Below are 72,089 nucleotides of genomic sequence, written 5' to 3'. Positions count from 1 at the left end.
GTTATTGGTGTTAGGGCAGGGTGCAATAGGCGCTGGTCACAGTAAATTCCTTTCATATTTTTATGGTTAATCCTTTTCAAAACAATAAAGGTCATTACTTTAGATACTGAGAGGTAAAGCATCACGAAACCTAGCAATTTATGCATTCCAGGGCCGTAAAACTTATTGAAAAAAGGACACTTTGGTGCACTTGTTGAATGTTGCAGGTATTCATTGTCAATTTTTAGATGCATATTTTGAACGCTTTGCAATTGAAGCCTAGGGTCAAGATCACTTGTCAGTTAATAGATCCTATGGCCTCGAAGTATATTACCTAAAAAGTAGGTGAAAGTGATCATTTTGGATTCATAGCTTATTGCTTAAGCCCTAGTCGGCAATCTAATTCAGCCGTATCTCGGCAGGTGATCAGCTTTTGAAATTTTACGCATATATTAAAATGTCTGTTACCAATTGGTCTTAAATCTTCAAACTTTGTCAGTAGATGCATCTTGAGTTCTTGAATATGCCAACCATGAAATAGGTCAATTGAATCTCATGGTTTCATCAAAATACTCCACACTCTAATTTACTTTTACTCACTTAACTTTGTCAGTTGATGCATGTTACGTCCTTGTATTATTTCATCCAAAAGGTACGTTACGTTGACCTTTTTTTTTAAATTTCAGGCTTTAATTTTAATATTTAGCTTTACATGAAGTGTCTAATAAAGTAGGACAACTAATAAGAAGGACACAAGGGTCTACTTTTGAAATTTCGTTGTTGTATCTCAAGTTTTAGGGCACCTGAAGGTTAAGAATCATCAAACTTTATTAGTTGACTCACTTGGGTCCTTGTATTGTGTGATCAAAAAGTAGGTCACTGTGACCTACTTCAAGAATGTCAAGCCTATACCTAAATACAGTGCATGGTATTTTAAGCAAGTTGCAAATAAATCAATATAAAATTTTAGCGAGAAATTTTTTTAGCGAATATATATACTTTCTTGAGGAATAATTCTTTCTTCCTACACATTATGATTTTTAGCGACATTCATATTTTTTAACCTCAACACACTAGCTAATAGTGCCAAAATTGAAGCCTCTCTAAAAATTCATCTTATTCGGTATTTCAGATGATAAGAAACTAATCAGAATCGTCAAACAATGTCAATTATTGCATCTAGGGTTCTCAATGCTCATATTGACCTTTTTTTTTTGATTTTTCAAGATTTTATATAAATATTTTGGATACTTAGAAGTGATAGGTTAGTTCAATTTATCACAACAGGGATTCTAGGTACACGGGCCTCGGTTTTGTTGATCCCTGATCATCCTATTTCTTCTGCTTTTGCAAAATATGGCATCTTTAAGATAATTTTGTTTTAATAAATACTTCTGTGGATCCTTTACAATGTTGTATTATACTCAGGTGACCTTAACGAGGTTTGCTCCTGAGCTTTTGAGCAGATTTATATCTTAACTTATATTTCAAAAATTCTGCATAAAGTTTTAAATCTTACAATAAATTTGGATCCTACAATGCCAATTAAACAATATTCAGTTAAAACTCCATGATTAAATTCCATACCAAAGGCATTAAGCGAGGAACTATATTTTGTGGCGGAAGGTTTTTTCGAAGAAAATGATCATTATTTCTTTTTCAAAGTATTTAAAGTATGTTAAGTTTGGATTCCTATTTTTCCATGCAGCCTGCACACAGAGTTATTTTGTGCAGTGAACAGTTTTATACTGGTCCTAAATTATATATCAAATAAACTGTCATGGATTCTATCATCATATTTGATAAATATAGCAAATATATTGTGAAAAATCAAGAAAAAATAGCCCTAATTTAAGCTTAAAATTGGCACTTTTTTAGTAATATCTAAAAATTAACATCAGACCCCCACTTCTTATTTTCTTTTCTGAATATATAAGATACTTTTAACCATTCTTCTTAAATTCAGTAAAATGTCATTACTTTCAAATTATTTTTTTGCTTGTTAAATTTTTAATGCCAGAAAAATGAAATTTTTTGAGTGCAAAAAGGTCAATTAATTGAACATGCGGAATAATTTGAAATTTTTTTCATTGTCACAAATTTTAATGTGTCTATTCAAGATGAAATAAGGCTGTGTTTGTTCCCATAATTATTTGAATAAAAAATATTGGAGGAAAAACTTTAAAAATTGATTTAAGTGTAAGACGTATTTACAGTGCAAAAAGGTCAAACTAAATGCTCTGTAGCGCCAAAAGAAGCGCATTGACCCCCATTTTTTGTTTTGATTTTTAATTAAGCTATGTGTATAAATTCTAAAAATATACTTGATAAAAAATTCTCATTACTTTTGAAGGCAGGATCCAACCTCCTTAAGGCCGTTGTGCTTCTTGTTTAACTTGAGACTTGTCACATCTCAGCTTTTCAAAACAACATGGACAAAACCCATCAATGCTATAGCAACTAAGGGGGTGGGGGATGGTTAGTGCGACCCTAAAAATATCATTTTGGAAACAAAATGAACTCAGTAATCAGTTAAAGTAATGTTGCTTTTTGATAAAAGAGACATAAAAACACAGGAAAACTATGGAGGAATGGAGAACGATAACTAGAAATATAAGGAGTGTTTTGAATTACATACAATATGAACAATTATTCTACAAAATAAAAACTTCCTATCTTGAAAACTGTAGGAGGAGTTATGCGGACAAAGGGGGTACCTTATATGCAATATTTTGTTAAAATTGACTAAGTTCAACAGCTCGTATTTTTCTCCTATCTCTTTCAAAGATTAAATGCACATCTCTTATATGTGAACAATTGATCTGCAAAATGAAAATAAAATCCTAACGAAATTGTAGGAGGACTAATACGGTACCCTTTTTGAAGCCATCCGCCCACTATTTTCACCATTTCAATAAAAGGATTTTTCCTACGGAAAACCCGCTTAAGGACCCTTTATGCACTGATGAAAAATATTTTCTGGACTTATTGGAAATTATATAGCGTAAAGGAAGATATTTTGAAATTAGATAATTAAATTTTAACACAGGGAGCGTGCCTTTTTTATCCAGGAAAAATCTATAAAGACAATCAGAAAACGATAAGGAAAATTGCTTGCTCAAATGGAGGAAATACGAGGGTGATCAAAATGTTTGCGAACTAATTAAATTACTTCCATAAAAGAAGTAAAATTAGATTTCAATGTTCATTATTTTTTAAAATAGTCCTCTCCAATTTTAATGCACATCTGCCACCGTTCTGCCTATGCGCGAAGCACGTGATCCAGGCGGTCACGAGACATGCTCCGTAGCGTTCTGTTCACAGACGCTAAAAGATTTTTTCGAGTCATATTTCCTACCATGCAATTTATTTTTCATAACAAGAGCAGTCCATTTGTCAGAAATGGCTAAATCTCGGCAATAGGATATGTGGATAAGGATATCATTTCCTAGAATGAGCATGGTGACGTCACAACAAGAGTCCTTTGTCTTGGGAGCGTCGTGTATCCAATGTGAATAATATATGGGCGCCCTCTTTTTATCATATCTGATATGTTTAATGTCTAAAGTAAACTATGATTTAGGGATTTGTTAATTATATTACATGTATTGTTAAAATATTCAGCTATTTTTCTAAATGTAACTTGGCGATCTCTCATAACAAATTGCTCAGTTAAGGATACATCTCTTCCCCAGCTTGCTTTCAATGGGCAACAGAACAAACATCATTTTAACAATCTCCCTTCCTTCACTAAAACAATCAGTCCTATTAATGATTGAACTTCTGGCAAGTCTTTTATCTTCATAAACTTTGTACAAATTATTATGTGATACTGCAAAGGAATTTTCAAGATATGTTAAACTTTACAGCCGTTCGTTGCTCGAGTACGACTGAGTCAACCATTTTTTGTCACAAGGCATCTTCATATTGACGTCATTTCCACATTGTGACATCAAAACATTACATATCGCTATTTATAGAACTTGTGTATGACTATATGTGTGCCAAATTTCATTCCGATCAAAATTGTGGTTTTATAGATATAGAGATAGTTCGCGAACTTTTTGATCACCCCTCGTACATGCAAATAAAGTTTTCAAATACTGTATCTCGGGCTACTTGGATTTATTTCAGATTATGTCATACAGTGCAGATAACAATTTATTCTATTTATGTCAAATGATGGGTCAGTCTAAGTACACAAAAGTATTCCGAAACTAGAGCCGAGCTCGTCGCAGAGCAACGAATAGGTCTTCCGTTGGAGCAGTGACCTTGAGTCAAGGTCGTGCCATATTCTAAGATGATTAATAATATTTTAAGGGACTATCATCTTGCAATGCTTCGCCAGTAGAAAGACAATAAAATAATGTACACTTTCTATTTCGTGACCTTGAACTTGTCCAGATGACCTTGCGTCAAGTCATGACACACACTGGTTATGACGCAAACCTATCTGTGTTACCGACTTGACAAGTTCACACATGTTCTTTCAGACCACACATCCAGTTAAAGCATCTTGTTCTTAGTGACCTTGAATTGAGTCAAGGCCATGACACAGTCTGTATGATACCAACAATACCCATTCTGAGTGTTTCCAACTTGACAAGTTTACACATGTTTTTTTTATCATTTCGTTTCCATATAGTTGTAAGTTATTACTTTTAACTCGCTGGCTTCAAATTTTATTGTAAATATGTTTTACGTCCAATTTCGATATTGAAAAACGTTGGCGTCTTTGAATACGTGTACAAGGTGCATTACGTTACCCTATCACATTTTGTTTTATAACGCTGACCATACATGTATATATAGACAGCGTTATAAAAAGGTTTTTAAAAAAACCTTTTTATTCATCAAAAATCTTTGCTTAATTCTTACAGAACTAGAGTGTTCCCAGGAACGCATGTGTCGCCTGCTTTTAGCTTCATTAAAGATGTATTTAAGTCTAAAAGTGATCAGCTATTTATTTGCTACGGCATTGAATATACTTCATGCCAAAAAAAAACAATCCAGGGATAGTAAGACTGCCATAGATAAAAATGCAAATCCTGAAAGATAAAATGGATATTAATGAAATTTGAATAAATTTATTATAAATAATTATATAAAAATTATTTTATTTAAGTACGTGATTTCAACAATCCTTCGAAAGAGGCTTCAGTCTATCATATCAGTAATTGTCAGTCTACACCATCCATTTTGGAATACCGATCCCATTGTATTTTCACAGTACTTAAATTTCAGTTTTTATGGTTTCTTTATTTCATACAGTGTCAAAATACATTGTCATGAGCTCATAAACATGTATAACTGTTAATTATCAAACCCTGCCTCTGTAATTTCAAAAGACATTTGTTAAATTTAACCCCCCGCAGTATATTTTACAAAATAGGTCAAGGTCAAGTAGACTGTAATGCTGGTATTTTTCAAAATGTTTTATGACAAACAGTGCACATTCTAAATGGCATAGACTTACCTCACAAATATCGAAAAGAAGTTTTGTATCGGCATTATTGGTTATTTTGAAAAGTACGTCAAAGGTCAAGTTCAAGGATATCTAGGTCGGAAGCCATGGAAAAATACAAAAGCCATAGTGTCAAGCTATATGTGCAAATTATCAAATCCATACCTCTTACATTTCTCCAGATATAAGGTGTGACAGACGGACGGACAGCAAGACAGACGCCGGGTAAATTGATCGCTAAGTGCTGCTCTGCTCTGCAGGCGACACAGAAATGTTTGTTTGATTGTCTGTTTGTTGTTTAACGTCCCTTGAGCTGCCAGCATTTGCCAGTGGAGGGCTGCAAATTCAGACCTATACTCGACACTCAAGGCCATTGAGCAGTGGGGGATTTTTTTCATGCCGGCACCTACTGCTACACGGGACCTCGGTTTATACGGCCTCATCCGAAAGACCATACTCCACGTTCTGTAGTGAAATTGTATGTTTGTTTGTGTGCTAACGTCCCCGTCGAGATTTTTCACTCATATGGAGACGCCACCACTTGCTAGTGGAGGGCTGTAAATTCGACACGTAAGGCCATTGAGCAGTGAGGGATCTTTTTCATCCCAGCACTTACTGCTACACGGGACCTCGGTTTATACGGTCTCACCCGAAGGACCAGTCTCCACGTCCCGTAGTATAATAGTTTTTTTTTGTTTGTGTGTTGTTTAAAGTCCCTCTCGAGATTTTTCACTCATATGGAAACGCCACCACTTGCCGGTGGAGGGCTGCAAATTCAGACCTATACTCGACACTCAAGGCCATTGAGCAATGAGGGATCTCTTTCGTGCCAGCATCTACTGCTACACAGGATCTCGGTTTATACGGTCTCATGCAAAGGACCGGTCTCCACGTCCCGCAGAGGGAGTCGAACCCGCGACGTAAAGATTAAATCTTTACTCCGCGACTCTAGAGCAAACCCTCAAACCACTGTGCCACGGGCGACGTGGTGGTATTAGAAACCACGAATACGAATCGTAGGGGTAGAAACATTTTGATAAAGGTACTATCATTATGAAAATCATGTTCTGACTTAAGCCTGTAGAAAGCAATTTCATTTTTTTCTGGGACGGGGCACAAACAATCAGATTTTTTTGATATCTAAGCAAAAAAATTAAATAAAAAATAAAAACATAGTTGCGGGGGGGGGGAGGGGGCACAACCATATAGCTTTAAGCTACATAGTGACCAAGAAGGAATAACTTGTCATTTGTCAAAGTCTTCTACCTAAACTCTTCACTTTTAATTGTCAATAACAGATTCTTGTTACAAAGTGAAAAGTATACATTTATATGTAATCTATTTAATCAATCATTTATCCTAAAGGGAAAATGAAATCTCAATCAAAATTTGTCACAAATACTGGACTCTCCGATTAATTATAATATAGACGTTAGAACGGATCGTCAATTAGGACTGCAGGTTTGACAAATTCACAGCATGCATCTTCAACCTTAATTAAAACGTTGTTTCGAAATATAACACTGTATCTATAAAAGCGAAAATTAGAATTGACCTAAAGAATATTTTACACCACAGGGGAAATGCTTCCGTGGCACCAGAAGTTTACAATTTTGATTGACAGGTGTAGCGCGATTTCATGTAACTATGTACAAATAAGAAATGAAGGGATCTAAAGAAAAGAGTTATTGTGATTGACATTGTAATTAAAACAGAGACAATTAAGAGTAGTTTGGCTGTGCTGGCCTTTCTGACATTTGAAGTAAAGTTTTAGAATAACTCATCATTGAAATGAAGTTGTAAATGTGTATTATCAATTATTTTCATTTTCATCATTAGATGTGTGCTAATAAGTTTGTTATATTCAAGTCCATGTATATGTACTCCTTGTACATTCTTTTTTCTTTTGAACCGCGCGTGCAAGTGGAATTAAATTATAAAAAGTTAACATACTTTCTTAAGTGCATGACATTTACGTTACACAGTTCTGGACATTAGAAATAATTAAGCTTATAGTGTTGGCGATATTTTATTGTATGCTAAAAAATATGTATTACATAAAACATGCATTTAAAAAAAAATCAGCATAATATACCCTTTCAGATACTAATACATACAAATCAAATTACATATAATATGAAATATTTTATTGAATATTATGATCTCTTCTCTATTAACATGCAGGTATGTTTTGAAGAGGACATTGAAGGCGAAAAGGGGCTCGAATAGCCGCCAGTTTTTTTTTCTTCGGAAAGCTGTACAGTTATCTTGGACGACATATCGCGTACAAGTACAGTGTACAAAACAGCAGTGAAAATAAATTAATGAATTCAAAGTTTAATTCTCTTCTCTCAATTATTTTGTGAAATATAATTACCAACAAATATATAAATTTTTACCAGAGTGTATACAAAGCGACTTTTCAAGCGGTACATGAAAGCGTTTGACGCGTGACCAGGTACGCGTAATTGCTTTCAAAGCATGCAAACTCAGACTACAGTATCAGGTAGCACAGGTTGCTGGCCTGTCAATCAAATCAGCAGCTATTTTTTTTTATTTTATTTTTTATTTTTTTTTTTTGTATGATTGTCGGGCGGTATATTATCGATCTTAAGCTAGGTAGATTTTGTGGGCGTTAATGGAAAATTGGGTGTTTAATAAAAGCACATGTACTTGTCATATGCTGGAGTTACAAAACTATAGTCGACAGAGTTTTTCACATAGCATGTTCAGAGTTGGTGTAATCATAAAGATAGCCATTTTAAAAAGAAATAATGTAAAAGTGTTTAGCAATGCGTCTTATTGTTTTCAAAATATATCTCTTTTGAATTCTTTGTCTACAAACCTTGTATGTCAAGTTAGAATTATCTGCAGAATTAACCACACGCAATTAATCTCCGAAATTAAACAACTGAGAAATAAATCGTTTATTAAATACATGTATGCAGTTTAAAGATTAGGATTCATGAAATGGGGACTTTTATACGTCCTTAATAAAATGCTTTGGATTTCAATTAAATAAAATTAAGATAAGAATAAATGATTTAATTGAATGATCCGGTATGATTTAAAAAATAATTTTCCGTAAATCATTGTGTCAGCAAAATGAATATATAACGACAATGTTTTGTGTATGAGCACTAATAGTTACATAATTGTAAACAAACACGAAACCCGGGTATATGTGAAACGCAGTTAAATGCAGTTAAAGACTGATTTATTTTTTGCTTATTTTTTTTAAATTTAATATAGTGTACGTTTCAACATTAAACGACGAAAAGATATTTTGTTTACGAACGCAGGTCGCTGGTTCACACGCAATGGATCTCTTGTAATTTCGGCCACAATAATTTAATAAGTATATCACCAACATGATCAACATAGATAAGATGAAATAATTTGAAAGATCCGATATGATTAAAAAAAACAATTATCCGTACATAGTTTAGATTGCAAAATAGATTTAGAACGGCAATGCCTGTTTAGTGTATGGCCACTGATCACTGGATCCAGGTCACGCGTGATCGGGGAATGGCCGGTTACGCAATTATAAACAAAAGCAACCCCCGAGACGTATTGAAAATGTGACTCAATTATTTGGAATGAAACCACAGAACACGTGTAAAAACTTATTTTAAAGTAATATTAGTGTTTATTTTGGATAGGTTTATCATTTATAGCAAGTTTATTTCAGTTATGCGCATAAAGATTTCACCTTCATTTGTCTAATGAAACTAGTTACCTGTATATGGGTCAAGCTTCTGGCTCATTTATTAAAAGAGACTCGAAAAAATAACAAGTTCATGAGATCAATAATATGTTAAAGAACAACTTTTTAGCGACAGCTTTTTCGAGATATTTACCGTTTTTGAGTTATAAAACGAAAACTTTCAAGGACCCTAGATCCCTAATTTATGGGACCAGCCCCTTTTTGGTGGTGACAAATGAAAGACCTTAAAATTGTGCACATTTATTCAACATGTCTTCACAAAATATTTTTAGTTTAAAAGATACATAGGAAAATATGTGTAAATTTTCGCGCTTTTAGGCGTTCTAATTTTTTACCCCTATCTAGTGCCTTTTTGAACACGGAAATCAAAAAACAAAAATAGATGTGCACAACTTCAATGCTTCTATTATTTAAATTCGGTAGAATTTCTACTCCAGCTTTTGCAGTCTCGAAGCTTTTATCTTGAAATGAAGCCTCCTTCATTTTCATTTAAAGGGAGATAACCCAAAAGCGGAAGTGAATTTTTGACATGTTTGAAGGCATTCTGGTAGAGTTTTGTAACGTCTATAAACCCTGCAAATTTGAGCTAAATCCGTTGAGAAATGAGCGAGATATGAGGCCTCAAAGTTGGCGTCTGGAAAGGAGAAAAAGAAAAAAAAGAATAATAATCTTACCCATCAGAATCAGTAGAAGGTCTTCCGTTGTGACGAAAGACCTTAATTAGGGTGCAATGTAGAGAGGATCCTTAACAAGAGGCCTAAGGGCCTTAACGGTCACCTGAGTATGATACAACAATTTAAAGGATGCATAGAGTATCAAATGAACTGAAAGGTGAAGCTTTGTTGCCCAAAAGCATGAAAAATAGGGTGACCATGATCAACAAAATAATTGGTCTTAATATTCATTAACAGTTCATCAATTAGGTTCTAATCTGTTCCCCATTTATCAATATCACCATACAATATAATTAATAACAAATTATCAATGCTTTTGTACTATTTTAATTCCTTGTTGAAATCTCTTACATTGGCCTCTCTTGGTCTTTGACGAACATTTAATAAAACAAGTTATTTTTGTCTCATTTTTATTTATCTACTACTTACAAGTCCACCTGGTCATTAAAACTATGAAAGTTCTTTTTGCATTATACAATAAAAGTTTTTGCATAATTCTTTTATTCTATTTACCTTTCAAGTACATTATTTACAGTGATAAATTATCAAAAGTAAATGGCAAAGGGGAATAACTCCTCTCAGTAGAATACAAACTTATAGAGCCCAGGCCAGGACCAGAACACTTGACCAAATGGTGCAGATGTTCATAAATCTGGTAAAAATTCCCTTCCTTATAAAAACTTTTACTCTGTTTGCCTCAGATATGCCCAGGTGCGGAGAAGATTTCTAAATAAATAATGCATTTTTACTACAGATTCACTATATTGTCAATAGAGCTTCTGACCCTGGGACCATAAGTTTGCTCATCATATCTAATCAATTTGTTTATCTGCTTAACACTAAGGAGCAAAGAGGATTATTTAATAGATTTAATGCATTTTCACTATATTATCGAGAGCCCCACCCTCACACCAGCGCACCTGACCCAGAGGTCATGAAATTCAATACTCTGCTGGAAGAAGCACTCTTGCTCATCATAACTATACACTTAGCTTCTCTGCTTTTTTAACAAGAAGCAGAAAAGAATATTTTCTTAGAAATTTTGCTTTTTCACTTTATAATCAATAGACCCCCCCCCCCTTCACCATTCACCAGAACCCTTAAACCTGGGGTCATAAATTTCACAATTTTGGAAGAGGCATCCTTGCTTATCATAACAATGGACTTAGTTTGTTTAAATAATACCCAGGTGCAGAGGAAAAGATTTTTAAAGAATTAAAAAATTTTCACTTTATAATCAATAGAGCCCCACCCTAACACCAGAACCCCTGATCAAGAGGCCACAAATTTCACAATTTTGGAAGAGGCATCCTTGCTTATTATAACTATGTATTTAATTTGTTTCAATAATACCCAGGAGTAAAGAAGATTTTCAAAGAATTAATGCATTTTCACTATATAATCCAAAGAGCCCCACCCTAACACCAGAACCCCTGACCCAGTGGCCATGAAATTCACAATTTTGGAAGAGGCATTCTTGCTAATCATAACTATATACTTAGTTAGTTTATTTAATACACAGGAGCAGAGAAGAAAATGTTCAATGAATTAATGCATTTTCACTATATAATAAATAGAGCCCCGCCCTAACACCAGAATCCCTGACCCAGGGGCCAGGAAATTCACAATTTTGTAAGAGGCACTCTTGCTCATCCTAACTATGTACTTAGTTTATTTAATACCCAAGAGCAGAGAAGATGATTTTCAAAGAAATAATGCATTTTCACTATATAATCAATAGAGCCACACCCTAACACCAGAACCCCTGCCCCTGGAGCCATGAATTTCACAATTTTGGAAGAGGCACTCTTGCTCATCATAACTAGTAACTTTATTTAATATCCAGGAGCAGAGATTTTCAAAGAATTAATGCATTTTCACTACATAATTAATAGAGCCCCACCCTAACACCAGAACCCCTGACCCAGGGCCATGAATTTCACAATTTTGGAAGAGGCTCTCTTGCTCATCATAACTCTGTACTTAGTTACTTTATTTAATAACCCAGGAGCAGAGAAGAAGATTTTCAAATAACTAATGCATTTTCACTATATAATCAATAGAGCCACGCCCTAACACCAGAACCCCTGCCTCTGGGGCCATAAAGTTAACAATTTTGGAAAAGGCACTATTACTCATCATACCGATATACTTACTTAGTTTATTTACTACCCAGAAGCAGAGAAGAAGATTTTCAAAGAAATAATGCACTTTCACTATATGATTTATATAGCCCCGCCCTAGCACCAGAACCCCTGACCCTGGGGCCATGAATTTCACAATTTTGGTAGAGGGCTCAATGCTTATTACAACCATGCCAACAGTTTGACTTCTTGATATCCAGGAGTAAAAGAAGAAGATTTTTAAAAATTGCATTAATTTTAGTGGTTTTAGCCCCATCCCTCAGGCCCCAGGGGGGCAGGGACCTTGAAATTCACAATTTTTGTTCCCCTTCAGCCATAGATGCTTTTTAAAAAGTTATCTTTATATTCTGTATCAATAAATCATAGCTTTACATATTTTGTATCAATATCAATAAATCATAGAAAACAGTTACTGTATAAATGCATATTTATTATATATGATCAATTGTGCCCCATCTTAACTTATGACCTAGTGAAGGAAGCACCTTAAATTAGCTCATCATAACAATGCAATTAATTAGTCTAATATCAAGAACAGATACAAAAATCTTGAAGGAATTGAAGAATTCTATTATATGTTCAATGGATCCTCGCCCTCACTTTAGTACCCCCCCCCCCCAACTCAGGAGTCATAATTTCACAATCTAGCAAGGGCATCTTTGCTCGTCTTAAAAATACACTCGGTTTTCTTGCTTGACACGAACATGCTCTTTTTGTCTATTGGGAGACATAAAGAATTGTTTTACTTGTCAAAGAGATTTAAACACACCCTTTGTCACGTGTATTTAAAAAACATTAAAGCGTAAAATTTAAATCTGCCTTACCGTTACATTTTCCACTGAATTTATCACAACCATTGGAGGCACAGTTTACACAGGATTCATTACAATTTTGACCATAAAAACCTTTCACACAGTCGGACTGGCATTTTCCGGTAGATCTATCACAAATGTTGGATAAACATTCGTCAGCACTACAGACAGATTGACAATCTGGTCCATAATATCCAATTTGGCAGCCATCTAAACAGTTTCTTGCTGTATTTTCACAATTATTGTACATGCACTTGTTGTCGCATGCCATTGTGCACTTATTGCCGTAAAACCCTGTGATGCATTTGTTCAAACATACACCGTCGGCCTGTGCACAATTAGACTGACCGTTGTTTGGGGCACACCCTGAACATGCCGAATCACACTTAGCTCCATAGTATCCTGCTTTGCATTTTGCACAGTTGCCCGTGTCCTGCGAGCAAATAAGATGATCACATTTATCTCCACATCTGATTTTGCATGTACCGCCGTACCAACCCGATGTACAGCCAAAGCAAGTCCCATTCGTACGATCACATTTTGATGTATTGCAGTTAGAACTACAAACGAAGGAACATTTCCCACCATAGAAACCAGCAATGCAACTTTCACATTTGCCTGTTTCACGATAGCAAATTCCATGAGCACAATTCGAATGACATGCCTGGTCGCATTTCTCTCCATACCATCCAGGTATACAATTACCAGCGCATTTTCCAGAAGCCTTTACACAACTAGTGCGATTGCAGTTGATGCTACAAGAAAGTTGACAATTTATCCCATAAAATCCAGCTTTACATGAACCGATGCACAATCCTGTTGACTTGTCACATCCAGCACTGTCACAATTGGGACAGGTTATGTTACAATAAGTACCGAAATACCCCGCTAGACAGATCGACTGACAAACACCTGTTTTTCGGTCACAGTTTGAACTCGGACATCCTCTGTAAGTACAGTCCAAGTCACCTGTTAAAACATTAATTATATGAAAGAAAACCCATTTATAGATAGAGAGAGAGACAGATAAATAGATAGCTAAATTCAGTTTATAGGGTATCACTCCCTCCGCCCAACCCGAGGTTGAACCCGAGACCTGCGGAATCTCACATCAGTACAAAAACTGCGGGCAATACCCCTTAGCTATCTCCCTACATATCACGGTCATTGAGGACACGGGCACTGGGAGTTAATGTAAATATTGGATGAGTGCATGTTTCTTAAAGGAAGAGTAAGACACACACTGTTTCAGGCTAGCTCGGTTTTGGGGTATTGTTGATATTTTTGAAACGGCCTAAGGCGATAAATCGTTTCTGCATTAGTATTACTTACTATGTACGTATACCTTGTTTCGTCCCCTTCCATGCATTTTACTTAAAGAAAGGGACGTTTCTTTTTACCTTAAAATCGTCTTAAAATACCCAAGAATTTTGCTAGATTGCTGTACTTAGGATTATAATAACAAACTAGACGAGCTTGTTGCAAAGCAACAAATAAGTCTTCCGTCTAAATTTGAAGGAGATGAGATTGAGATCGAGAGACTTCTACGGTCATATGTGTAAAAATGAGCCATTCACCATTACTCTCGGTGTGACCGGAAGTGACGTCATTTTGACGACTTTTAATGGTCTCCTTAGCTGCTACTTATCATTTTGAACAACTTTGCTTCTATGAAGCTATACAAATTCTCAATACTTTTTGAGATATCAGGAAAACACTTTTGGCCCCTCTAGCTCCCTAATTTTAGGGGCCAGGCCCTTATTGTTGGTATCGTTTGAAGGATCGTAACATTCTTCACAACTTTTGTTCTATATGTTTTAACAAAATATTTACAGGTAAAAAGATATTATAGAAAAAGTGTTAGAAAATTTAAAATTCCCGATAGGATTTTTTTCGGGCCATTGCGAGGACCGACGTGCGGCACTTCCGGTAAAAATGAAATGCGTTATGCATATCTACAGACATAGGTCTACCATACCTGAAAGTTTCATGTTTCTAACTAAAGCCGTATATGAGAAAATCTGGGGACAACCCGACCCTTCGAAAACCATTAAATCGGCAATATCTCCGGACCGGAAGTGACGTCATCAAAACAGAAAAAAGGCATAAGGTTCAACTGATGCTACATAAGTCCTGAAAGTTTCATGGAAATCCATCTAGCCGTTTTCGAGAAATCGCGTGCACAAAATCGGTAAGAAAAAAAAAAAACAATAACTAGAGCAAAGCTCATTGCAAAGCAACGAGTAGGTCTTCCGTTGGAGCTGTGGACAGGAAGTACTGACCTTGGGTCAAGGTCATTACACTTTATTAGGTGAAAAGTCGTCTCGAATGAAGTTTTACATTCCAATGTTTTACCAGCAGAATGGCAGAAGACAATTTTTCAGTTTCTCTCTGTGACCTTGGACTTGTCCAAATGACCTTGCATTAAACCATAACAGTTTCCAGTTATGGCTAATATCCATCTGTTCGTTTCCGACTAGACAAGATCATTTATTTTCTTTAAGACCAGGCCTGGAGGTTATAAAACTTTCTGAGTATGTACTCAGTGCTCAAACTTAAACTCCTTACTCCAAAACCATACTCTTGCTAAAAATTCCTCTCTAATTTGTATACAAATTTTGAGTATGAGTAAGGTTTTAGAGAACGGAGTATGAGTTTGAGCACGTACTCAAAAAGTTTAACCTCCAGGATAAAACATCTTATCTTCAAAACCGTTCACGGTAAGTCAGTCGGTAGAGCGTTCTCTCCGTGATCAGGTGGTCGTGAGTTCGAATCTCGGCCGCGACTGCCCTATCGACCTAAGTCGATAGAAAATGGGTAGTAACTGTTCCTTCGCCATGTGCTCGGCACTTTGAAGTGAAAGTTGCGGGTCTTTCGGATGAGACCTTAAAAACCGAAGCCCCGTGCTACGGCAACCGTTGGCACGATAAAGATCCCTCATGGCTCAATGGCCCTGAGTGCCGAGTAAAGGTCAAAATTTGAAACCCTTAACCGGTATATGGTGACGTCTCTATATGAGTGAAAAATTCTCGAATGGGACGTAAAACAACATACAACTAATCGATCAATCTTATCTACGATGCTTGTAATTAAATAGGTTAACTTTAATTATTTAAAAAAATTCATCGAAAATTTATTATGTCCAGTAAGGATATTTAAAAAATGTTGGATTCCTTAAATTTCTGTGTTGGCCTTTAAACTTTGAGTCCAAAACTCTAAGTCCACTCCGTAAATAAAAGTAAAAAGGGTGCTTTTCGACATGCTATCACAAAATGTTCTATAAAGCAGAACATATTGTCTGCAATACAAAATAAAAAAAAAATTAATTCAGTGAGTTGAAAATTACACATCATCTGGTCATACATAATCTTTCAGTGAAATACGGATACATGCCATGACCTGTTATAAATTTTACTTATTATATATAGATATATCAGTGACCTTAAACTTGAATGACCTTAGTCAAAGTCATGACACACCCTAAGGTAATAAACAACCTCTGTGCTAAGTATGAGCTTCCAGTGATTCTCATTATAAAGTTACGGCTTGTCAAGAATTTTGTACTTCTCTGCCAGTGACCTTGAACTTACCAGAAAGACCTTTGATCAAGGTCATGACACAGCATCCGATCAAAAGCAATCTCTGTATCAAGTAACAGCTTCCAGTGGTTTTTTTCTTACAAAGTCATAGCATGGAAAAGAAGTTATTTTTTCCGTCAGTGACCTTGAACTTGCCGGAAAAACCTTGGGTCGGGGTCAAGACAAATCCACAATCTCAAACACCCTCTGTTTCAAGAAAGATGTTCTTGTGATTCCCTTCGAAATTCATAGTCTAGAACGGAATTTTAAAACTTATTCTGTCAATGACCCTGAATTTGCTGGAATGACCTTTTTTGAAGTAATTTCAAACCGGAGGATCAGAAGCAATCTTTGTACCAAGTATGAGCTTTCAAATTATAGCCCATTTAGTAATCATACACTTTTCTTTAAGTGAACTATCAGGAATGACCTTGTGTCAAGTCGTAGCAAACCCTTTTGTCATAAGCAATCCCTGTATCAAGTATGAACTTCCAGCGATTCTCTCTTACAAATAAATGGCTCGAACAAACTTTTATTCTTCTCCAGTGACCTTGAATTTGTCGGAATGACCTTGGATCAAGACCATGAATGACCCTAGGATCATTGGCAATCTTTGTACCAAGTATGAGCTTCCAGTTTCTCCATAACAAAGTTATAGTCTGGGCAAACTTGGAGGGACAGACGGACAGCGGGAAAAATGAACAGCCAGACGAACAATGTGATTCCTTAACCCCCCCCCCCCCCTTACACATACACACACTTCGTTTGAATATGCATTTTGGTCCCAAGCTTCTCCCTAGAATTATGATTTGAAAAAAAAAAATGAATCTTTACTTTGTCAGGAAGTTTTCCTGTTTTCTCATTCTGGCCTAGTGGTTCTTGAGAATAATATTATCAAATGACCCCTTCCAATTTTTACTACCTGTATTTCTAAATTATCTTCTGTTGGAAGAGGATGTGGCCCTTATTTGAACAAAACTTTACCAAAGAATATTCTTCTGACCTAAGTTTGGTTGATAATGGCCCAGTGATTCTTGAAAAGATAAAAATGAAAAAAAAATTACAATTACGTTTGCAACGACAACAACGATTGGTTGATTGATTGTATATTGTATAGAGACTCATATAGAGACGTCAACATATACCGCTTAAGGGCTTCAAGTTTTGATCTTTACTCGGCACTCAGGGCCAGTGAGCCTTGAGGAATCTTTATCGTGCCAACGCCTGCCGTGACACGGGACCTCGGTTTTTAGTCTCATCCGAAAGACCCGCAACTTTCACTTCAAAGTACCGAGCACATGGCGAAGGAACAACTGCTTCCAATCTTTGATCGAGTAAGGTCAGTCGCGGCCGAGATTCGAACTCACGACCTCCCGATCACTGAGCGAGCGCCTACCAACTGAGCTACCGATAACAGTATGACAATACACCAAGAAAGCAAACAACGATGATAAAGAATGAACAAATTATGAACAGAAAATGAAAATTGAGTCTTTGGCTTGAGAGATGACTCAGAGATACTGATTAAAGATTGAAATTATTTTGAAATAGTCAATACTTTTTTACGATCGACGTTTTGACGGGCCTGCATTTCCAAATAAAAAGAGAGAATTTCTAGCTCTTTGAAAAACTTGCAGAAAATCAGGTCCCTATGTATTTAGGAATGTAAATAAATAAATAGTGCGATTCTCTTGGAATTCAACATCAGTTTCTGTTCAGCTCCGCCCTCACTTATACTTACCTGAGTGAACCAACCGATGGAAAACTTCGCCTCTGAGAGAAATTTTTTATTCATTTCGGGGGGGGGGGGGGGTACGTATAGTGATGAGAGGAAATTTAATCAACTATTTTACAATTGCATGGCTTTCGTGTTAATAAGCGTAAGTTAATGTCAGCTAAAAATTATATTAACATTTGTTATAAAGATAAATTCATTTTTTTTTCAATACAGCCAATGTGCATAATAAGGAAATTGGCAAATGAATATAGTCGTTTGACCAGTTCCGAATAATTAATAATTTAAGAGCTGATAATTAATAAGTTCAAAAGTGTAAAAATAAATTCATTACATATGGTATAAAGGCTTATTTATGAGTGTTAGAATTATGTGAAATTTTGATTTTGTGCTGTCAGTTTGTGTTCGATATCGTACTTGAAACAGGCGTCATACTTTCACAATGCAACTTATCTGCATCACCGCGACGCGTTTGTCTGCAGAAAAACGTCTGCAAAGACGGCAATTTTTCACATAAAACAACGTTTCAACTATCAAAAGTAAATTTTATATGTATTTTAATAAATACCAAAAGCTTGCCGAAAATAAATAATTAGACCACCGAAAGATATCGGAATATTTTCGTGTTGTCATTTTACTAATTCCGAATACCCATTAATAACACTATGTAATACATGTAAGTTACTTTTCTATTTTTTCTTCATTGTAAATGTGACTGTTATTTCTCTTTATCCTCTTGAAATACCACTTACTTACTGGTAAGCATTTATTTTAACGTTTCTAATGCATGTCAATTGATAATGTTTTGGACGGATATTTTTATACCCCCGCTCCGAAGGAGAGGGGGGTATACTGTTTTACCCTTGTGTGTCTGTCTGTCTGTCTGTCCGTCTGTCTGTCCGTAACAAACTTTGGTCGCAGTTTTCTCAGCAACTACTCATCACAGGTGCTTGAAATTTTAAAACACTCTTTGTTTAGGCATGCCATATGGTGGGATTCATTTTTGTACGAATTCGATGTCAACTTCCTGTTTATCCGTGCGTTTGTCCGTACCATACATAAAAAAATTTGGTCGTAGTTTTCTCAGCAACTACTCATCGCAGATGCTTGAAATTTTAGCACAATCTTTGTTTAGGCATGCCATATGGTGGGATTCATTTTTGTACGAATCCGATGTCAACTTCCTGTTTATCCGTGCGTCTGTCCGTATCACACATAACAAACTTTGGTCGCAGTTTTCTCAGCAACTACTCATCACAGGTGCTTGAAATTTTAACACACTCTTTGTTTAGGCATGCCATATGGTGGGATTAATTTTTGTACTAATCCGATGTCAACTTCCTGTTTATCCGTGCATCTGTCCGTACCACACATAACAAACTTTGGTCGCAGTTTTCTCAGCAACTACTCATCATAGGTGCTTGGAATTTTAACACACTCTTTGTTTAGGCATGCCATATGGTGGGATTAATTTTTGTTCGAATCCGATGTCAACTTCCTGTTTATCCGTGCGTCTGTCCGTACCATACATAACAAATTTTGGTCGTAGTTTTCTCAGCAACTACTCATTGCAGATGCTTGAAATTTTAGCACAATCTTTGTTTAGGCATGCCATATAATAGGATTCATTTTTGGAACAAATCCGATGTCAACTTCCTGTTTATCCGTGCATCTGTCCGTACCATACATAATAAATTTTGGTCGTAGTTTTCTCAGCAACTACTCATCGCAGATGCTTGAATTTTTTTCTTTGTTTAGGCATGCCATATGTTGGGATTCAGTTTTTACAAATCCGATGTCAATTTCCTGATTATCACTGTGTTTGTCCATAACTGAACTTGTGTATTCACATCAGAGCGGGGGTATTATTAGTGAGCATTGGCTCACAGACTTCTTGTTAATTTAGGGTCAAATTGCACGGAAACCGCTTAGGTATTCGGAACCTATCGGCTTATTCTTAAAATTAGTAAAATTAGTACCCATGTTAACTTGCTCAAATTAAAAGTTTTCTTTTAAAGGCTGTACCTTTATGAAACAACATTTAATTCTGCAAGTCATTGAATGACTTTGACAAACAAATTAGATTCTGAAATAATGCTGTCATATATTTAATATACCGCCTAATCAGTTTCCTATTTGCAACTGGTCAAACGACTGTATGTTTAAAAATCCTGATTGCGATCGAAAAAACGTTTACAAACCCAAACCACGCGGTTTTATTCAGGACACTTGTGCAGTGAAATTAAAAAAAAATATATGTTCAGTGCAGTTAAGTTGATATAATTTACTGATCCCTTGTCCGTTTAAGAGGAATGCATGGACAAAGGATTTAAAAAATATATATCGAGTGATCTTAATTGACAGGTGTACAAGTAGTACCATGCATGGACTTAATTTTAGCACTACAGATTGTGATTGAAGTTGAAAATAATCAACAAACAGATTTATAGAAAAGAGTTATTGTATTGATATAGTTAATAAAATGAAGGGAATTAAAAGATATTTGATACAGGAACTATGTACGTACACGAGCAAATGAATCTCTCTCTCACCCCCTTTCTTTCTCTCGATATTTGAATTCTACGTAATTTATTTTTAACTTACCCAGAAAAATAATATATGTAAGACACATACAAGTTTGTTTTTTTTTTCAAGAAAATACTCTATTCTATACTGTAAACGATTTATGCTGCCGCTTATGACTTTAACAATTGAAACGAAGTTGTTGTAAATATATAGACTGTTTTAAGTAATGATAATAAATTTGTGATATTCAAGTAAGACTAAAATTTTTTTGGTGCTTAGCTTTTCCGTCCCAATAACTATTTAAAAATATATAAATAAATTCTGAAATTTATTCTGGAATACTACAGGTTTATAGCCCTGCCATCGATGTTTAATATTATTACACTACAAAATTATGATGATAGCATACTACATGTGAATGTTGAAATAAAAAGATTCCACTTATTGTGTGGACATTTACCACGATCAGAATATTATTTACTTTTCTGGCCAACAGTGGTGTCCAAATGTTCGCCATTTCCGAGGGTCCGTGTTTTTATCCCCTGTTTACAGATTTCGATATAAAAGGAATCTTTCGTAATGCATGGCGTTAGATACAATATACTGCAAAATATCTTTTCTTATTTATTCCCTTGCATTTTGTTATAATTTTCAATGGAAGGGGAGGGGGTCGATTGCTTCAGATTATGGCGAATTGAGTTTCCGTGTACCCACGTGCAAGGGCAGGGGCGTTACGCTGTTACGGATATTCTTAAAATTCGGGCACAGGTTGAATAAAGGGTTCAGAAGAATTATCCGTCTGTGCTGATACAGGAACTTCTTCCCTCTCCGGATCCCAGTTATTGAAAGATGAGATGGCTTGAATAGCCGCTAATTTTTCTTCGAAAAGTTCTACAGTTATCTTGTACGTAATATCGCTAACAAGTATAAAACAGCAGTGGAGATTTGAAAAAAAAATCACTAAGTCATTGTTAAATTATCTACTCTCAATTATTTTTTAAAAATAAAATTACCAACCAATATAGCAGCGACATTTTTTTAAACCAGAGTGTATACAAAGTGACCATTCACGCGGTACATGAAAGCATTTGACACGTGTCCAGGTAACTGTTTTCAAAACATGCATACTCGGATTATCAGGTAGCCCACGCAGCTGGCATGTCAATCAAATCAGAAGCTGTAATTGTTTTTTCAATGATTGACAGGCGGTATATTATTGATCTTGAATTAGGTAGATTTTGGGTGCGTTCACTTAAAATTGGGTGTTTAAAAAAGGAAGAAAATCATTTACGGGTTTTGAATTAATTATAAAAATAAATCAAATTTATTGCTTTTAAATCTTAAAATATTTAATTAAAACTTTACAATCTGTACGAAAACTTTTACCACCGTAAATAGGCATAGTGCGACACAGAGGTCCTTAATGAATTTCACACCTTGGCCACGTGCCGGAGTTACCTTTCAATGTTTAATCCATTCCATTGTTTTCTTCTTTAAAAAGAATAACGAATCATTTTGAAATAAGACTGGTCACCCTTTTGATTCTGACGATTCACTTTACATGTTTAAAGTCGGTATAATCATTATAATAACATGTGATGTGTGTATGGAAATAATTCGTAATAATTTTTTGTGTTGAAACGGATTTTCTTTTTCACAACGTAGAAAAAGCGCAAAGCTTGTGCTTTTAATGGTTAAAGTAAAGTAACCTCAGATCCTAGTCCACACGCAATGAATCTCCAAAATTAAACACAAAATTACACACATGATTGGGAAATAAATTTGGCAACGTTAAAACAATGAAATATGGAGATAACAAACAATTTAAATTGTAAATTGTTGGCAACGTTAAAACAATGAAATATGGAGATAGCAAACAATTAAAATTTAAGACTGATTAACTGCCGTAGTGTTTTGTACTAAAATCTTATCAAAGTTATTAAGACAATTTATTTGAAAAATTCGATTAAATCTAAAAAAAAAATATTTTTCTGTAAATCATTATGTTTGTAAATTACATTCAAAAGAGCGTTTGGTCACTGATCGCTGGTTCACATGCACGCGATGGTGCCATGACTAAAGGCGATCGTAGGACTGGTTGGTTGCGTAATTGTAAACAAACACTAAACCCGGCAGCATCTTTGCAATTACAGTGTATATTTGGAAAAAAAAAACACATTAAATGAGTTTAACAAGCAGAATGTCTTTTTTAAATAAATAATTTATAGTTGACAGTTGAAACAAATGAGATTAGAAATGATTTTATGGACTAGTCATTTTGGATTAAGACTACATGTATCATCGATGATCGATGATTTAAAACAAAGATAAGCCGAAATAATCTCAAAGATTCGATATTAACAATTTCCCACTAATTGTCGTGTTTACAAAATAGATTTAATAAGCCGATGTTTGTTTACTACTGTGGGTCAATGGTTACACGCGGTGGATCTCTGATCTTCTCGGCCACGCTTGATCGAGGGATGGGTTACGTAACGGTAAACAGAGCACAGTCTGGGCTCCAGGTGAATGTAAAAAGCGCGCAGTTAATGATTGTGAATTATTTTAATCTTAACAACTTTCTTTTAAATTGATATTGTTTGCTTTCATATTTAAATAAAGACAAGGTTTTTATACTTTTCCTCACTCTCTCTCTCTCTTGGAAGGCTTCTTTATCTTAAAACACCATTAAAAGAGAAAGTTGTCACCGAATAATCTGTACGGGAACCAAAGAGCATGTTTAAAACCTATAATTTAAAAAAAAAGGAAAAAAATATTAGGATTCTATGTTGTAAGATATATTATTTATAGCAAGTTTATTTCAGTTATACGCATGAAAAATTCTCTTCAATTGCCAAATGAAAACGGTTACTTGTTTACAGCTCTAGCTTTTTATTCCTACTGTACCATACACAAGACTCGAACAAAATAATATTTTCATGAGATAAAGAAGATATAAAGGAACAATTTTTTTATCGATAGCCATATCGAAATATTTATCGTTTTTGAGTTATAAAGGAAAAACTTTCAAGGGCCCTAGATCCCTAATGTAAGGGGCCAGCCCCTTTTTAGTGGTGCCAAATGGAAGATTTAAAAATTGTACACATCTTTTATATTCTACATGTCTTAACAAAATATTTTTAGTTTAAAAGATACCAAGGAAAATATGTTCAGTTTTCGGCTCATTTAGGCGTCCTAATTTTTGACCCCTCTCTAGCGCCATTTTGAGCAAAGAAAACAAAATACAAAAGTCAATCTGTATAACTGCAATGCTTCTATTCTTTAAATTTAATGATGTTTCTGCTCAAGCTTATGTAATTTCGGAGCATTGGCATGTAAAGAAAGCCAATTAAATTTCAATCAAAGGAGAATACCTCAGAAGTGAAAGGGAAATTCTGATATGCATTACAATATTTTGAAAAAGTTTTAAAATGTCTATAAACTCTGAAAATTTGATCAAAATCCGTTAAGAATTAAGCAAGATATGAGGCATCAAAGTTAGCATCTTGGAAAAAGAAGATAAAAGTTTTGGTCTTGGCGGACGTTTAAGTTTGGAATTTCTGGGAAAAATGAACTTCCATGTACATATGTGACTCTATCATCACTGAAAATCTCATGTTCCTGCCTTTAGTGCTTTTCTTGAAAATGCCCGGACAAACTAACCCTCGAAAATCACCAAATCTCGAAAATCTCCGGACCTGAAGTGACGTCATCAAAATAAAAACAATATAATTATATCTAGATTTACTGATGTTCTACCAGACCTGAAAGTTTTATGAAAATCAAACAAGCCGTTTCCGAGAACTCGCGTGTACAAAATCGGTAGGAAAAAAAACAATAATAAAAATAGTGGAAAAGAAACCTAAGAATAACAGTTAGGTCTTCCGCTGATGACGGAAGACCTTAATAAAAGTGAAAAAGAAACCTAAGAATAACAAGAAGGTCTTCCGCTGAAGACGGAAGACCTTAATTAATTTAAAACTACATTCCGATTTGTCAGCCAAACTATAGAAAACAAAAGGCCCAACGGCCTCAACGGTCACCTGAGTATAATACAACACTGAATACAACACAACTCAAAGGATCCATTGAAGTATTAAACTGTTAACTGATAGATAAAGCGATGTAGCTGAGAATTTCAAAAATCTGATAAAAATACCCTTGCTTATTGTAACATTCGAGATCCGAGTGATCTTCTTGTGATCGTGCTTGGTTTTTCTTAAGTTTAATATGATTTTTTTTCGTTTCAGGAACGAATTAGGTTGGTTTTGTAATGAATTACTTGTTTGGAATAATAAGGTTTTCATTCGAATACCTGGTTAATATCACGTGGTTCTTTAGAACCGGTCTCGTTAGGAAGATATAAGAGGTCAATAGTTGTTTAAATTTTATGACATCAGTTTAGGACGAAACGTAGAGCACGATTAAAGCTTTAAATTTTATCTATATTTATTCAATCCAACATTACGATATATTTGTATATAAATATGAATTTTCATATTTTACAGATTACATGAATGTAAATTGTACAATAAATATAACACGTGTCGTTGCTATGTCCAAATAGTGTGTTTTTGTTTATTGTACTTTCATTTGAATGTAACGATTTAAAGTAGAAACAGGGATGATAATGAATGAAAAATATACAAATACAATGGACACTTACCAAGTGTGCATGGTATTCAATATATACATATATGTTTTTTGTCACTTGCCTCCTGCTTCAATTAACTACACAAAGAGAGCCTAGGCTATAAAACGTGGCTATTTGGCTCATCTCACTAACTATAACATTTCCCCTAGTCACGCTGGCTCTTTGTGATCACTTGTTCACTTGATAAAAGTATAAAACAACTTTATGCAGTTTCTTGCCAACCATACTTTACCTGTCGATAACTCTTCAATTGTCAGATGTAAACCTCGGTACATTGGCCCTTAGCAACTTTTGCTAAATATATAATATTCATGTCAATCTTTTATACTGCTTTAAAACCAAAAATCTGACTTTGAGCATACGTTGCTCATTTACACAAAACATTCAATTTTTTAAATCTTGTTTCTCTCTCTCTCTGTATATATATAAGAAAGGCAACACAGGTTAAAACGTTAGCGCTTTCATTATTATCTTCAGACGTTTTACAAATGAATAATAACGTTTTCTTGACTGTAATGTCTAACAAAACTATTAATACTTAAAAAATATCATTATCTATAATTAAATCTGACAACTAGCTATAAAATGCTTGCAGTATGTCCACACCTCTGAAACCAAATACAACATTCATGTGTTTATATTACTAATTGGAGAACATGGGAAGGTTATACTCTGTGTGAAATTGTTGTCAGAAATCAAATTAAATCAAACTGTTAAGACTGGGTTTAAATTTTTGAATGAAATGTTTTTCTCTCCTTTCAATTATATTGTCTCTAAAAAGTTTATAAAAAGGAAATACTTTAAATTGTCCTAGATGATTTAGATTTTTTACGACATCTACCTAACCAAGTCGATTATGACACAAAACCCGTTACTTTAGATGTAGTGAATTTATACACCAATATAACCAGTACCCTGCAATCAAGGCTTGAAATTTCTGGATTGAAAATTACAGAAATGAAATTGACAACCGATTTACAACAAATTTTTTATTAGAAGCTACAGAATTAGTTTTAAAGAACAATGTGTTTACTTTCAATGAAAAATATTTTCATCAAGTGAAAGGCACAGCTATGGGTACCAAAATAGCCCGAAAAATATGCACAATAGTCAGCGAGAAAGAAACCAGAAATCAACGTATGGAGGAATTGAAAATATATCTCACATACCAACATTATCCTTTAACCCTTTAAACTTAATTAAAGACGGCATCAAGAAAGCAAAGGAACTAGACAGGCAAGAATTAATTAACGCATCTGCTAAGGATATAGAGGAAAGTAAAATATTACCACTAGTCACAACTTACAACCTTAACAATCACAATATTACTCCTATCGTTCAAAATCTCAATGATATCCTCAAAACAGATGAAGAAATGTCAAGTGTTTTATCAAAATTTAAATTTATAAACAGCAAAAGGAAGTCAAAAAACCTCAGAAAAATGCTCTGTCCTTCCAAAATAAGGAAATCTACAAAATCCGTGACGAAGTGTAAAAACTCGCGTTGTGGCACATACCATTTTTTAAGACAAGGAACGTCAATTAATTTTAGGGGAAAAGATTTTTTTATTAATTCGGACATAACATGCGAGTCCAAAAATTTAATATATGATATTACTTGCGGAGGGTGTAACCAATTCTACATCGGTGAAACGGGGACCACGTTGAGAGCCAAAATCCGGGTGCATAAACAACAGATTCAAGTCCCCGCGTACTCGAAGATGAAACTCAGCGAACATATAGATATATGCGTACACGGACAATTTAAAGTATTTCCTTTTTATAAACTTTTTAGAGAGAATATAATTGAAGAAGAGAAAAAGAAAAACATTTCACTCAAAAAGAGCTAGAGCCACGAACCATCAAAATGTGCCTTAAATTTTCGACAAAATTTAAGTTTGAAATCACTAAGCCTGTCATATGTTATATTGTAGTGCATAATGTCATGCTATTCTACATACAATTTTTGGCCACAAAGACCACCGTCTTTAGCACATGCGCAGCATCAAATATACAAATGAAGTTAAAAACTGCTTAAAAAACGTCAATTTTACGGTAGTTATTTCACAATTTGAATGTGGCCCCACTCAAGTACCGATTCCAAACTTTGCAGAGAGAAAAATATTACATATCTGCATTTTTAAGCAAAATATCTTACAGTAGTTATGAGTTCATTATATACGTAAATGGCTTAAATTAGTTATTAGTATATGAGATTTATTCTTGATAACTACATAATCCCTAATTTGTCAATTATTTTGTTTTAGAATATCTTAAACTCACATTTAACATGTGTTGTTTCATATAAAATTTAAAATTACGTTCTTTTCATTCATGCTTACGTACATCAATGATGACGTCATAATTTGACGTTTTTGATGTCGACTGCATCTCATAGATAATTTGAATCTGAAGTTTGTCAAAATAATTTTAGAATAGAAAATTGAAAAGTGTCGAAATCCAGTTTCCGATTTTTTGCCAGTACTACATGTTGAACGTAACTTTTTTTTCAGATTTATTATATTAATAAAAATACAAATGCCAAATTATTTTCTAAAATACATACAATACGCAAAAATTATGCGCGTTTTAGATATACATGAAGCGGAAATAGTTTGACTTGTTCACACACTGATATTTTATATGAAGAAATTATACGGATTTATGCATTCAACATCGGTTAATTGTGTTCTCGATCCAATAATCAATAAATTTATTTAGCTAACAGCTTACATATCATATACCCGTTTAAAAAATAAAACGACTTAGAATTTTTTGACGAACACAAAAAGGGAAAAAAAGAGAAAAAAAAAATTCCAATGCGCGGAAAGGGGGCGGGATGTTTTGACAATAAAAAAAATTCCCTAAAAGGGGGTGCGGGTGCAAGACACTTCTCTTGAACAAGCCGCTAAATAGACTCTTCTTACCAATTTACAGGGGTCCGTGTTTCTTGTGTGCATGTGTGGAGGAGTGTTTTCAAGGACATCTATCGGTCATTTTATTATATAGATCTAATAACTCTGAAATTGAATAACTCCGGAACACCCCCTCCTCTCCCCTATAGATCCGCGCATACGTATATGCATCATTTTATATCTTAAGAAAAGTGTCCGACCCAATGTCAAATGTGTCCGAAATTCTATTACATCTGAATGCATTTTGAGGTACAATACCGGGGTGATCCAAATACACTGAAAAAAGGTGTCCCACTTACGATTTGCACACATAGGATATATAAGATAGTAATGCCTTTCCAATACATATTTTGGACCCTCATTTACTATTTGCCAACTTGTACCGGCTTTCTAAATCACATCTAGGGTGATTAGACATAGCATGGATCGGACAGCTTTAACAAATTAGATCATTAGGGTAAAAAAAAATTAGATTCAAAGGATTATTAGTTTAGAGGGGAATTCCTGCGGAAGTGGTGTAAAAATGTTACTTAAGGGGGTGACAATTAAACAGAAAGAATAAAGCTTTTGAAATATGAATAGTCCAGGACATACTTTATTTGTCAATCTATATTATATACTACCTATTTTAATACTACAATAAACGTGAAATTGGGACAATTATTTTGTTAGAAAAGGCCCTTCACTAAAGACTGGTAGTTTAGCTGGTTAAGCTTTAATTATTAAAATAAAATGTGGCAAGGTGGTAATTTTGACGGAATCGAGGAGTAGGAGGAGAAGAGCAGCGATGAAAAAGTTTATTTAATCTAATAAAAAAGTAGAGGAAGGTCTCCAAACATAATTTGACCCTGCCCCTTTCCTGGGTACTACTCTTCTGAATGTGCATCTTTAATTTCTTCGTGCGATTCTAAATGATGATATTTTTATAAACACATGAAACATATTGGAGACAAGAAACAATCATTTACTGATATAAATACTTGAACTGTTCAACAATATAACAAAGAATAAACATACGCACTGTTTCTTATGCAGTACATTCTCATGTATGCGTTTCGAAATTAAAATGCATGTGTTAACGCTGTTCCGCTACGATAGCCCCCCCCCCCTCCCCGACCAAAAAAAAAAAAACACAAATGGAAGCGATAGTACATAATAAATAAAAAAAATTAAACATGATTCTGCTTTTAGGGCAAGATACATGTCTGATAGGAAAAAACTAAATTCAAATACGTGTATTTAGGGGAGGGGGTCAAAAAATTTTTGTTGTCTAACATCGATAATTATTGTACATGAAACTTTATGTAAATGTTTATATGAATCAACAATTATAAGACATAGCATTTATTTACAGTTTATAAATAATAGTACGTTATAATTAAATTTCATTCAACATTCATCATAATTACTTTTGAAAGGGTGGTCATGTTGAAAACTATGTGAATTGGGTTTTATGTTAGAAACACAGGCACTTGTTTCGGTAATAAATTTTTGACCTATAGTATAATATAATAGCACTTGTTTCGGTGATAATAACTTGTTTTGGTATGTGCTAATCCTGGGTAGAGATTTTGATTGGCTAAAAATCTGCTTCTAAAATTACATCGGATAGACATCGTTATGTTTTCAGGGAAAATCAGACTTAAACAAATTCTTTTTATTCACTGCATTATTTAAACACTGGAATTGAAGTATTAAAACCACTCACTTTTTAAATTTGTTCTCTGTCCAGGATTAGCATATACCATTTCATGGGTTAAATCGACTTTTCCACTCGGCGAGCAGAGATTTGACGCTGTTTACAGAGATAAAAGAAAATAAAGACAAGCATGTTATATATGGTTGTGTAGATAAATTATCGTAGAAGACAAAGGTATAAACAGTTTGCCAGTGCGTTTCCTCTGAAAGTGTAAATGAGTGCGATTCTGGGGGAGGGGGGTACTCCATGTAATTCGGAGTTGGATACCTTGCGTTATTATTATACTATGGGTCAAAAATTTATTACCGAAACATGCCTGTGTTGTTATATTACTATGGGTCAAAAATTTATTACCAAAACATGCCTGTGTTATTATTATACTATGGGTCAAAAATTTATTACCGAAACAAGTGCCTGTGATTAGAAATTAAACTTTTGATCTCGTCACATATTTTGAATAAAAAAAAATATCGATATTATAATATTTAGCGGATTATAATATCTTATTACTCTAGAAAACTCATACTTCGAGATAGAAAGTTTTTGTTCAGTTCATGTATTTTAAATAAAATTAATCTATCAGTTACAAAAACCCTTTTTTCAGTTTATGCTGAAAACTAGACGAAAATCGGCGAGGCATTCAATTGTTTTAATTCATTTCATTGTAAAAACGCACATATGATTTGGAAATAGGTCCTTCGCACCCACAAAGTACTCTTCTCTGATAATTCAATTTTAATTTAATTAGAATAAGATCTTTAATAGCCTCATATGTTCGCTACGAAAAGGGTTTGACAATTACCATACTGGACATCACTTTCTATTGAAAATATGTATTTGCCTTTATATTTCTATCCAGTTCAGGTGAAGCTTTCCAGAATTTATTTTTGATATCAGAAAATAATGTAGAATATAGCATTTATAAGTTACACGTCTATAGTATAAGATACTTTAATACTAAACAAAAGGACTATTGCAGTGCTCATGTGTACAAAGATAGCAGATACTGTAGAACGCTCCTTCGTCAAATCATTCCCAGTCTCAGGGACACAGATTATTCTTCCATGTACTATAGGATATAATGCAATCGGTTTTCACTCGCGCGCAATTATCGCATAAACTGCAATATGAAATCAACACCTTTCTTTGTGTTTTTAAAAAAATATATTGGTCAAATGATCATGATGCTGATTAGATACTTCTCTATTCCAATTTTAAGTTTTTAAATGTGTTCATATAATTGCAATCATGGATTTTTTACGACGTTACGATGTAACATAATGAAAACAATACCATAATGTAAAATCTCTTCTTGAAAAAGTATAATAGATATCTAAAAAAAAAAACAGTAATGAAAAGCTAAAAGTCTCTACTATCTATATTGAAATCCTCATTCATTTTTGAATTAAGGCACATTTTGATGGTTCTTGGCTCTAGCTCTTTAAACCCAGTCTTAACAGTTTGATTTAATTTGATTTCTGAAAAACTTTCACACAGAGTATAACCTTCCCATGTTCTCCAATTAGTAATATAAACACATGAATGTTGTATTTGGTTTCAGAGGTGTGAACATACCGTATTTTATAGCTAGCTGTCCGATTCAATTATAGATAATGATTTTTAAAGTATTAATAGTTTTGTTAGACATTACAGTCAAGAAAACGTCATTATGTATTTGTAAAACGTCTGAAGATAATAATGAAACCGCTAACGTTTTAACCTGTGTTGCCTTTCTTTTTTTAATTTTATCTATATAAAAACCGGACACTGTGAATGTTTCAAATTTGGATATATATATATATTAGGGATGTCAGATCGGTCAATTTTTGATAATCGGTTACTCGGACGTTTTTCCGATCGAGTACCCGGGTACTCGGTAAAAATGTAAATACGAGTTTGTTAATTTTTAATCGTTAATTTGTTAAACTCCAGAGCTGTTTTGTCACGTTTTATGAATGGATATAAACATGGAGTCCAACGGAAATAATTTTTGGTACTAAATTTATTTATTAAATAAACACAAACACAAATGACGCAATAAATACATCAAAAATTACAAATGGTTTACAGTTCTTGTTTAAGATCTATATTTCATCAACGCAAAAGGAGGACAATCTGTTACGCACGTTTGTGATTAGACTAGCGAAAGAGGAGGAACGGACGTTGTTTGGATCGCTAGTCTAATATTTTTTCAACTTACTATGGAAACTGACTTTAAACATTTTTTTTTAATCTTTACTTATTTTGAAGTGGGTTGCGGCATGCATTTCTATGCACGTCCGATTTCGCTGCCGTATATTAACTAAATAATTTAAAAATGATTTGAAGATAATAGACCATATTAATCGATGTTCACTGAAAAACAATCATTGAAGCCATAAAAAATATTAAGAAACACAATAGGTGAGGACAGCTGTGTACCAGGTGATTGGTCACTAATTACTTCATATACACAGCCATAGGCAATAACGGGTGTTTACATGGGTAGATGACGACACGCTAATTACCCGTATGCATACATGTATCCGAGTTATTTTCTGATAAGTTTTTGATAAAAATATGTACCTTGAAATAAGAAAAAATACACATCCGAGTAACCGAGTACCGTTTTTAGTATTCGATACTCGGACGTTCGATCGAGTACCCGGTTAACTGGGTACTCGTTGACATCCCTAATATATATATATATATATATATATATATATATATATATATATATATATATATATATATATAACATTCTTTCTTGTATTCTCGTTAAATAACCTGTTTATTAAATTATACACAAGGATTTCTTGATTAAAATATTTAGCAAAGGGGAGGAACTCTCCTTTGCTTCACTTATTACAATTTTGACTCCTAGATATGAAGGAGCAGAGAAAAGGCACATGTACTTATAATATTATTTATGCATTTATATTATTGGAAATAAGTTGTTTGCTTAATACTCAGAGGCAGAGGAGAAAATCTTTAAAATATTAATGCATATTTGCTATTTAATCACTAGAGCCCCACCCAAACATCAGAACCCCTGACAAAGTGTAATGATATTCACAATTTTGGAGGAGGCACCCTTGTTCATCATAACTATGCATTTAGTTTGTTTCATTAATTTCAAGGAGAAGAGGAGTATTTTGTCAAAGCATTAATTCATTTTCAGTATACAAAAAATACCTCGTCCCCTCCCAACGGAACCCCTGACCCTTGGGCTTCATCTTTTACAATTTTGGAGGATAAAGCTGTGTCAATATATTGATACGTACCGATATTCAAGAATGTATCGAGAAAATAATTTCCAATACGTATTATGCAGATTATGTTTAACTGCTTTGAATTAAAACTGATCAAAAGTGATATAAACATTAAGGAGATAGCACCTAATAAATGATTTATATGAAGTGTACTTTGTAATGACAGTGAGACAAGAACTTCGAAATGGATTATAAAACAATCTGATTTTATTAAATGTATGCATTAAATGATTTACAAGACTTTTTTGATAGACATGTAAAAGAATCATATATATCGCATATCGCTTTATAAAATATCATAACGTATCGTATCAAATTTTTTGCTCAATACACAACCCTTTTGGAAGAAGCACTCTTCCTAATCATAACGATGCACTTAATTCATGCGCTTAATACCCAAGAGCAGAGGAGAATATTTTTAAAGCATTATGCATTTTCACTCGATAAAGCCCCAACCTAACACCAGAACCCCTGACACAGGGGTCAGAAATTTGAACATTTGTGAAGAGGCGTCCAAGCTTATCATAACTGTACTTCATTAGTTTGTTTAATACCCATGAAAGAGAAGATTTTCAAAGAAATAATGCATTTTCATTATATGCTATCCCCGCCCAAGCACCAGAACCCCTGACCAGTTTGACTGCTTGATGTCCTGGAGTTTTAAAGATTGCATTAATTTTGGTGGTTTAGTCCCCACTCCTCAGGCCCCAGGGGGTCAGGGACCATGAAATTCATAATTGTTGTTCCCCTTCACCCATAGATGCTATATGCCAAAGTTGGTTGAAATTGGTTTTGTGGTTTCAGACTAGAAGCTTAAAATGTTCAAATGCTAACGCACATCGAACATCGAAAAACGGATCCTAGCAATAAGCCACCTGAGTGACTCAGGTGACCTAATAAATCTGCCTAAGAAATTTCTCTGACTTTTAATTCCAGTTGAAGAGGGTCTAATTGACAAAGGAGTTTTCTCCTTTAGTAGCCTTTCTACGCCCTGATTTTATCATTCAAATATCAGCATACAGATTTGTGTATGTTTTCACTGTATAAAATAAAGTATATCTATTTAAGGATGCATAACACAAACAAAAAATTGATGCATAATTTGATATTTATTTTTTTTTACTGATTTAAATGGAAATGACATATATTGATTGATTGATTGATTAGGGTTTAACGCCGAGTCGGCAATATTTCAGCCATATTTCGGCGGAAAATTAATTCTGTATGATCGGTTTTGAAAGATTTTTGGTTTCTCTGGCGGCCCCCAGTGAGCCTACTCTTTTCCGAAAACCAGAAAAACGATCTTTTGCGTGCCAAGGGGGTTGCAATCCTTGACACGGGGCACCATTTAACGTCCCATCCGACGGACTTAAAAATTTTAAAATATTTTAAAAGTTTAAAATAAAACTCTCTCTATGTTTATCAAAAAATAATTACATTGTGTACCTTTAGATTTTACTGTAAAAATCAGTTTCATGTAAATAATCTAAAATTGTATTAACATTAACATTTGTAAACAGTTCACGCATCGTTCGTACATTATTGAAAAGTCTACTTCGAATAGGCGAAAAATCAGAACATTCTAAAAGAATATGATTTATAGTAAGCCGACAGTCACAGGATATACATTCTGGCTGAAGTTCTCGATTTAATAAGTATGCATGTGTTATTTTAGAATGACCTATACGTATTCTTGAAATAATCACTTCGTCCTGACGTTTCAGGCCGAAGTTAGATGATATGTTAACTTTGTTTTCTATTGCATATAGTTTACTTGTATCACAAAATTCCCAATATATCTGCCAAAGAGAATATACATAAAGTTTCACAATATATTTTAGGTCAGTATAAGGGATTTTAAAAATGGTAATTTCGTACTGAAGTGCCAATTTTGCAGCACTATCAGCCTTAGTGTTTCCAATGATGCCAATATGACTTGGAATCCAACAAAAGTCAACTACTTTACCTTGTTGAGTGAAATGATAGAACTGAACTAATATATCTAAAATGTATGGTTGATCGATATTCATATTTTGTATAGATTGCAAGCAAGAAAGCGAGTCCGAAAATATTGTAAAAAGAGTTGTCATTAGAAGATTTAATATATTCAAATGCAAGCTGTATGGCTTTTGCCTCTGCTGTAAATATTGTAGCTTCATTTGGAAGCCTGAAAGAGAAAACATTATTTTTATTCACTGCAGCCGCTGCTACTTTATTTTTGTCTTTCGAACCATCTGTATAAATTTCGACTGTAGAATGTTTAGATTGTTTTATTTCGGCTAATTTTTGTTTAAAAACAAGAGAATTGGTTTCTGATTTCTTAAATTCAGTTAAAGATGTGTCTACATTTGGTTTAATTAATTTCCATGGCGGTATTTCAGAGAAACTTGTAGGTTTTATAATGTCCAAAGGTAAGTCAGAATCCGTGATATGTTTCCTAGATCTTAGACCAATAGGTTTTATACATGTTTTACTTTTATCATATAAATTTTCGTACTGCGGATGAAAAACACAATCATAAGCAGGATTATTAATATTTGCCTTCAATTTGAGAATATACTGTAAGGTAAGTTTGATTCTTCTTAAGTCCAGCGGTGGCTCATTTGCTTCAACGTATAGACTATTTACAGGAGAAGTTCGAAAAGCTCCTAAGCACAGTCGAAGGCCTTGATGATGGACTGCGTCAAGAGCTTTCATGTATGAAGTTCTTTCCGAACCATATACAATGCAACCATAGTCTAATTTAGATCTAACTAAAGAACGATAGAGTTTTAAAAGAGTATTTTTATCCGCCCCCCATTTTGTATTTGCAATAACTTTTAATACATCTAATGCCTTTGTACATTTTTCTTTAAGCATTTTAATATGCGAGATAAAAGAGAGTTTACTGTCAAAGATAATACCTAAAAATTTTATCTCTTTTACTACTTTTATAGGGATTCTATCTAGAAGCAAATGTGGTTCATCATGTGCTTTCCGTTTAGAGCAGAAATGCACGCAAGCGGTTTTACTTTTTGAGAACTTAAATCCATTTTTATCAGCCCAATTTTGAATTTTGTTTAGACAAAGCTGTAATTTTCGCTCAATATAATTCATACTTTTGGATTTAAAACAAAGAACAAAATCATCGACATATAGACTTCCATGCATATCATTTTTAAGCACTTCTGCTACACTGTTAATTTTTATGCTAAATAATGTGACAGATAAAATACTTCCTTGTGGCACACCCATTTCCTGTTCAAAATTGTCCGAATATGTAGACCCCAAGCGTACTTTAAAATGTCTATCATTCAAAAAATTCTTTATAAAATTGGGCAAGTGTCCTTTAAGGCCCATACTGTAGAGATCTTTTAAGATGCCATATCTCCATGTGGTATCATATGCTTTTTCTAAGTCAAAAAATACAGATACGACATGCTCTTTTTTAATAAAGGCATCTCGAATATACGTTTCCAGTCTTACTAACTGGTCAATAGTACTTCGGTTTTTTCTAAAACCACATTGTATATTAGTTAAAATGTTATTGGTTTCAAGAAACCATATTAAGCGTTCATTGATCATCCTTTCCATGGTTTTACATAAGCAGCTTGTTAAAGCAATTGGTCGGTAATTATTAGGATCTGTGTGATCCTTTCCAGGTTTTGGAATAGGAATAATTGTTGCTTGCGTCCAGGAAGGTGGAAAAAGACCTCGTGCCCAGATAGAATTAAAAATTTGCAAGAGACATTCTTTACTGTTTTTAGGAAGATGTTTAATTATTTGATAATGTATTTGGTCCGGTCCTACCGCAGTATCATGAGATTTATCTAAAGACTTTTGCAGTTCATTTAAAGTAAATGGTTGATTATAACATTCCCGGTTTTCAGATGTAAAATCTAAGGTTTCCTTTTCTTGTGAATTTTTATAAGGAATAAATGTACGGCTCATGTTCTTTGTGGAAGAATTTTTAGAAATTGTATTAGCTATTTCATTAGTTATTTCTGTTTTATTCGTAATAATTTTATTTCCAATATTAAGATGTTGATATCTTTGAGGACCCTTTCCTTTTATTTTTCTTATTGCGTTCCAAACCTTATTTATCGGAGTATGCGTATTAAGGCTGGAAACAAACTTTTTCCAAGATTTTCGTTTATTAAAATTTATAGTTCTACGAGCTTTTGCTCTAAATATGCGAAAATTGCTTAAATTCATTGATGTTGGTAATCTATTAAATAGTTTTTCTGCTTTTTTGCGAGCTTTAATAGCATCATTGCATTCTTCTGTAAACCATGGTTTTTTAGTTTTAGTAGAATTTGCCGACGTTTTAGGTATACATTTATTTGCTGTGTTTAATAGTATTTCAGTAAATTTTTTAATAGGATCAGGATGGTTTTCAAACTTCTCAGCCGAAAGATCTTGTAAGCATAAGTATTCAAATTTCATCCAATCAGCCTTGTTTAGTTTCCAGTTTTGAACATAACTATTTTCTGGGGGATTATTCACTTCAACGATAATAGGGAAATGATCACTCCCGCATAAATCGTCATGTACTGACCAGTTAAAATCTAAGAGTAAAGAAGGATCTACTAAAGTGATATCTATGGAAGAATATGAACCATTGCCCGGATGTAGGTAAGTGTTCGAGCCGTCATTAAGTATACAAAGATTATGTTGTGATACTGCATCTTCTATTTTTTTTCCTTTATCTGTGATTTTGTCACTACCCCATAGCGAATTATGGGCATTAAAGTCACCAACAATCAGATATGGAGTAGGCAGTTGTTGTATTAATTCTGTGAGTTCTAAAGATTGTAACTGATAGTTTGGGGGAACGTAAACGGAACAAAGGGTAATTGTTTTATCAAGGGAAACGCGAACAGCTACTGCCTGAAGATTAGTTTTTAAAACAAGTTGGCTATGAATGTAATTATTATTGACTGCTATAGACGTACCACCCGATGCTCTTTCAGTCAGAGCATAATGGTTATACATACTATAGTTTTTAATACTTATCTTATCAGTTTCTTTCAAATGTGTTTCTTGTAAACATAAAGCTACTGGGCAATGGTCCTGAATTAGTAAAGATAATTCGTTAAAGTTGACTCTAAAACCTCGGCAATTCCATTGTATAAATGTAGGATGATTCATTTTTATTTGCTATGTGTAATGGGGGATATCCTCCCTTTATTTTTATTAGGTGATGTACCTCGGACTTGCGAGGAAGAATGGCATGGTGTTACGTCCATTTCCTCGAAGACCCCAAACTTATTATGAAGAGCGACGGGATCTTGTGCCCCTTTGGGCAACCGATCGCTCGTCTGCTTTTGTACATTTTTAGAGGGAAATTTGTTTCGTCTCCCAGACGATTTTGATGAACCCGTAGCTGCGGGCTTTGTTGTAGCTGTAGCTACAGATTTTGGCGCAGCCGCAGCTGCAGGGCCTGCAGAAGCAGTTGTTGTAGTGGATTTAGATTTGTCATTAGATGACAGAGAAACCTTAGATGTTGTGGTCTGTTGAGAAATATCATTCTCACATACCTGAGTCGACATATCCTTCTTTGAGGATGCTTTTAAAACTGTTGAATATGACGGCAGATTAGGCTTAGGTACGCTATACATATTGACCAATTTTTTCGCTTCTGGATACGGAATTCTTTTTTCTGCTTTAACTTTTTGAATTTCCTTTTCTTTTTGCCATACAGGGCATTGTTTTGAAGAAGCCATGTGGTCTCCCTTGCAATTCTTACATTTAGGGTCTTTTTGACAGCCTTTGCCATCATGCCCCTCCTCACCACACCTGAAGCATGCATCAGCACTTTTGCAGTTTGATTGCCCGTGTCCAAATCTCTGACACTTAAAACAGCTCAGTGGATTTGGAACAAACGTTTCAATTTTCATGATGTACAGGCCGACTTTAATGTTTGTTGGAAGTGTTGGTGTACAGAAAGTCAACAGGTAAGTGTTCGTCGGTTCGATGTTGTCGTTACGCTTTTTCGTGAACCGTTTAACAGAGACCACGCCTTGAGATTCCAATTCACATTGGATTTCCTGTTCCGGAATGTCATCAAGGTCATGATCTCTGTCGAACAGAATACCTTTGCTTTGATTGAGCCCAGAGTGTATTTTACCGATTACAGGGATATCTGCTAGAGCAGTCAATGCCAACAAAGATGTAGACTGTTGTTTTTTAGTAACTTCAATTAAAAGAGCTCCAGATTTTAACTTTTTAACTGATCTCGGAGTTCCAATTACTCCCTGTATTCCTTTCTGTATGAGAAAAGGCGACACCTTTGTAAGCGGCTTTGTTTGTTTTTCTGATAATTTTGCTTCAAGCGTGATGAAGCGGGGCCAGTGTTCCACAACTGAAGTAATCTGCTCATCATTGATAGAGTATTCTAAACCTGATGGGTAACAACGTTTTTTTGTAGTAGCCATGGTTTTATGAATAAAATTCAGAATCCTTGCTCCCCGCCCGCCACGGAGCGCCAACAAGGGCGATATCTAGTCAAACGGACATCCAGTAAGACTGATACCAAGAGGATACAAGGAAACTATACTCAGACAGGATATGCCTGATTGACCCTAAGCCACCGCTTGATATACATATATTAACATGGAAACGTCGGCGTATTGGAAATTTGTAAAAAAGGCAGATAATAACAAATATATTACAAATACATCAATACTATGGCATGTCAATAAAAACAGCTCGGCGTGACCAGCCGATTGATCAAGTCGGGCCAAACTTGACCTCCCGTCTAGATGAATATGGGGCCAAAGTGGAGTGTTGGTCATGTCAGGTGCGTTACACCCAGCACCTGCAGACCTCAGCCACCAGGATCCCCTTCTCCACCAACACGGGTCGCAACCCACGGCCAACAGGTTGCCCCATTTAGTCGCCTTTTACGACATGCAAGGGGGTGCCAGGGACCTATTCTTGTCACCCCGGGTCCCCATATAATCATTCCCTAAAATATAAGGAAATCGCAAGTTTTCTTCGGTGCTCAGATTTGCGATTTTGTTTCGTTGTCTATGTAATTCTATACAAAATTTTGCACATTTTTTTGACATTGTGACAAAATCTTACAAAGTCCTCCCATATTACATGTAAATTATCATTCAGATTACCTTTTTGAATATTAATCGGAGAAATATTGTTGATTTCTGAAAAAAAAAAGTTTGTGTTATTTATTCTTAAAGTATTGTATATTTATATATATAAAAATAATTTAACATATCAAGGATACAAGCCATTACCTAACATATACAACACTTAAAATCTCCAGAATATTTCCCCCAGAACAGACTGAAATTTCTCTGTTACTTGGAAAAGGGCGGAGCATTTGAATTAGCTACTATTATAGGAAGATGTTTGACTGAATTATTTAGGTAAACCTTACTATCCAAATACGTTTTTTTTTACTTCTTTCTTGTATTCCTTTAGCCATGTTTGATTTATTCTGCATTCTGTTCCGCTGTTTAAAGGCATTTTCGTTCTTACAGTCCATGTACGTTTTAATAGTGTTTTGCTTCCTTTAATTAAGGTATGTCACTCGTGAAATTTGTTATATCAAGGATTTTTTTGAGAAGCATATTTTGGATAAGTACTCAGATAGTATGACTCAAAATCGCAGAGAAAATGGTGGGGGGGGGGGGGAGAGAGGGTCAGTGTGCATCTTACTGAGCTACGGTACAATTAAGTTGACCTTTTTGCACTTAAATTGTAACTCTTTGGTTAATGACTTTAACCGTTATCATTTTTTATCACATGTAACCATGGCAATAAACATAATCTTATTTTACGTAAAATAGTTTGAATAATATTTATCATTGAACAAATCATGCAAATTAATGCGCGTAAATTATTGTCTGACCTTTTTGCACTAAAAAAGTCTCATATTTGGGGTATTAAAAATCTAAATAGGCAATAGAATATTTTCTTGTATCAAACTTTTTACGACTTAAGTGCTGATCGGTCAAAAGTATCGAGTAGTTTAAATTAATGAAAGAAAAAGTTGGGGTCAGTGATGTAAATTTTGAAATATTGGTCAAAATATGCGATTTTAAGGCAAAAAACGGTGTAAATTTCATCTCGACTTCCTTAATATATCTTCATTTCTTGGCAAAACTTGTTGAGAGAAGGTGTACATTTTGTTATAAAAATATAAGTTGAGACCTATATTTAATATCCCAGGCATATCATAACGGAAAATATTCTCTAAGTAAAAGTATGTGAGGCTTAAGTTCCAAGATATTAAATTTAATAAATGTGTAGATTTGCAGAATTTTCTGCTAAATATCCTTCCACCACAAGAAATAGTCCCTCATAAATCTTGCTTCTGTATGAATTTTTGAGCAGTTTTTTAATTGAATGTTGAACAATTACATTGTTTAATTTAAATACGTTATAAAGATTGACTTGTAATAAATTGTTTTTAAGTAAGAGGTTCTGACTGAAATTTTCTAAAAGGCTGACGAGTGACATACCTTAACTCTCTATCAGTTTATAAAATTAATTTTAAACGAAAGAGCAAGGTTTATTAAACTACACGGAACAAAAATTAGTCTGAAGAAAAAATATGGCTCAAAGAGGAGGATCGATAAAGAAATATTTTCGATATTTTTGTCCAAATTTGAATTTTATGTCACATATTCATGATCAACTAAAATAATTTCTTTTCAAAGTTTGCCGATAAAATGCTATAATAAGTTGAACCAAACAATACCTTCCTGACCGATATAAAACTGAGTAGGGTGAATTGACCATGCATCGGACACCCTCGCACTTATTCAACAAATTCTACCGATATCGCTACCGACCTAATATGATCAAATTGGAACTTAACATGTAGTATTTTGATTTTTTTTATGGAAATGAGTTCATCTGAGATACTTTAATAAACCTGGAAATATATTTTGGATTTTATATGCAAGGTAGCGACAGCAGAGTTGATCAAAGTTAATTGTTCACGAAAATGAACTGATTCGGCTCATCTCCCTTTCCTTATGACGTCATTATGACCTGGTCGCTGTTCAGCACTGTGCAGTGTACTTACATTATGCAGGGTATTTTTAAGAAATATAATAATCACAGCTAGAACCTCGTATAAGTATACAATGTTCAAACAAGTTAGTATTTCTTTTTTTAATTCCATTGCATATTTGCAAGATTTTACTACATTGTAGTAATTTGTTGCATCTGTATAATTTCAATTGGATTCTTGTCACCCTTCGACACTTTTAAGATACTCGCAGGTAGTTTACTCTTTTAAATCAAGAACTCAGACAAAGCGTATCAAATATAATAATAATGCGGTTAGTAGAAACGACGTCAAATATTTTCATGTATAGTACAGTTTTAATGTAATAAACAGTAATTTCAGGTTTAAAAACAGTGGTAATATTCTTTTTTATCTTTGCTACAATTTCATGATGCAAACACGTATTATTCCGGAATTAATTTTTCTTAGTTATAACAAAAAATTTACACGTAGTAAAAATTTATAAAGTCCGACATTAAACGCAGTTCTATCTATATAAACCTGATTACTTTTTCTGTGTGTGTATATTTCAAACTGAATTGTTAAACTTTGTATTCGTTTATTTTCATGGAGATCGAACAATCGGAGAATTTTTAACTGATTTGTGCAAGAACTGTGTAATTATTTTCAAATTGCAATAGTCTTTTTTTCATATTTTCATTGATGTAAGCAATTTTTCAAGCAGGTAAGCGACAGAGTCACGTGATAGTCGACATACAACGGTGGTTTATTACAAAGACATAATGGTAAAACGCTGTTCGTGGGGTACGTGCAACAGTGAGAATACATGAATACATACGTGTTGTACATAACGTTTCGCCTTTGCAGATTTTTTTTAATGAAAATGAATGCTTTCTATAATAGTTCTCTCTTTATATAAATAAATGAAAAGTGTATGAAATTTGTTTTTCGTTGTTAAATCGGATAAAAATGTTTGTACCGAATATGGTTTCTTTGTTAATACAGACAAACATACATCCGGTTTGAATACATGTGTTCTCGGATCGTCAACTTGTTGTACTTTTGGACTTCTGGGACTTTTTATGATGTAACGACAAGGTAAAAATGAATTATTTCTGCTACTAAATTACGATTATGTCACCAATATTTAAACAAAAAGTGTCCGCAATCTCAACTTACCAGATTATTCACGAAGGACATCATCATCGATGGAAATTTAAAAGAGAGAGTTCTGACTATTGTAAGCCGCCTTTATTTGGCAGATAAAATTAGAAATTATGAAGAATCATCAGAACAATTTAAATAGATTGTCTGTAACTAGAGTTCATATACATCTTACAAAGTCATAGCACAACCCTTATTCATATGCATAATGATGATATGTATAGGGAAAATGTATTGGTTTTAAAGTACTGTCTATAATAATATAACAACTGTTTAACAAACAAGTGATAGATTGTAAACTGAAATAGTTTACTGTTCAAAAGACAAAATTTCTCATGTGTGATTTGCTGAGAGATTTACTGAAAATGTTAAAAATAATAATCATCAGAACAATTTAAATAGATTGTCTGTAACTAGAGTTCATATACATCTTACAAAGTCATAGCACAACCCTTATTCATATGCATAATGATGATATGTATAGGGAAAATGTATTGGTTTTAAAGTACTGTCTATAATAATATAACAACTGTTTAACAAACAAGTGATAGATTGTAAACTGAAATAGTTTACTGTTCAAAAGACAAAATTTCTCATGTGTGATTTGCTGAGAGATTTACTGAAAATGTTAAAAATAATAAGCTTACAAGATGTACAAATATTGATCATTTTTGATAGTATTTCAAGCAATGCAAATGAATCATCTGAGTAACAATCATCAGTTATTGATGGTGGTCGCAACATCATAGAAGTCTAATGGTAAAAATAAGTGAATCCTCATTTGTTTGAAAATTTTGATATATGTGGTATGATAACGATAAATTTTTGTTTGTTTAATTTTTTCATCCCTGGTAATTGTTGAAGTTTTGACCATTATTAAAAATTACTTTGTTTGATCAGATGTACTCCAACCCAAATTTTGTAAAATGGGTAGGTAGGTAGATTGTTTTTTTTTTTTTTGGCAGTATCTAACAAATTGACTTTTTGTCATAGAAGAACACAGAATTAGAAATTTATTGATGTTTCATTACATATTGGACAGCTAGACAGGTTTAATATTTATTGCTCTCAATAAAACAAGTGTCTTAAAGAAATTATAAACCTCACCTTTATGATGAAACAAACTTTATTTCCCTGAAACCATTAAAATACTTAAAAAATGATTGGGTAGGGGTGATTTTGATGGATCTTTTGGAGTACATCAAACAAATTTTTAGCTCACCTAAGCCAATGGCTCAAGTGAGCTTTTCTGATCAAAATTTGTCTGTCGCCGTCATTGTCGTAAACTTTTCACATTTGAATCTTCTTCTAAGAACCACTGGGCCAATTTCAATCAAACTTGCTACAAAGTATCCTTGGGTAAAGGGGATACAACTTTATTCAAATGAAGGGCCATATCTTCTTCTAAGGAAAGATAATTACAAATAAATGAAAAATTAATGGCATCATTTAAAAATCTTCTTTTCTGGAACCCCTGGGCCAGGAAAAATTAAACTTATTTGGAAGCATCCTCAGGAAGTGTAGATTCAAATTTGTTTCAAACATGACCCCCGGGTGTAGGGTGGGGCCACATTGGATGATCAAGTTTTACATAGGAATACATAGGATAAAATCTTTAAAAATCTTCTTCACTAGAACCACTATATCAGGAAAGATGAAACTTATGTTGAAACATCCTCAGCTAGTGTAAATTCAAGTTTGTTCAATCATGATCCCCGTGGTAGGACGGGCCCAGATAGCATGTATACGTTGGGAAAACGTTGGTCCAACGTAACACACTTTGTTGGCCCAACGTTGGCAAACAACGTTGGCGCAATGTCTAAGTGCACTGTTTTGCAATGTTGGCCCGACATAGTAATGCAATCATGTTATTGTAGATCCAACATTGGGCCAACGATGTATGTCGCATTGTAACCAAAAGGCCAACGTTGGGTCAACGTTGTAAAGGTACATGTTTAGGCCTATATGGTAATCGTATCGCCAACATCGGACCAATAATGGACACGCATTCAACTTACATTGCAAATGATTGGCTTTCAATCATGGAAGTACAACACAATTCCTGTATTTGTTTTAATTTCCATCATTTCAATACAACGAATTTAATCTATTTTAGAAAATCAACGTGTTCCTCTTACTAATGTCTTAGAGTATTCATGTCACTTTCATTAAGGAATCTTAATTATTGAATGCAATCAGCGGGGGGAAGGGATAGTTCAGATGTTTTTTTCAAGTATATGCAGCATCACTATTGATAATCACATCTAAATTCTTTAGTATAGGAATCCACAGTTTCAAACTTGTAGAATGTAGGAATGTAAATTAATTGTCCATTTTCTCTTGTCCATATTAATTATCACATTTGAATTGTCCACTCCTTTTTCCTGTCCATGCGATTGTTGTTTCTTTAATGCTAGAATCCATGTATTTCAGGGTCATCTGACACAGAGGACTTTTTTCTAAACCAGTTGCTGTCAATGTTAAAAATACCATATCATTAAAAAAAAGTATTTTTCTTACAAACAGATACATGTAACTAGTAAAATATACATGAACATTTTGAAACAAGTGTTATTTTTAGCTCACCTGAGCCAAAGGCTCAAGTGAGCTTTTCTGATCACAATTTGTCCGTCTGTCTGTCCGTCTGTTCACATTTTCACATTTTTGACTTCTTCTCAAGAACCACTGGGCCAATTTCAACCAAACTTGCCAAGTATTCTTAGGTAAAGGGGTAAAAGAACAGCAAATCCATGATTGGTCATATTTATGTGGAAGCATCTTCATGTAGTGTAGATTCTATTTTTTCAAATCATGACCCCTGGTGTAGGGTGGGGCCACAATGGGGAATCAAAGTCTTACATAGGAAAATATAGAAAAATATCTTTTCAAGAACTGCAAAGCCACGATTAGTCATATTGATATAGAAGCACCCTCAGATAGTGCAGATTCAAGTTTGTTAAAATTATGACCCCCAGGGATAGGGTCAGGCCACAATGGGGGATCAAAATATTTTACATGAGAACATATAGGAAAATATCTTCTTTTCAAGAACAGAAGATATGGAAGCATCCTCAGGTAATGTAGATTCAAGTTTGTGCAGATGATGACCCCTGGGGTAGGGAGGAGCAACAATGGGGGATAAATTTTTACAAAGGAATATATAGGAAAATTCTCAAGTACAACAAAGCCATTTGTGATATTAACATGGAAGCATCGTCAGGAAGTTTAAAATTCAAGCCCCTCCCCCCCTTAATCTTCTCAATACTGAACTGATTTGTGCTTTCGCCTAGCCAATGTGCTCAGGTGAGCGATGTGGCCCATGGGCCTCTTGTTTTTTTTTTTTTTTGAACTTCTTTCATAATTTTCACATTATGCGTAAGTTAAGTTTTAACAAAGCATAAAATTCTATCAATCACACATAACAATTTTACTTACAATTCAAGGGCTAAAATAATCCATTTTCTCTTTTCTGAGTAACAAAGTATGCTTTGTTCCAGTGCGGGGCGTGATAAGAAAGTCGCCGCTCTGAGTTTGCAAGAACTGATTAAGATGCTCGTCTCCTAGGAAACCAGCCAGTCACCTGCTGAGCAAGTGAATTTCACCACTGACCTAATTATATGGAGTTCTTAAACACAACACTTTAGTTCCAAGATGCTAAATATAGAATCTACAACTCTATTTATTGTGTGGAATTAAACTTCTACTTGCAGTTTTCGTACATTACTATAATCTTTAATAATGATTTGATTGCTATTTTTCATAGTTGGGTTCTGGTAGATTTTTTTTCATTTCAATTTAAACCAAAATTCAGCAAGTAATTAAAAAAATCTCTTCTCTTTTAACAGCCAGTTTTTAATAAAACCGAAATGGTTTGGCCAGCATTACATTCCCAGCACACAGTGACCATGTTCCTGCTAACATTGGGCCAACACTGGACCAACATACTGTTACCAGCTTAATTAGCCATGCACATTTTAATGGCTTAGCAAACATTGGGCCGACAATGACCCGACGTAAAACTTCCAATTTATATGCACATATCGTCCTATATATAGTTCGCAGTACGACAATAGGACAACGTTGGACAGATGTAGAGAAAACGCATGCTAACACTGGCCAAACATACTGTTACCAGATAAAATAATCAAGTTTCTTAAGGTTGAATTACAAACGTTGGGCCAACTTTAGAATCCCAACTTCCGTAGAAAATATAGCAGAAAAGAGCTGTTTAATGTTGGACCAACGTTGGGCAAACGTAAGAATCCCAACATGGTTAGCTACTAAAGAAAAGATTGACATGGTAACATTGGTCCAACGTTGTCTAGCCAACGCCAACCATCGGCCAACTGTACAACCATTTACCAACGTTGGCCCAACATAGTCATACTATCTGGGGGCCACAATGAACGATCAAAGTACATAAGAAAAATCTTAGAAATTCTTCTATTGAAGAACAGCAAAGCCATGATTCGTCATATTTATATGGAAGCATCTTCAGGTAGTGTAGATGCAAGATTGTTCAAATCATGACCCCCAGGGGTAGGGTGGGGCCACAATGGGCGATCAACGTTTTACATGACAATACTGATACATAGGAAAGATCTTTAAAATTCTTCTCAAGACCAATATCGTCAAAATTGGTCATAATAATATAAAAGCATCCTGAAGTAATGGAGATTCAATTTATTCAAATCATGACACCCCTCCTCCACCCCAGGAGAATAAAGGGGCCATAACAGGGGATCACAGTTATACAAAAGAAGAAAAAGGATATATCACTAGAAACTCATTGCAAGCAATGAGAGGCCTTCCGTCCGATTCTGAAAATAAAAACGAAAATTCAAGCTGAAAAAGTGATAAAAGAAATTCAGACACTCTGGAAATTTAACCCTGGTCGTCAGCGTGAAAATTTCCTTAAACCGGAAGTTGACGTTTTCAAGGTTACTCTAGACATTTGCTCTCTGAATAACATATTTTTAAAATTCATTTCAAATACTTTATCTATAAAGAATATTGATGGTAAAGTAAAATACTCAAATTATTTAGTTTTTCTCTTATAACCGGAAGTTGTCGTATTTCTTTCCGGTGGGACGAACATCTTTCGAATCTGCGAAAAAGATGCAATAAAGTGATGCAATTTTCAATTAAAAAAAGAAAAATTGAAACTTCTGATTTCTTTTAACACTCCCTGTGACGACTGGAATTGACGCCTGACGCTCTGAACCAGAATGGTTTTACCTACATCTTAAGAGTCATTCTCTGTAAGCATCAAAATGGGCTGGAAATAGACTCTCACCGATTTTGTTCAAACTTGGTGACATAATTACACTATAAGCCCATTTTAAAAAAATAGTATTGCAATTGATCAATTGGCATTGTTTCCATGGCAACAGGTAACCTATGTTTGCACATATGTGGGAAATAACAACAAAGGTCATTTCACCACATTAATATTTATTTGATGAATTTAAATGACTGTTATTAATTTTTATCTTTAAAATTATTTGTGAATTGTATTTTCTAAACAAGAAAAATGCAAAAAAAAGTTTTGGACCTGCCAAGAAATGCAAGGTAATGTCAAAAAATGCTACTAAAAAGGTGGGGAAAACATAACAGTGTACCTAAAAAACGCAGGCACTGGTGGAATATTTTGATGCTCCTAATTTTACCCTTAACAATTATTAAGAACATATCAAAAAATTGGAGAGGTAATATTTGATTTAAGAAAATAAATCAATTGAAAAGTTTGTAAAAATCTCTGAAATTACATACTTTTTCACCAAGAATTGTTTCCCTTTTCGGAAATCTTCAGCCAAATTTCAAGAAAATGAAAGTGAAAGTAGAGAGCAGAACATGATTCAGAGGAGTTAATTCTGTCTGTTTTGGATATTTTCAGTCATTTTAAACCTACTTTGTATAGTATTTCGTATTACTGGAAGTTAAATGTTTGGTCAGGCCTTGCTGTGCCTGAGAAATATATGTGTTTGGTCGTGAAAAGCCTGAAAATGGTTTCACCTTACTGAAATTCCAAGTGTGACACGTACCGATGCACTGCATGAACAATAGAAGCATTGGACACAAAATGTTTATAAGAAAGCAACATCAGTTACATGGATTCCAGAGCTACAATTAAGTTGCGTTTGGTGATAAGGCCGTGATGTTGATTTGAAAGATACCTTGCAGTAATAAGATTACTAGGCAAGTATCAAAGTACAAAAACCTGTAAAAATTATTTACCTTTGTCAATATTTACTCTTAACTCATGCGTTTGTGAATTATAAGTAAATTAATTAATAACAGTGTATGGATATCTATAAGAAAGAAAGATCAAAGTATCAAAAAAAAAAAACAACAACAATGACATTTGAATTCAATTGTTAACAAAAAATAATTAATAAGGCCTAATCGTGTTGAAAGTTTTCAATCTGCATACATATATATATATATATATATATATATATATATATATATATATATATATATATATATATATATGACTTTTGTTGAAAATTTTGTTATCCATACAGCATATATGATAAAATCTACATTGGTTTTAAAGTTACATCAAATTTCAGTGTGTGTTTGCATAAAGGGGGAGGAGGCGCGGTTAACAATATATTATAGTTACTGTCTTGCATTCATTCAATCATTGACTGTTGTCATGGTTTATCCGCGAGTTCATGTAACGTTAACTTTGTTGTGACGTCATAATACTTTCGTTTGTTTCTATAGATAATAACAAGTCTCAAATAAACCACTATACGATCAAGACGTCTTTTATTTCTTTCCACAACATTTTGGTGCCGTGACCGACGGAATTCTGCGTAGTACATATACAATGGAAGGAAGACTAAAAGCTATACGAGCCGGCAACCGATCAGCAGTTACAAAGCTATTTGGACGGTTTTTGGACTTGAAGGAAAATCCAGCCAGTGAAGAAATTACCGAGGAAATCAACATAATTAGAAAGTCTCTCGCGCTGAAAAGGCAGACCCTACAAGAATTGAACGACCGCATATTGGATATCCTATCTGAAGAGGACATCGAAACAGAAATCGTAAATACAGATGAGTACATGTATGAATTAGACTGTAAAATTAGGCAAACGGAAAAATTTACAGAAAAAATTCCATGTAAAACTTGAATGCCAATGCTGAGTGTTTCATACCCGCCACAGAAATTTATGATAATAACGTTAACACGTCAGCTACAATTAACTCAAGTGAAACGGCTTGTGAGAATATTTTGAACAATGTCCCTGCCTCTGATCTCAATGCACAAAGTAGCCAGGAAAATGTTTTGTCATTAACATCCCAACACGCCACGAATAATCACCGATTACCAAAGTTAGATCTTCCGCATTTTTACGGGGATGTGTTAGAATGGAATACATTTTTGGATTCCTACGAATCAACGATTCATTGCAATCATACTTTAACGCCAATTCAAAAGTTTAGCTATCTCAAAGCTCAACTACGCGACACAGCAGCACAAACAATAGCAGGATTTGGGCTTAAAAATGCTAATTACGAAACGGCAATAGACTTGCTCAAAGAACGATTTGGTCAGCCACAGAAAATTATTAACGCTCATATGAGAGCTCTCATCGAACTTCCTGCCCCCAGAAATGATGCCATTAGCTTAAGAAATTATGGAGATTTCTTGGAATCTCATGTCAGGAGCTTAGAGTGTCTAGGACAAAGACAAGAGATGTTTGGAGCATTACTTATTCCAGTCATAATCAACAAGCTACCAACTGAAATTAGGAAAAACATTGCACGTGAGTACGATGGTGACAACATTTCACTGCAAAATCTTCGTAAAGCTATCAGCAAAGAAGTCACAATCCTTGAATCAGGCCAGATTGAAAACAGTGATGGATTTCACGCAACAGCAATGTTTCTTACCGGAGCCTCAAAGAAACAACACAACGTTCGTTATTCACATAACCAGAAAACGAGAGAGTCAATTCCTCATGTTGAAACAACAGAGATGAAGAGCCGCCCATGCATTTATTGCTGCACAGAGAATCATTTTCCAGGGGATTGTAAGAAAGTTACAGACATAAGTGCAAGATTCGACATCTTAAAACGGAAGAAATTATGTTTCAACTGCTTGGGAAACCACCGCGCCTCAGATTGTAAATCCCGCAACAGGTGTAAAAAGTGTCAGAAAAAACACCACAGAAGTATATGCAACATGAAACTAACGAGGGACAGAGACGAGCCCACCAAATCAACAAGTGTCAACATTGTAGAAACGAGTAAGAAGTCAGAAACCAAAGTACTGAACGTTGAACATCGACCTACAAATGTTTTACTGAAAACAGCCATTGCCCCGGTGAGTCATGAAAATCAGACAACCGATGCTAATATTTTATTTGATGAAGGATCGCAAAGATCGTTCATAACAGAAAAACTCGCAAATGAGTTAGAAATCACACAAAGGAAATCTGAAGCAATTAAACTAGCTACTTTTGGGGAAAATGGAAGTGTCCAGTATCTAGATAGTGCAAACATCGATTTGATAACCGACTCGGGAGAATTGATTGCTATTAATGTTCTGATAGTACCATCCATAGCAAGCCCTCTAACCAGCTACCACTCTTCTGAAGTAAAAAGACTACCGTACCTTCAAGGACTCAAATTAGCACATCCGGTTTCAGCTGACAGCGAATTTGTAATTTCGTTTTTAATTGGAGCAGATCATTACTGGAGAATTGTAGAAAACCAAGTCAAACGGGGACCGGGACCAACTGCTGTGAAGTCGAAGATTGGATTTCTGCTTTCAGGACCAACTTCTCAATCATCTTGTACAGACAGTGTCAGTGATCACATATACAACGTTATAGCTATGCATACGTCAATAGAACAAGCACTGGAACGCTTCTGGGAATTAGAGAACATTGGAATTACGGACACACCAGATAAGAACGAGTTCAGTGATAAAGTTAAGATGTACCAAGATAAATGCATCGAGTTTCGAGACGACAAATACTACGCCAAGTTGCCATGGAAACATGACCATTCTGAGCTACCATCGAATTATGGAATTGCACTGAAAAGAACCCAAAGTACTATCAACAGACTGAGTAGCAACCCAGAACTTTTGAAAAAATACAGTGAGATAATCGAGGAACAGGAACGAAAAGGATTCATAGAAAAGGTTCCAGAGGATACAAAAACGTCTTCTGTGGTACATTATATTCCACACCACTATGTCAAAAAAGATTCCAGCACCACAACTATCAGGATAGTGTACGACTGTAGCTGCCGCGAATCACGTGACAAGCCGAGCTTTAACGATTGCTTGGATTCAACGCCACCCATCTTAAATGATTTGACATCAATTCTGACAAGATTTCGATTACACGAATTTGCTGTAACCACTGATATTGAAAAAGCATTTCTGCACGTTGGTTTACATGAGAATGACCGAGATGCAACGAGATTCCTTTGGTTGAAGGATCCGAATGATCTCAACAGTTCATTAGTGCCTTACCGTTTCAAAGCAGTGCTGTTTGGAGCCACTTGCTCCCCATTTATGTTAAATGCGACAATTCTGAAGCATCTACAGAACAAGAACTCTACAAGTGCAGGTATTCTGAGGAGAGATCTGTATGTGGATAACGTGATATCCAGTTTTGCAAGTGAAACTGATGCTATTGAGTACTTTCGGGAATCAAGGAAGATCAAGATGGATGCAGGAATGAAACTTAGATCATGGGCATCAAACAGTAAGCTACTTCACACTGAAGCCATGCATCATGGATTAAACGACTCGGACGATGTAATAAAATTACTAGGATTACGCTGGGACCCAATGAACGACAAACTGTCATTTGCGAAACGAGAGATACCAAAACTTGAGACCGTTACAAAGAGATTGATACTACAATACTCATCACAAATATACGACCCACTTGGTATCCTGAGCCCAGTCACGGTGAGAGCCAAGATATTGTTACAGTCACTTTGGAAACAAAGGTATGAATGGGACAACCCAGTACCAGATGAAATTTGTAAGACTTGGAATTCTCTTGCAAATGATCTGAACATCGCATCATCAGTTCAATTTCCAAGGAAATATTTTAACAAGGTGGACGGTGAAACAACACTACACATCTTTGCAGACGCTAGTACAAAGTCTTATGGAGCTGCTGCATATATCTGCAACAGAAGCGAATCAAATTTAGTCATGGCAAAAAATAGAGTTGCACCACTTAAATCACTCACACTTCCACAGGTAGAATTGATGGCAGCACTAATTGCCGCAAGACTAGGAAATCACCTGCAAAACTCATTACCAAAAATGAATATTGTCTACTGGTCAGACAGCCAAATTGTGTTACACTGGTTATCTAGCAAAAAAACTGTTGAAAAAATTTGTGGCAAACAGAATATTCGAAATTCGTGAATTATGTAGTGCATTTACATGGAAATACTGTCCAACACATGACAACCCTGCTGATCTACTGACCCGAGGACTTGACGCAACTTCATTTATGAACAGTGCCTTATGGAAACATGGTCCATCATGGATTTACAACAGAGAGGCATGGCCATGTTGGAACCCACAACCGACCTCAGTACAGTCTGTAATGGAGACACAAGAGAAATGCACAACGTCAAACGACCTTACTACTAAACCTGAAAACATTCTGAACATCATCGACGTATCAAGATTCAGCGATTATAAAAAACTACTACATGTAGTTGCATTTGTATTACGATTTGTAAAAAATTGTCGAGTTCACACATGCGACAGGGAATTCAACAGTTTAACATCCGAAGAGCTGTACAGAGCCGAAAAGAACTTAATAAAAGGATGTCAAAAGAACTCATTTTCCGAGGAGATTATGAAAATGAATTCCAATGGAGCCAAACCATCTCTTATCAGACAACTTCGTCTATTTCTTGATGCTGATGGATGCATACGCTGTAGAGGTAGGATTTGCTATGCCGAAATAGACAACGAGACAAAGAACCCTTATTTACTTCCAAAGAAGGACACTGTTACACACTTGATCATCAGAGACGCTCATCAGCGGAGTGGCCATTCTGGTACGAATGCGACAGTGTCATGCATCCGACAAAAGTTTTGGATACCAGCAATCAGACAGGCTGTAAATTCTGTCACTCGGAATTGCGTAATTTGCAGAACTGTAAATGGAAAACACTATTCCTCACCAGAGCTACCGCCTTTACCCTATTTTCGTACAGAGGAATCAGCGCCATTCACTACTACGGGAGTAGACTTCACAGGAGCTTTATTCGTTAAGGAACGGAACCGAAGACAATCCAAAGCTTATATTTGCCTATTTACATGTGCTAATACAAGAGCAATTCATCTAGAGACAGTCAATGATTTATCCGAACAGTCATTTTTACGGGCGTTCCGTAGATTTGCAAGCCGAAGGTCCGTGCCTAAAATAATCATCTCAGATAATGCGCCAACTTTCAAGTCCGCAGCGAATTACCTGCAACAACTGTTTGAATCTAAAACTATTAAAGAAGAACTCGCAAATATAGGAGTTATTTGGAAATTCATTCCAAAGGCAGCTCCATGGTATGGAGGCTTTTGGGAACGACTCATAGGAATTACCAAATCCACACTGAAGAAAATAATCGGCCGTTCATACATCGATTTAGAAACCTTACAAACTGTAGTCACAGAGGTTGAAGCGATAGTAAATGACCGTCCGTTAACATACGTTTCATCGAACCTCGAGGATCCAGAGCCATTAACACCATCACATTTGCTGTACGGAAGAAGACTGACTTCCTTACCATACCCAACAGAGGACCCAGAGAATTCAAACGACTGTCATTCATTGACTTGCCATCGTCTAAACCAACGATTGGATAATCAGAATACTATTTTAAATCACTTTTGGAGCCGCTGGAAGAGAGAATATTTGACATCACTGAGAGAGTACCATACAGCAAATGGAAACAGGTCGCAGAATATTAAAGTCGGTGACATTGTCCAAATCCATGAGGAGAAACCTCGGATCATGTGGAAACTAGCTGTCGTGGATGAACTCATACAGGGGAGAGACGGATTCGTCAGAGCTGCCACTTTACGGACCAAAAATGGACTTACCAATAGACCAATTTTGAAACTATATCCAATCGAAGTGAATGAGAACGAACTTCAAATACAATCTTCTGATCGAGTATCAAAAACAAAAGCCAAAGAAAGAATCCGTGAATGGACCTCTTAATTTAGTGATTATGAACTTGCTTTTTATTTCACTGGAACTGTTAATTTAATATGAGTTTTTTAAAATTTTACTATTCATTTTGGTGCCCGGAGTGTCATGGATTATCCGCGAGTTCATGTAACGTTGACTTTGTTGTGACGTCATAACACTTTCGTTTGTTTCTATAGATAATAACAAGTCTCAAATAAACCACTATACGATCAAGACGTCTTTTATTTCTTTCCACAACAACTGTTTTTACATGTTGATCCAGGTAGAATGTAAACACATGTAAAATCATCACATTGCTAAACAAAACACAACATTGCAGGTTTTGTAAGTTTCAGTGTGCTCAGTGCTTAATTTTGTTTGTATGGATTTTTTTTATTTGGAGGGGGGGGGGTAGTGTCATGTGCTATTTCATTTAAGAACTAATTATATAAAATTAGAAAAATAACTTCAATTTGTTTTATCATCTCTAATTACATTATATAATGGCAACTACGTAAGAAAGTTTAAAATATAGAAAGAAATTTTCATTATTAAAACAGTACTACTTCATACTTAATAGAATTCTGTAATTAATGAGATATCCTTATAAAATTTGATATAAAGAATCAAAATATAAATTTTTGTATCTCGGTAATGCAAAAGCTGAAATGTTCATTTTAACTTCAAATAATCTTGTGTAGAGAGTGTAGTGGAGATTTGCTTTTGTTTAAAATATGGAAAAGAAAGGGGGGGGGGGTGATTGAAGCTGTATTTTTTATATAATTAAATTGATGCATGCAGTTGTCAATGTTTGCTGCATTATTTGCATTTAATGGCTCTGGGTTTTTGTTGTTTGTTTTTTTTTTTTTTTTTTGGTTTGTTTTTTTGCTTTTTTTAAGTGTTTATTTATATAAATGCTAATTGATCTATATCTTGTTTGTTATAGGGAACAGTGCACAAAATTGCTGGAATACTCATTTGGAACTGAGAAATTTATGCTTAATATGGTGAATTTACAAAGAAATAATCAAATCCGAGAAAACATTTGCAATGACATTATGCGATTGCACAAGTGAAATCATCTAAAATGCAGAATCCGGACAGATGAAAAGAGAAATTTTTTAAATTTTTTTTATAAGATTCATAAAATAATTTTTTTTTCATGAAATTATGCAACCATTATTGACAATAAGCATAATAGGGATGCTACTTGATGCCTAATTAGAAGTGAAGGATTGTTTTAGTCGTATTATTTTATAGTAAATACATATTTGTATTAAAGAGTACCCTCTAGTTCATGAGAGTAATTTTTCATTAAAGTCAGAATTTCATATTGTTCTGTTTCTTGTTTCTTGGCATGCCAGCAAGAATATGTAGTTTTTTTAACATAACTTTAATAACTTAAACTAAGGCCAAAAAAAAAAAAAATAATTAGTCTTGTTTCCTGCTACCCGTCCGACCTTTTTTTTTTTTTGCGCCCAACGCTAAAGTTTTAGTTTTGGAAGAAAAAAATAGGGAATTTCATCATTCTATCACCGTAATTGGTTTCCGTGTTAACACAAAACAAGCATTTCATGAAATTCTATGTTTCAAAATGGACTTTCAAAATATACCACCTGAGTTGTGCATCAAAAGACATGAAATTTAATTTTAACAGACAATATTGACCTGTGACATGTTTAATTTGATCTTGTATTAGTTCATATCCCAAAAAAAAAGCTGTCGGAAAAAGGTAAAATAATTTTCCTACCTATTTTTTTCAGGCTGGTAGCAGGAAACAAGACTATCATTTTTTTGGCCTAAAATCAAAATACATGTACAATGTGTCTCTAACAAGACTACTGTTTGTTATTATAATTAAAAAAAAAAAAGAGAAGCTCCTTGACTCAAAATTTTATTCTTATAAATAAAATGATTCTTGATTTAGTTTACTCACGTACCAAGTGATATTGAAGTCTGACTAAACTTGCAGGGAGGATAGTCTCTGACCAGTAGAAAAATTGATCAAGTTAGGTCAAAGTCATGAATAATGATTTCAGAGTCGAATATTAGCATGGTTGAAGTTCTGTCTTCAAGTTGTATGAAATTCAAGATAGCAAGGTCAATGCAAAATTAGGTCAAGGTCAATGTCAGAGTCAATGAGTATAATCAACATTAGGAAATGTAATAGCAATGCAGTGAAAAGGGAGGGTCAACATCACAAAATCTTGAAATGTTTGAATTGTGATTACCAAAATTAATCAGTGTTTGATGATAGACAATTATATCTTCAACAGTTTCTTTTTACATGAGCAAAAATGTAAACTGATGGAGGGCAGCAAGGAGAATGGAACAACAAAGATGAAGGTGACAAATTATATACTGTTAACCAATTTTCATTCAGGTGCGAAAAATATCTGCGATTTTCACGACCTATCTTAACTTGCGAATATTAATCGCTGCGAACCATTTATCTTGCTATATATTTGTAAAGGACATTTCCTCAGTCACGAAAAATAATCGTTGCGGATTGTTTTCAAACTGAAAAATCGCAAATAAAAGATGACGCGAATAATAGTTGGTTTACAGTAATTTGTCATGTGAATCTTTGGTTGTTCCATTCTCCTTATTGCCCTCCATCAAAAAAGGAGAATGGAACAGCCAAAGATGCACATGACAAATTATATAACTTGTCATGTGCATTTTTGGTTGTTCCATTCTCCTTTCTGCCTTCCATCCAACCATATTTTGTATTGCAAAATATGAGGCACATAAAATTGACTTTCAAGGGGGGGGGGGGGGGGTTACTGCAAAAAAGGATGTTAAAGGGAATTTCCATTGAATTTTATATGGACAGTTATTGCTTATACATCCATTTATTGTTTGTTTCCATGGAAACAACATAGTGCAAAACCACTCCTGTTGCAGTAATTTTGATATATTTGTATTTTATTAATGTAAGTGTTCTTCTGTGTATGTGAGGGTAAGTGCGTGATTAGAAGTTGATCAAGTACTGAGTCTCTAGTTTTGTATTTTGATAATATCAATATAATAGGGACTGTTCCTGAACTATGATAATGTGGTTGCCAAAGCATGTGTTTCTTTAATGAATTTCTATTTTATTTTTATTTTATTTTTCTATTTTAATGCAACTGAAATGACAAGGTTAATTAGCATGATTTATTTTATTGAAGAAGAAACATAACATTCAAGGATGTGTACATTGATAATATCCTGAACTATTTGGTTGCCATAGCAACATGGTATTTTTTTTTTAAATTTCAGATTTCTATTTTGTTTAAATGTTGAGTGAAATGAAAAGGTACATTAAAGAGTTATTTTTTCATTAAGGATTTAATGAAAGCAGATATGTACAAAAAAAACAGTCAAATATAGATTCTACAAATTAATCCAAATTCTCCATAGCAACCATTTTTGTTTTCATTTTATTTTATTTTAAGAAATATTACCACTCTAGAAATTTTATATTTTGTTTAGTATGGAATGAACTTTTACATGATGGTGGTCATTTGCTATGGAGAGCCTGCATTTTTTTGCTATTATTTGTAGAAAATGCCCAAAATCTGCATTTTTCAAAATTTGTTAAATTTGTAAAAATTGAAACTTTTCATTGAAAGATCATTCATTTATGACCAACTACTGAATTAATACACTAATTGCGGTAGTTACTCCTATAAATAATACATCAGAATAGGTAACTGTCAATCCTGTATGAAATGTGTAGAAAATAAAAAATTAAGATGAAGTTGGTATAATTTTAATAGAATGCTGCTCGTTTATGAGCTAAAAATGGCGGTTTCGGTAACCATGGCAACCGGTACTCAAATTTGTCTGTTGACCCCAAATATTATCTATACATGGCGTTTCTACATTACATGCAAACTATCAGCCAAATCTGTGATGTACCATTTCCAACCTTTTTCTAAATTCTTTGATGCTTACAGAGAATGACTCTTAAGGACTGTTGCTCATATAAGTTTGGTGTCTTAATCTTTTATCGTTTTCGAGTTCTTGCTCAGACAACTTTTCGTATAGAATTTTTCTGGATTGTTTAACCTACCAAGCCAACCTTCTTTCTTTTTTAGATTTTGTCAAATCAGGGTTTTTGTTTTTTGTTTTTGCAATTCTCAATGTATTTCCTATGTAAAATGTTGATAAAAGGGACCTACATAATTTTTCAACATAATATTTCTCCAAAACTCACTTATTTCATATGGTTTTTGTTTTATATACATTATTGTATTTTCATGTCCTATGACTTCTACATATTTTAGCTGAAAATGTAAAGATAGAAAGAAGACAAGGACATACCGGCATCGATCTCTATTTTTGAGTTACTTCCCTTAACAGCTATAATTACATATTATTCATAAGGGTCATCAGAAGAGTCAGACTGGTTGACTGATTCTATCATGTAATTGACTGAATTGATTGAAACACATTGTCATAAAAAATATTGGCATGGATTTATTTCAATCTTTATTCGTAGTTACTAAATGGTGCTTCCTTCATACAACCTAGAAACTGATCTCAGTCGGTCTACCTTTCAGCATATGTCACATCTTTGCCTTTCCCAGCATACTGAGCATAATTATGGTAAATGACGACCTGTTGGCTCTTTGTCTCCTGAATACAATATACAACAAAGCCATTACTACTTTTCTCTCTTGCTGTATAGATGATTCTACTCGTTGAAGGAAGTACACATGCTTTTTGTTTACCTCTGTAAACATATGCTTTATTGGTTTTCACCGCTTAGAGAATTCTACACGGGAGATAACTCTCAATCAGTATTTCATAAGTGAAAAAAACCATGTATTTAACCTTTTTTTTCTTAGGAAAACTTTGATTTGCCAATGTCCGTAAAATATAACATAGGTCCTTCTAAAATGCAAAGATTTTTAAGGATTTATTTAAAACAAATGAAAATAGTGCAGGATTCACACAGAAAAAACAACATTTATAAAAATGAAAACGTAAAAAATGAGAAAGAAAATTCAGACATAATCGGGATTAAACCCGAAATAATAGAACACCGTTGACGTAGTAGGTTAGTGTGCGAGGTACCAGCCACCCGAAGAGCTCCGAGTGTCGACCTGCTTGTCGGAGTTTACGGGGACAGCCGCCATTTTGAACCCGCTTCAAATTTTAAACTGCGAATACCTAGAGTTTAGATTTATCAATTTTTAAACAAATTATATATTAAGCCTTCTTGGAAATGCCTCTATTAACCCTACTTATATCAAAGAAAAATATTGAAAAACAAAAAAATTAGAAAATTCAAGTTTTTAAATTCGCATCCGCTAACGACCGGAAGTACCGACAACGAACTTAAGGTCATGTCCCGCTAGGATTTACAACGATCTATAATCCTTGAAAGTTTCACATTGATATCTTTTACCATTCTTGAGATTATCTGCGGACAGAATGTCTTTTTAAATTCAGAAAATGGTCTGCAACTTGGCACCGGAAGTGATTTTCCAAAAAATCTCTCGGATAAAATAACTTCAGATTACAACACATTGTTCCTGCAAATTTCATTAAATTCCATCAAGTAGTCTTTGAGAAATCGCGTGCACAAAATTACATGGGCGGAAAAATAATAATAATAACTAGAAACTCATATTTTACCGTTCCTGAGATTATCCGCGGACAAAATGTAATTTTAAATTCAGAAAATGGTCAGTAACTTGGCACCGGAAGTAAATTTCCAAATTTTCTCTCAGATAGATCAAGTTCATGTTACGACACATCTTTCCTGAAAATTTTATGCAATAGTCTTCGAGAAATCGCGTGCACAAAATTAGAAAGTCAAAAAAAATAATAAAAATAATAAGAAGAAACAGTAGAATCACTATATGTCTTCCGTGAAAACGGAAGACCTTAAAAAAATTTCTTCTTAAGAACAGCAATGCTAATATGTGTCATATTTATTCGAAAGCATCTTTAGAAAGTGTAGAATTCACCCACCCCCCTCCGAACCATTGTATTTAAACTTTTTAATACTGAACTGATTTATGCTTTTTCCTTCCCAAAGTGCTCAGGTGAGCAGTGTGACCCATGGGACTCTTGTTTATTGTTGGTCTATAAGTGAAATCAGAATGCAATAGTAACTGTACATAATATATTCTTTCAGAGAGGAGAGAACTGACATTAAAGGAGCACCAGTAACTAAAGATGTATGATGAATCAAGATGTAATCATGTGGTAAGTGGTAATTAATTCAATCATAAATAGGCATGTATGACAATTGCATTAAAAGAAAAGAACTTGATTCCAATTTTAATTGGAATTTTGAACTACCAGCTGCAAACTACAACAGGTTAAGCATAATAAAAAAATATGTTTATTAACGGTTACCCGACCGACCCTATATCTAATAGCCAACCCAAATTTTTTTTCATCGTGAAAATCCAGAAGTCACTCATTCGTCGGTTTAACTTTTACATGCATCTTAATCGGTCAAGCGTTTGAAATCGAAAGTACTAGAAATAGTTAGTGCTACATGGAATTAAAGAAGAAATAAAAGACAGTTTTTTCATCGTGTGGTAGCTGTAAAGCAGTTGGCAAGAAAGATATTGTCTATCGCCCATATGGCAAGCCCAAACAAAGGTAAAGCACCACACAATGGTAAAACTGTTTTGTATTTCAACCAATGCATGTGAATTTGTGTATAACAAAATTCAATAAAATAAAATAAAAATCCTACCTACCGACCCTATTTTATTTCAGCATGTAACAGTAAACAGACATATTTTTTGTTTGGCCTTTTGAAATAGTATGGCTTGGAGTCTTTTTCACTTCTCTATAAAATTTTCTGTCTGAATGATACCTAGCATAATATACACCATGTAGTGAGGATTTTAGTTCACCCGAGCTAGAAACTCAAGTGAACTTTTCTGATCACCTTTCGTCGTTTGTCCATCAAACTGTCTATCCATTTGTGAGCTTTTCACATTTTCTACTTCTCAAGAACCACTAATTTTAACCAAGGTTGACACAAAGTAAAGATATTTTAAATTGTATAGAGGAAGCCCCCCCTCCCCCCCCCCCCTTCACCCCAAGGGGAAATGATCAACTCTTTTAGATATTATTGATATGATCATTGTTGAGCAACTTATAATTTTGTAACCTGTAGACTTTATTTTAAGAATAATGAATATTTGTTTAAGAGTCCTTTTGTCAAGGTTCAAAGTTCAATTGAAATTATTTTGAGATACATGTATTTGAGGATTCGAGATATCAGGAGTAAAATATTTAAAGAATACTTCCAAATTACTTCGACATATCTATGGTATTCGAGATGTCTGTGTTCGAGATGCCAAAGTTCAACTGTATGGCTATGCTAAAGTAGTAAATATTATAACTTACTAAAACTTTCTAACATTGAAACATGTTAAATGAAACAAGACAATAATGAAAAGTAAAAATATACTGATTTCTGGCTGGTCAGTATTTTGATGACTGTAATTTCTAAAATATTCAATGAAACACTTTGAAGCTTTAACTGTAGGTATATGTTAACTAAATATACTATAAGGTAATATTTATAAATGAGAAGTTTTGAACAAACATTACAACATGCATGTATGTAAATTGGGGGTAAAAATTGGTTAATGGCTATCGCCTTAATTTTCAGTGACATTAAACAAGATTTAGAATGTAGGTTAATAATACTAGTATGTGTCTGTACATATGATATAGCATATAGAACTTGTACTGAATGTTGATTAGCTAAATCTTGAATGGCTGATATGTTTGGTCGTTTTTGATGAAATTTAGATTATTTGTATGTAAACTGAGTGAACATGCAATATGAAATTATTCATAAGGTATTAAACATGATTAAAGCATGTGTATGCAATGCAACATATGATGAATTCATATTGACTCGTATGGATATAGCTTAACATGTATGTGCATTGTTTTTTTTAGGGTCCTGTTCTGCAGATGCCATGAGAAGATCTGTCTGTCCATCTGATATCACTTGTCCCGAGTATATTTTCTCTCCTCAGCCCAATCTCACTAAATTTAACTCATAGAGTGCCTGTGGATGGAGGGTAAAAAGTGACCTTGGACCAATTATCTAGGTCAAAGGTCAGTATCAAAATACACTATATATCCAGAGCATAATTTTTCTCCCTAGGTATGATCTGGCTTGTATGCCATGGGATGAAGGGTTTTCAGTGATCTTTAACAAAATTTCTAGGTCAAATGTCAATTAATAAGAAAAAAAAAGATTTGTAATATCCTCGTCAAGAGCACATATCTCTCCAATTCACTCAACTAAAAGCAGTGTTCTACATGTATGAGATGGTCATATTCTCAAACATACCTGCTTTAATATTAATCTGGCTTAAAACCTTACTATGTAATGTTCATTATTCAGATTTCATGGTCATTAAATTTAAAGACTGAAACTAATCACTGATATTGGTACATTTAAGGACATTGAGTGATCTTGTCAGATTTCTAAATAATATTCAAGCATACAATTCTTACATCAAATAATAATTTTGTATGAAAATATATTGCAGATTGCAGATGATGTGAAGAAAATACAAAGGAAGCTGATGTTGAAAGAAGTATAGAGTATTTAATGAAGTTTATGAATGGACTTAGATGTGAAAGACTACTTCATTGTATACCAAGATATATGACTTTATTTATTTTGATATCATTTTCAAGTAAAGGTTTTGCACATCAAATGAATTTTTAAACATATGATTTGATAATTCTTTTTCCTTTTTATATATTTTCTTGATAGATTTTGAAAAGAAAATACAGTTTACCAAGGAAATTAATAATATATTTTTTGATTTAATTAAACCTGCTGTTTTCTTTTCACATTCTAGACAAGAGAGATTTATCATGGAAAATACAGGGATCCTTGAGCTTCCAGTTGCTTGTCAATCATTTTGCGAAATTGAAATGCTCAACCTACCCTGTAGTTTCCATGGTATGGAAACTATTACACCACAATTACACATTGCTTCCCGTCTCAGAAAAATAAGGGAATCTTGAAATTTCCCTGTAATTTCCTTTTATGAGACACCAGATAATTCTACCAAGTTTCCATCAAACGGAAACCGCTATGCCCCGATTCCATGTCGTTTCCTGAGTCATGGAAACTTCAGGAATCACGAGGTTTCCTCTAGTTTCCGTTCATGGGAAATCTGAGGATTCCATCAAGTTTCCTTATTATGGAAACCAGTGGAATCTTCGGGTTTCCCATTACGGGAAACTACATGGAGGCTCGGGAAACTTCAGGTTTCCTGAGGTTTCCGTGGTTCGGGATACCTAATGGAATCGGAGCGTAGTAGTTTCCTTGGTACGGAAACTTGACGGAATAACCTGGCATCCGCTGCGGAAACCACTAGGAAACATGATGTAAACTTGGTTTCCATGTGGTTTCCATATAGTTTCCCATAACGGGAAACTGCTTATTTCACCCAGTGTTTTATATTTCAATAACCCTTAATCTGACATAGCTGCCTTAAAAATACATATATATCATGAAAAAAACTTAACTTTCCTATTTATAATTAACATTATTTGCGATTCAAAAGTTAGAAAATCAAATTATACATACATAGAGATCCATATGAACCTGGTCGACATCCAATAATGCATTCCCCTGACGCTCTTTCACAAATATCGTTGATGCAGTTCGGGTTACATTTTGATGTGCAGTCGGAACCAAAATGTCCTTGAAGACACCCAAAAGTACAATTTCTCTTTGTTCCGAAACATGCGCGGGATTGACAATCTAAAGAGCAAATTTGTGAACACTGTCTATTGAAAAATCCAAGTTTGCATCCCTTTGAACATGTACCTGTTGTTCGATGACACATTGGTTCCCCGCTTACATCTAAGCAATTAAGGCAGCTATGGTTGCAGAAAAGACCGTAGTTACCATTCTTACATTCATCATCACATTGTCCGTTTGCTCTGTTACAGCTTCCACTAAAACAATGACCTGGACACGATTGTGAGCAGTCGTTTCCAAAATATCCTGGATTACAATCATGGAGACAATAACCTGAGTCCTTAGAACATGCCTGTTCAACCCCAATGCTAACATTACAGTTACTATTACAATTGAACTGGCAAGTAGTTCCGTAACTTCCTTTAACGCAAACACTGCAACTGCCTGTCTGAAAATCGCAAGACAAACAGTTTTGGCCACACTGCTGAGAGCAATTTAATCCAAAATATCCATGGTTACATCCATTTGAACAGGTACCTGAAGCCTTATCACACCTGTTGCCAGCACAAGTGGCAACGCATTGCTTTTCACATCTATCTCCGAAGAAGCCATCAGAGCACAGTGTTAAGCAAAAGCCAGTATTGACATCACATGTAGAACTTTGACATCCTAACCCATTACCGCAGGCCTGATCACATTTCGCACCCCACCAACCATCTCTACATTGATACCGACATGCACCAGAGTCCTTATCGCACATTAGTTGCCCACCTGAAGATAACCTACAATTGGAACTACAGATAAACTGGCAGTTGGTTCCATATTTATTTGACGTGCAATTTGCACAGTAACCTGTATCACGGAAACACTCATTACACCCAACGCATGCCCTGCTGCAGTTACTTCCGTAAAATCCTTTTTTACAATTTTTCTTGCACATACCTGTATATTTAAAACATGCATTATAAGTACATCCGCTGCTGCAAGGAGAATCACATTTTTCTCCAAAATACCCGTCTTTGCATTCATAGCAAATGCCTGTCGACTGGGCACATCGATTATCCTTACAATTTGAGTTACAGGCAAGAGAGCAAAATGCTCCGTAAAAGCCAGGAAGACATAGGGACATGCAGGTTCCATTGTTTTGATAGCATCCGTTTGCATTGCATGTTGGACAAGTGTTATTGCAGAACGCGCCCCAGTACCCTGTTTTACAACCCCTGCCACAAACACCATTACTTCTGGTACATACTCCGCCTATGCAACCAGTGCTACAGTCTAGCTCACAGAAGTTTCCGTAGTGGCCATTCTGACAATCGCCGATGCAATAAGCAGTTGTTTTATTACAACTTCCAGCACAGGATGCACTACACTGGAAAGAACAATAGTCTCCAAAATACCCTTGTACACAGGATCCAATGCATTTTCCATCTTGTTTATTACAGCCTCCTGTTCCACAAGTTGTACTACAGGCTCTGTCACAGTACTCACCGAATCGACCATCAATGCAAGCATTGCACACACCAGTTTCTCGATCACAACCACTACGGCAGTTTACACTGCAAATTGAAGTGCAAATTGGTCCATAGTACCGTTCTGAGCAAGGGTTCGTGCAATATCCGTCATTTCTTCTGCACATATTCTGCTGGCAATTACCACTGCATGATAAAGTACATTTTGGACCATAGTAACCCTGGATACAGGCATCACAATTTCCGGTGTTCTTATTACAGGTACCCTTTAGACAATTTCCGTTGCAAGAAGATCTACAATACTGATCATGGAACAAATTATTTCTACATAATCCGATGCACGTTCCATCCGATATGGCACATCCGTTGCTGTCACAATTGGCACAGTTTTGTAAGCAGTAATCTCCGTAGTAACCAGTAGGACAATTTAAACAAAGTCCTGTTGTTTTTTGACAAGCGCCTCGACAGGTGCTTTGGCATTGTGATGTACAATGGGAGCCATAAAAACCTACATCACAGTTGGCTAAGCAAGCACCTGTTCGGTCGTTACAACCGACATCGTCACAGGTACTACACGTTTGGTTACAGTATGTATCATAATACCCTTTGTCACATCCCATTGTACAGGCCCCTGTGATTTTATCGCAGCTGTCACTTTTACAAAAAGCGCTACACTGAATTTCACAGAAGTTTCCGTAATGACCAGTTTTACATTGGCCATTACAAAATCCCGAAATCTGATCGCATGATGATGAGCATTGAAGGCTACATGTAATGTCGCATTTTTTTCCGTAATACCCTGTACGACAACCACCAATACAATCTCCATTTTCTTTCAGACAAGTTCCAGAACCACAGTTTGAATTGCAATTTAGCTGACAAAATTCACCATGTTTACCAGTGTTGCAACTATCAACACACGCACCGCTATATCTATCACAGGTATCATCCGCACATGCTGCATCGCATTGTTCATTACAATAATTGCCTTTATACCCTTTTGTACAATCATAAGTACAATATCCAGAGGTTTGGTTACATTTGTTACTGATGCAAAATGAGTTACATGGTGATGCGCAAATTAGACCGAAATAGCCATCTCTGCAAGCAGAACAATGGCCATCAAGTTTATTACAAGATGCCGTACCGCAGGTTTGGCTACAAAGTTTGTCGCACTTTTCACCAAAGTACCCTACCTGACACTCTCCAAAACATTTACCCTCTGCGTGACTGCATGCTTGGCTGTCACATTTGCTGCAAGTCGAATTGCAGAAGTCCCCATAATAGCCGATGTTACATTCTGAGCAGGTACCATTAAAACGTTCACAGGTTCCGCCTTTGCACTGCGAGCTGCATACTCCTGAGCATGTTGGATTATAATAACCTGGTTTACAAGATCCTAAACAAACACCCGTAGATCTATGACAACCAGAAGAATCGCAGTTTGAGTTGCATACATTTTCACATGTGTTACCAAAATACCCCACTGAACAGCTTTCAGTGCAATAACCATTATTTTTGGCACATGTCAGATTACTGCAAGTCTGGCTACACGAACGGCTACAAGACGGTCCATGGTATCCTACCTTACAGGAAGCGATGCAAGAGCCATCAGATATACGGCAACCGAAACTGTCGCAATTTGGACATGTTAAGTTACAAAAGTTGCCAAAATAACCTACATCACAACCCATTTCACAATGACCTGAAGATCGAATGCATTTGTTATCGCTTCCAAAGCATGTTTCCTTGCAGTTTAAAGAGCAGTAATCACCATACCGTCCATGCGGACAAAGATTGTCACAAGTTCCAGTTACTTGGTTGCAAGAACCATTACAGTACTCGACACATTTAAACTCGCATTTATATCCATAATATCCAACATTACAGGAGCCCATGCAGGAGCCAATAGACCGATCACAAGTTCTTGAGGAACATTGATTACTACAATTCAGATTGCAAGTCAATCCGTAAAATCCCTCATCGCAAGCATGACAATATCCTGTATCTCTCTCACATGTGTGTTGAAAACACGTCGAACTACATCTCTCTGCACATGTTTGGCCCCAAGAGTTGTTTGAACAATTTTTAGAACAATATCCGGTGTCTTGCTCACACAAATATGATGGACAATTTGCGTTACAGGGCATTAAACAATTAAACCCATAAAATCCCTCTTTACATTTCAAACATTTCCCAGAGGTTCGGTCACACATCTGATTTGCACAATTTGCGCTACACCGAAGACCACAATTTGCTCCGTGAAATCCAGGCAAACAAGACCCAATGCACACACCAGTTTCAAAAGAGCAACCCTGTGAATCGCAGTTTGGACATGCGTTTTGACATTTTTGACCATAATATCGACCATTTGAACAACTGAAGCAATCTCCGGAACTTTTTAAACAAATATTGTTATTACAGTTAGAACCACAAAACTGGGAACAATTTGCACCGAAACGGCCAACCTTACAATCTCCTATACAATCTCCATTGCGTCTCTGACACAGTTCATTAAGACAACCAAAAGAGCAGCGATTAGTGCACATGCTACCGAAATACCCAGGATCGCATTGACTATTACAGACTCCACTCGACTTATCACAGCCAGTTGAATCACAAGTCGCACAAGATTGGTTACAAAATAATCCGTACAACCCAGACGTGCAGTCGGAGGGGCATACTCCTGAAGTTCGATCGCAGGTGTTAGAAGAACAACCAGTGGTACAAATCTTTTCGCAGAAATTGCCGAATCGTCCGTCTTGGCACTTATCAGAACAAAATCCTGAGCTTTTATCACAGTTACCACTGCAGGAACTGGCGCAAATCTTCGAACAGTAATCACCAAAATATCCATCTATACAATCACCTACACACAATCCATCGGATCTAGAGCAGTATCCAGTTTTACAGTTCGCATTACACAGACTAGTGCAAATGTCTCCGAATAATCCAGGCTTGCATCCAGTTGAGCATACTCCAGTATCTCTATTACATTTTCCATCACATCCGGTACTGCAGTTCGTGTTGCAGAATGGTCCATATAATCCAGTGGGACAATCGTGTGTGCAGTGCCCATCATTTCGATTACAAGTTTCAATATAGCAGGCAGAATGACATCTTTTGTCACATTTTTCTCCATACCATCCAGCATCGCACGAACCAATACAAGATCCTGTCCGTCTTTCACAATGACAGGCTCCACAAGGAGTCTCACATCGATTATCATAAAACCCGTTAACACAACCCGCAGTACATGTAGCGTTTGTATAGTAACAGGTCATTCCTAAACAGAAAGGACTGCATCTATTTTCACAGCTTATTCCCCAGAAGCCCTCGCGACATCCTCCAAAGCAGCTGCCGGTTGTTCCGTCACAAGAGTTTACACACTCGTCGCTACATTTGTAACAATATCCTCCTGCACTGAAAAAATTACTGTCACAACGATCACATTTTTCTCCTATCCAACCAGTATTACAACCACTGACACAAATACCAGTGGATGCATCACATGCTGATCCTGACGAGACCGCTTTACATCCCTGGCTACAGGGTTGACAAGCCGTTGACAAAGGGAAGTATCCATTGTTGCAACGTGAGCATGACGACGTCCCACCAGAAGCTTCTATGCATGTCTGACAGTTCGTTATTCTACATTGGCCTGTAAAGAGTTAAAATTAAGAGAATCAATATCACGCTAAATAGGTTAAGAAAATGTTCACAGTAAATTCAAAGTCTATATAAGCTAATGCTTCATTACGCAAAATTCTTGAAAATGAAATGCATATCTTTCTTTCGTTTTGAACATATTTTATTGACACTATGTCAATGGGATTGGACACAAGTTCCTCTCCCAAATATCTTTAGGTCGAATACCCTAAAAAGTTTCTAAATACTTGCAGATAAACCAAAGAGGCTTTTTCCTAAACAGAAGAGTTTTCATTAAATACAGTGGCTGCAATGTTATTGTTGACAAACCAATTGTGTAGAATCTTTCGTGAAACGAGCATTATCGTTTCGAGTAACGTGAGAGATCGTGTGTGACCTTTGCAATTTTAATCTTTCATGATCGTGCGGTAAGAACCTTGAAAATTTCCTTTTATCAGTTTTTACCGGAAAGTTATTTCTTTGATTGTCTGTTTTTATGCCCCCGTAATCGAATATTCGTGGGTATATAGATTTTGCCCTGTCCGTCCGACTGTTCACAAAAACTTTAACATCGCCAATAACTTTTGATTGGTTAGAGCTGTGGCTTTCATATTTCACATGTGTATTCCTTGTGACAACACAACCTTTGGGTACCAATAAATTTGACCTCTTGACCTTTGAGTTTGACCCACTTTTGCAAAAATTTACCCAACCTTAACCTTGGCACCAACTTTTGAACAGTTGGTGCTAAGGCTTTCATATCTCACATGTATATTCATCGTGACATTTGCAAACCATTCCCTGCATGGGAGTAAATATTTTTGACCTTGACCTTATAATTTGACCCACTTTTAAAAAACTTTAACCTTGGCAATAACTTTTGAATAATTAGTACAAGGGCTTTCAAATTTTTTACATTTATATTCCTTGTGACAAGACTTTCTCTTGGATACCAACAATTTTGACTTTGAACTTTGAGTTTGACCTCCCTTTGAAAACTTTAACCTTCACGATAACTTCTAAACAGTTGGTGCTAGGACTATTTATATTTTGCATGTGTATTTCTTAATACAAGGTCATCCCCTGCGTACCAATAATTTTGACCTTGAATTTTGACCCACTTTTCGAAAACATTATCGTTGACCATAACTTTTGAATGGTTGGTGCTTGGGCTTACATATTTACCAGGTTTATCCATTGACACAAGTCTTTTCCTCGGGTTACATCGTTTCTCGATCTCTTGTGCCTGACTTTGGAGTTTGACTTGCATTTGAGAAAATTTAACCGCTGTCATTAGCCGCCATACGGGAGCATCAGTATTTCACAAACACATCTTGTTTTAATGGAAATAAAAGAAATCTGCCTTTCTGATGAAGTGCGGTTTACAAAATTAAAGAATTGATAATCCCTAATAAATGACAGCAAAATAGTCGTACAGTTTTCTTTTAAAATAGCAAATGATAATGATCAAAAGTTTGTTTAACGATTTTTTTTCTGGTGTTAATTATATTTACTGCTGCTTATTGTGGTCTAAATATTTTTATATCAATACGTAAAAAATGTATGTATATCTTTACAAAAAAATTAAACAATTGCCACTGCTTATATAAATATTTAGTCAGCAGATATACATGACATGATTGCCGGGTTACTTTTATCCTTGATACGTGCTTTATATTTTATAAATTCTGCAAATGAATGAAGTGTTTAAAAAAGGCTGATTTTAGAGATAACAACTGAAAGAAAACCTTCCTTAT

The 72,089-nt window shown here is 34.9% G+C and overlaps 1 protein-coding gene across 1 annotated transcript; it reads right to left on the bottom strand.

Annotated features, from left to right (window-relative positions):
• Nucleotides 1-12,628: 12,628 nt before the first annotated feature.
• Nucleotides 12,629-71,626, bottom strand: LOC133180111 (multiple epidermal growth factor-like domains protein 6). The gene is made up of 4 exons (XM_061314687.1): nucleotides 71,518-71,626; nucleotides 65,096-70,345; nucleotides 12,816-13,772; nucleotides 12,629-12,708 (listed from the first exon to the last, which is right to left on the bottom strand). Exons 1-4 carry the CDS (start codon nucleotides 71,624-71,626, stop codon nucleotides 12,629-12,631), a joined length of 6,396 nt encoding a protein of 2,131 aa, XP_061170671.1.
• Nucleotides 71,627-72,089: the final 463 nt, after the last annotated feature.

The sequence above is a fragment of the Saccostrea echinata genome, unplaced genomic scaffold (genome assembly GCF_033153115.1).
Source record: "Saccostrea echinata isolate AGI-Se365-2 ecotype Australia unplaced genomic scaffold, CSIRO_AGI_Sech_v1 ptg000006l, whole genome shotgun sequence".
NCBI classification, from domain to species: domain Eukaryota; kingdom Metazoa; phylum Mollusca; class Bivalvia; order Ostreida; family Ostreidae; genus Saccostrea; species Saccostrea echinata.
The sequence above is the reverse complement of the archived record's forward strand: the minus strand, read 5'-3'. Positions and strand labels throughout refer to the sequence as shown.

What these genes read in the sequence shown, in the direction of transcription:
- LOC133180111 (XM_061314687.1), bottom strand. Translation starts at nt 71,626, where the DNA reads ATGACAGCGGTTAAATTTTCTCAAATGCAAGTCAAACTCCAAAGTCAG. An exon ending in AGGTTCATATGGATCTCTAT is followed by an intron (nt 13,773 to 65,095) that starts GTATGTATAATT and finishes ATGTTTTAACAG; the next exon opens with GTGACTTGGACTGTACTTAC. An exon ending in ATTCAGTGGAAAATGTAACG is followed by an intron (nt 12,709 to 12,815) that starts GTAAGGCAGATT and finishes GTCTCCCAATAG; the next exon opens with ACAAAAAGAGCATGTTCGTG.